The 64307-nt window shown below is 35.9% G+C and overlaps 3 protein-coding genes across 3 annotated transcripts; all 3 read right to left on the bottom strand.

Annotated features, from left to right (window-relative positions):
• Positions 1 to 17719: 17719 nt before the first annotated feature.
• On the bottom strand, positions 17720 to 18908 carry LOC142341193 (store-operated calcium entry-associated regulatory factor-like). Its single transcript, XM_075392107.1, has one exon. The coding sequence runs from the start codon at positions 18871 to 18873 to the stop codon at positions 17857 to 17859; it is 1017 nt and encodes a 338-aa protein (XP_075248222.1). The 5' UTR covers positions 18874 to 18908; the 3' UTR covers positions 17720 to 17856.
• A 2197-nt stretch (positions 18909 to 21105) lies between these two features.
• On the bottom strand, positions 21106 to 49710 carry LOC142341192 (general transcription factor IIE subunit 1-like). The gene is made up of 5 exons (XM_075392106.1): positions 49392 to 49710; positions 32525 to 32773; positions 26134 to 26435; positions 25490 to 25906; positions 21106 to 21419 (listed from the first exon to the last, which is right to left on the bottom strand). The coding sequence occupies exons 1-5, from the start codon at positions 49637 to 49639 to the stop codon at positions 21193 to 21195; spliced, it is 1443 nt and encodes a 480-aa protein (XP_075248221.1). The 5' UTR covers positions 49640 to 49710; the 3' UTR covers positions 21106 to 21192.
• Positions 49711 to 56062: 6352 nt separating this feature from the next.
• On the bottom strand, positions 56063 to 57352 carry LOC142341191 (regulation of nuclear pre-mRNA domain-containing protein 1B-like). Its single transcript, XM_075392104.1, has one exon. The coding sequence runs from the start codon at positions 57264 to 57266 to the stop codon at positions 56307 to 56309; it is 960 nt and encodes a 319-aa protein (XP_075248219.1). The 5' UTR covers positions 57267 to 57352; the 3' UTR covers positions 56063 to 56306.
• Positions 57353 to 64307: the final 6955 nt, after the last annotated feature.

The following is a 64307-nucleotide window of genomic DNA, read 5'->3' as shown; positions in this document are numbered from 1 at the left end:
GACTTGTTTGATTGATTTCATGGGATCATTTTTTTTGAAATAATATATATTTTTTTTTCAGTTTCAAAGATGCTGCAAAGCAGAATTGTCATAAAAGGGAATAAAGTGTTATTTGAAAAGCCTCGTTTAAGCAGTATTGAGGAGAACCAAGAAAGGCAAACAGCGGATAACGTTTGGAGTGAAATTTGTGAACTTAAAAAGCAAATTGAGCAGTTAACTAAGCGAGTTACCGAGCTTGAAAAAGCTAACATTGAAGTGGTTGACTTAACTGCAGATGACAGCTTTCCCTCAACAGCGTCTGTGCACTCATCAGATTTGAGCGATTATATACCAAATGGTATTTGAGAAGCCCGTTGCAGATATTCCAGATTGTAGATTCTTTTAGAAAGATATACTTAATTGTCCTAAATTCTGTTTGCTATTGTTTCGTGATCTATCAGCCAATGTTTTGTTTACTATAAGGTGTAATCAAAAGTTTAGCGGTCCAATTTGTGTCACAGTTTATTTGAGCTTAGTTTCGACTCAATTGTGTACCGTCTTCACTTATGCATCATCGTTTCTTTTATTTCAGGTCTTGAAAATGGATCCCAAGTACTTTTGGCTAGTCATGAGTATTGAGAAAAATGATGCTCGTATCATTGATTCTGAATCAGATGCCTGGGGATATCTAAGTCAATCCGATAAATTCAAGCGAACGACAGGCGCTGAAACTAGATTGTTTATTAACAATGACTGGCATTTGTACAAAGTAATCAGACATGGCACTGATAATTATGAAACAGATCTTCTCGAACTGCGGAAACAGCTCAAGCTTGATGATCCAGAAGCTTTCATTGATGACAGTGAAGAAATAGGCGAGGAAAGAAGCGATGTGACTGTCAAGCTACCCTCAAAATTGCCCAAGGGTGAAGTTGTTTTGGTGCGTTTATTTTCTTCGAAAATTTTTTGATCCGTTTTAACCAATTTAACTTATATTTGTTTGCTAAATTATTTTGACTCCTTTTTCTTTTGTTAGTGCTGCCCCGATCACAAGAAGTTTTCGGAAGTTCTGTTGGAAAACGAAAAGAGGATGTCTGATATGGTAACACTTCTAGAGAGCACGACAAGTCAGTCGATGGAAGATGTGAACAACATTAAACGGAAATTAAATGCAATCGTGAGTTGTTTTTTTTGAAGTTTTTTATTTTAATCTTCGTTTCTGTAGAAAATACCCTCGGTGTTTTTAAAGGTGACTGATTCTCTCGCAGCAATTGACGGCTTTCAAGACAGCTCTCTTCTTCCAGTTGTGCCAAATAGACAAAATGAAGAAACTGAAAATTTTGTGGAGCAGGAGGAATTGGAGGAAGCTTTGCTATTTCGTTTAATTGAGACAAAACCTCCCGTTCAGTTTGGATTGAACGGCAAGAACCTTGACCACATCTACAGTGGCCATAAACCTTCAGAATACGGTTTAGCGCTGCGCAAATGGATATACGGAGTTGATGGTTTAGCGTACGCGATGATATTGCCATCCAAAAACATGTCAGGCGGAAGAGTTTGTGCATCAAAGGAATCAATGCTCACCTTTTTTCGTAAGAAATCTCCAAAATTTGTAACATTTCGTTGTTATTTGCAAAATGAGTGCGCAGCACCTTAATTTGTTCTTTTCAGGAGCAGTCCAGAGAAAATTCCCAAATGACAACTTCCCCGACGCAAGATCTCAGGCAAAAAAAGCGGCAAATAAGGCGGGGTTAAATGCAAAGCAGCGGCTCGAAAGCAAAGGTAAATACAGCGAAGATGCGAAAGGGAAGAAGAAAGAGCTCTATCAGAACAAAAAAGAGGACAAAAAATCGAAATGAGAAATTAGCAATTACTCAGAAATCAGTTGCGTTTTACTTTGTGTATCGTATGGTGTAGTTAAAAAGTCTTATAAATTTTTTGCTATTGTTTAGATTGTGATTTTATTAACTTAAAATTATAAAATTGTTTAGAAAGTGGTGCTTAACAAAATAGCTTCAAATTTCTACTCATGATGAATTTTATAGTATCTTTTTATTCAAATTCAATCAGTAAAGAGGTTGCGTTTTGTTTTCACTTAAAGTCAGTGGAGTATCTAATACCAACAGGAGCTAGTTTCTTTGTCTTTAAACTCATATGATAACCTTTTTAAACTTCTTTATGTCTCAGGTGAGCTAAGTTGTCTTGTGTCTTTCAGACATATGGAAACCTCAAGTTCGAAAGACCGTCCTAAAAGGCAAATTAAGAAGCCGGAATTTGAAACCGATCCGGAAGTACAGGTTGAGAGGAGTATCCGTTATCAGTATCGGAATACCTTGTTCTGCTTTTTTTATCAGAAAGCTTGTGTATCTACGCTGAACAGTAAAGCTTGGCCAAGAGGGTACTCAGATGAAGATAAAATTGCACTGAAACCACGACAGAGTGAATTTATCAGACACAACCGTGGGACTCATCGAATGCTTTATTTGGGTCATGGTCCCGCAGATGAAGTGAGATTGCACAAGAAATTGACTTCTGAAAGGGTCAAGAGAGGTTTGCCACCAACGTTTCTCAGTTGTGTCTCTCCAGAATTGAATTCCAAGCCAAAGAAAAGCAGTGTGACCCAATTGCCTGTTGACTTTGTGCCTGAATCTCCTTCGTTGTTCTCCCAAGATTCACCAATAGCTGCAACGGCCTCAAATCTTCAAGATGAAACGGCTGCAGTTGTGGAAGCGCCAATTTCAGCCAGAGAAGAAAATGCTGTGGTCCCGCGACTTCTGTTCCAAGAAAAAGCTGTTGTGTCTGCAGACAAAAAGGTTCAGGTAACTTGATTTGCTTTCAAAAGTTTGTGCAATGAAAAGTTTTGGCTGTCTTGCAAGTTTTGGGTACTCTTTTTCTCAAGTGGTTGTCAACATTTTTTTTCTAGGGTGCTTCTGCCATGTGCAAGGATTTCGAGGCGTTTATGAAAGGTCACGAAAAGAGAATGCAACGGGCTGAAGAAGTCGGGAAATCAATCAAGACTAGGCACGACAAGAAAAGAAGGAAGCTATTGGGAGAGCTCAATAAAATGGTATTTTTGTTCTTTCTCTTCTGTTGTTAATTTTTGAGCCCTTTTGAACTTTTAAAGTTTTAGGTTGAGGACGTAAATGAAGTTTCCCTACTTCAAAAGTCGGGTTTTCAAAGTATTGATGATGTTCCGGAATTGTTGGTTGCTTATCCTGTCCATCGCGTGGATTTTGAGGGTGACGACCTAATGAAGACGTTGAAAGCGAATGCTCATCCAACACAACTTGGTCGGTGCTTGCGGCGAACTATCTTCGGTGTTGATGGCTTGGTTAAGGATATGATTGGCAGTGAACGCTCTCTGGGCCGCATCGAAGCTCCAAGAGACAAAATTGCTATCTTTGAAGGTTCGTTCTCAACTTTTTCTAACAGATTTTCATTTGTTTTAGCACAATAATATAAAACTACATGCTTCAAAATAACTGCTCGAGTTTTAAGTACTTCTGACTTGTTCTTTATGTGGGATTGTTTATAACCAGCAAAGCGTTCTCTTGCTTAGATGTTGTAACCCAGAAGTATCCGCTAACGCCCCATATGGCATTGCGAAAAGCGAGGGACTCCGCAAATCAGGCTGGAAGAGAGCGACAAAGCTATCTGAATCGAGTCCAGATGAGTGAGCACGCCGCAGATGTAACCCTGGCTGCTATTGATGATAGCTTTGGAAATGATTCCAGTTAAAGCCCCAACTGTAGATGTCGCGAGTTAGAAGAGTTAACGATATTGCTAGAATTGAAGTTAAACGCAGAGCAGAATGATGAGAACCTATAATTGTTACCGTTTTCGGTTGAATGTGTATTGTGAATTGGGCAATAGTTTTCAAAGACATTCTCAATTTTAACAATTTGTGGAAAATGTGCGCCCTATTAAGTTTGATAATGATTAGCAGTTTGTGATTTACTTTACTTTTAATTCTGTTGTCATTTTACAATGACCTAATGTTTTGCCACTTGTTAGTTTCTAGAAGATGATTTTGATCAAATCAGTTTTCTGCTTTACCAATCTCTTTTTTTCTTCATTTTTAATTCTTGCAGAACAATCAGAGATTTTAATTTTTTGCTTTAATGCTTCAATCATGGTTCAATCGTTTAAGATGCTCTATGGACCAGTGTGAAAAACTTGCTCAAGTCGAAGGATATGTTGCGGGACATTTTCTTGAACCCTCTGAACACGAAGTTCACGCTCTAACAAATCTACTCTCTAAAGAAAGCTACATGAATCTATTAAACACCGATAGAAAGTTCAAAAAATTGCATACAGACATGGAAGACATTTACAAATCTGCAGTTGATTTTGGATTGAGAATTGAACCTGATAAATTTGGCGGGTATTGCTTAGTTAACCGAAGTGGAAATACCATCAAGTGCGGGGAAATCAATTGCGCTGTTGGATTGTTGGGTAGGAAATCAAAAGGCCACGAGATTGATGACTGGTCGTCGATGGAGGGCGAGAAATTAGTAGTCGGAGTTGCAAGATGGGCGAATCATTCATGCGTACCCAATTGCGACTATTACATGAAAAGTGGCTTCCGCGGAAGAGAATGCGTGCGTCTAAGAGCTCTAAGCGAAATCAAGGATGGAGAAGAGCTTTTAACTTATTATAACGACGACTTTTTTGGTACGAACAACATGTTTTGTCTTTGTGGGCATGAATCAAAACATGGCAAGCAAGTCGTGACAGAGTCCGTACAGCAAGATAGTTTAAATGACAGGCCACCAAAACGAAAGCGGATTGCAAAGCCTCGGATAAAAGTAATGAAAGATGATGAGCGTGGCTCCTTGCTAGTCGATCTAGCCACATTTTACAACGAAGACTCAAATGCTAGTATGGTTTCAGAGACTAGCTCCATTTCCGTCGTGAAAAGTCCAGATCCAGAATGGGAGTTAACTGAAAGTGAAGAGTTGGAACAGGAAGATGATGAAGTTGTTTCAGACGTTAGTTGTAGTGATATCAGCCTTTCTTTCGAGCAGAGCGAAGAGTTCAATCATGGAATTGATTTATTCAGAGATTACTCTCTTATTGAAGAAGGCGCTGAAAGTGGTACTCAGGAAGCGGATGAAAACCAATTATTTGAAATAGCAGGTGCTTCAGCCACAAATTTAGCGGCGTCCTTATTGGCTATTGTATCGTTGCATAACGGTTCTGACGCACTTCTGAGCGATCTTCTAAAACGAGATCAGTTGCTTTTTGCTGGTCAGACAATTTCCCCATGGGCTTTCAGAAAACAATTCGAAAACTTTTGCGCCAAATATCAGTCGAGCAAGCAATCTTTTCATAATGGTGAATTGATTCTCCTTAGTTTTCGTCCACTTCTTCTCAATATTCTGAGAGATTCACTTGCCGACATTTTTAAGTACGCCGAAGACAAAGAAGATGGAAAGGATATTCTGATGCCAAAGTTGCGCATAGAAAAGCAGCGATTGAAGATCAGGCTAATTGTCAACACAGATGGAGCTAATGTGTGTAAAACACCGTTGGCTTCAGCTTGGCCCATGTTCTTCGCGATTGCCGACTTACCTCCTAAACAGCGCCAACTTTTCAAAAATCTGGTACTTGGAGCTCTTTTTGTTGGAGCAGGCTATCCCGATTTTGATGTTGTGTTTGAGCATGTGCAGAAAGAATTGTCAGTCGATGAAGAAATTGAATTCAAGGGAGCATGTGTGTCGGTTACTTTTGAGCCCATTTTGTTTGTTGCAGACCTCATTGCCAAGTCAAAGGTGTTAAAAATGAAACAGTGCAACGGCTACTACGGATGCACACTGTGTACACAGAGAGGGAACCATGTTGGAGGTGCTCATCGATACCCTCATGATGAAGTTTTTGTCATGCGTTCCTTTAGTTCTCATTTGATGAATGTACAGGAATTAGAAAAAGGCAGCGTTCAAAAATTGAAAGAACGACTAGGTCGAAATGCAGATTACGAAGTCAAAACCCATGGAGTAAAGGGTCTTAGCAGAGCTTTTGACATTATCTCAAATTTGCCCCTTTCGTCGCCAGTTGATCCCATGCATCAATTGTTTCTTGGAGTGGGAAAAGATCTTCTGCTCTATCATTATGAAAGGATGAGGCAGCATCATAAAGAAGAAATCAATTCCTTTCTCGCTTCTCTAGATGTACCGAGAGAATTCAAAAATATGATTAGACCTCTTGATGCTCTCAGCAATTTTAAAGCGAAAGAAGTCAAAGTAATGTTGCTTTATCTGTCTCCAATAGTTTTCCCTCTTTACTTATTTGGCGATGAGAGAAAAAGCGACGAGACTGATTTAAATAAATTGGTTTTCTCGATCCGCGAACTTTACGAATCAAGCAAAAACGCTGATTTTTGCGAGAGGCTCCTTTCCGAGTTCTGTCTGAGCATGGCAGAAAAGACAAACAAGATGGAATCTATAAATTTTCACCTCTTGCGCCATCTAGGTTGGCAGGCTAAAAACATCGGGCCTTTATTTACTACCTCTGCTGCAATGTTCGAATCTGCCAATAGGCTGCTTATTGCTCCGCTCACGGGAACTGTTAATCAATGTCAGCTAATGGTATGGCGGTTCATAAGAGCAAAAATGATTGCGACAATGAAATTAAAAGAGGACTGTCTCACCTCAATGCTGACTGATTTTCTCCAGAAGAAGAAATTTGATGAAGCGTACGGCTTTGTAGACAACACAGATACGAGAAAATTTTGTCGGGAACATCCTCAAACAAAATTATTTTGTCGCTATTGGGGAGACTTTTTTTTATCATCTGCTGCCTATGGACGAGGATGTCTCGCGGATAAATATGTTGCGGTTTGGGTAGAAGATGAGTTTGTGACTGGAGAAATTCTTTTCTTTTTCGAAAGCACTTCTAGAAGTTGCATCCTTCGTAAACTGAAAATTGTCAAAAAATTGAAGCTTGTGAAAACTGAAGCTCAACGCGTCGTGCCATTCGGTTTTATTGTAGAGGATACTGAGGAAAAGATTGAAGTGCCTCTAATGGCCATTAAATATAAAATGTTCTATTTTCAGTATCAAGAAAGTTATCTTATCACAATGCTTCGTCATTTTGAACATAACTAGCCAGTCCTTGTGTGTTATGAACTCTTCTGTTTGTTTCATTTTGGTTACTTCATTTTGTGTTTAGAATAATGACGATCTTCCGTAATGCCTTTTAGTGTCATGAAATTTAACGTTTTAAAAATAGTTCTTCAATCAGCTCTATTCATTTTAAGCATGATGCAAGCCAAATTTGGCATTCGAGATTTCCAGGTTGGTGTATAATTCCTAAAATGAGCAAGAATTTTTGGTATAGTTTGTTCTAGGAAAGAGATTAGGTCTTCATACGGAAATTTGCGATTAATTCAAATACTTAATTTTGAAATATAGTATTTTTGAATTGGTCATTGAGTTGTTGAAATTGAAGGAAACTCGGTATGCTCTTTGTGTAATTAAAGACTAGGACAAAAGGAATTTCGGCTATAACTTGGCTAGGAAAAAAGTTAGGTTCGTATATGGAATTTTGCAAATAACGAATTTTAAAAATAGGTCTTTTTCATTGGGTCAAAAAGTTGTTCAAACCAATCCAAACTCGGTATGGAGAATCCCCTGTATATATATATATATATATATATATATATATATATATATATATATATATATATATATATATATATATATATAGTCTAAAACCAAAAGAGTTTTTGCTATAGCTTGCCTAGGAAAAAAGTTAGTTTTTCATACGGAAATTTTCGAATATTTCGAATATTTAATTTCAAAAATAGGTCTTTTTCATCGGGTCAAGGAGTTGACCAAATCGAACCAAACTGGGTATTGAGTATACCACGGGTAATTCAAGTGTAAAACAAAGAGAATTTTTGCTGTAGCTTGTCTAGGAAAAAAGTTATTTTTTCATACGTACTTGGAATAGAAATTGTCATTTGAAGCAATGTTTAGATTGATTGATGATGTTTGTGTTGTCAAACAAATGCGAGTTGTTTCTCTTCATTTATTATATTTTATGTTACCTTGTTATTTCAATAAATCAAAGTAAGTCCAGTAAAACAAAAAAAATAATTAGTGCTTCACTGTTGAGTCAAAAAATTAATTGAGTGACAATGGAAACTTAGAAGTTATGTAGGTTTCGGTTTCATGACAATTTACCCAATTCTATTTTACCCAACCTGCCATTTTACCAATGCCATTTTACCCAATGCCATTTTACCTAATGCTAACTTACCCAATACTCTTCGATCTTTTACTTCAATTGTTCCATGTTCGGTTGTGATAGTTTCATATAAAGTTCCACGGGCTATTTAAATATATAGCCATTTATAATCCAATATTCGGTTGTGATGGCAACTATATGCCCAACTGTTTTTTTTTGTTCAGTCAATTTTCGCCGATCAATATATTTATTGTACAGAGTTGTGAGTGATATAGCTAGCCTAGGAAAAAAGTTAGTTTTTCATACGGAAATTTTCATCGGGTCAAGGAGTTGACCAAATCGAACCAAATTGGTTATTGAGTATACCACGGGTACTTCAAGTGTAAAACAAAGAGAATTTTTGCTGTAGCTTGTCTAGGAAAAAAGTTAGTTTTTCATATGGAAAGTTACGTTTATTTCGTTTAAATTGCAATTATTGAATTTTAAAAATAGGTCTTTTTCATTGGGTCGAAAAGTTGTTCAAATCAATCCAAACTCGGTATGGAGAATCCCCTGTATATATAGAGTCTAAAACAAAAAGAGTTTTTGCTATAGCTTGCCTAGGAAAAAAGTTAGTTTTTCATACGGAAATTTTCGAATATTTCGAATATTTAATTTCAAAAATAGGTCTTTTTCATCGGGTCAAGGAGTTGACCAAATCGAACCAAACTGGGTATTGAGTATACCACGGGTAATTCAAGTGTAAAACAAAGAGAATTTTTGCTGTAGCTTGTCTAGGAAAAAAGTTATTTTTTCATAAGTAAAGTTGCGATTATTTCGTTTAAATTGCAATTATTGAATTTTAAAAATTGGTCTATTTCGTCGGGTCAAGGAGTTGTTGAAATCGGACCAAACTGTGTATGGAGTATCCCATGTATACCTAGAGGCTAAAACAAAAAGAGTTTTCGCCATAGCTTGCCTAGGAAAAAAGTTAGTTTTTCATACGGAAATTAGCGAATTTCTTAAATAACGAATTTTAAAAATAGGTCTGTTTCATTGGGTCAAAAAGTTGTTCGAATCAATCCAAACTCGGTATGGAGCATCTCCTGTGTATATAGAGTCTAAAACAAAAAGAATTTTTGCTATAGCTTGCCTAGGAAAAAAGTTAGTTTTTCATACGGAAAGTTGCGATTATTTCGTTTAAATTGCAATTATTGAATTTTAAAAATTGGTCTGTTTCGTCGGATCAAAGAGTTGTCCAAATGGAACCAAACTCGGTATGGAGTATCCCCAGTGTATGTAGAGCCTAAAACAAAAGGATTTTTTGCTATAGCTTGCCTAGGAAAAAAGTTAGTTTTTCATACGGAAATTTTCGAATATTTCGAATATTTAATTTTAAAAATAGGTCTTTTTCGTCGGATCAAGGAGTTGTCCAAATGGAACCAAACTTGGTATGGAGTATCCCCAGTGTATGTAGAGTCTAAAACAAAAAGAATTTTTGCTATAGCTTGCCTAGGAAAAAAGTTAGTTTTTCATACGGAAATTTTCGAATATTTCGAATATTTAATTTTAAAAATAGGTCTTTTTCGTCGGATCAAGGAGTTGTCCAAATGGAACCAAACTTGGTATGGAGTATCCCCAGTGTATGTAGAGTCTAAAACAAAAAGAATTTTTGCTATAGCTTGGCTAGGAAAAAAGTTAGTTTTTCATACGGAAAGTTGCAATTATTTCGAGTACATTGCAATTATTCAATTTTAAAAATAAGTCTATTTGGTCAGGTCGAGGAGTTGTCCAAATCGAACGAAACTCGGTATGGAGTATCCCAAGTGTATATAGAGTCTAAAACAGAAGGAATTTTTGCAATAGCTAGCCTAGGAAAAAAGTTAGTTTTCCATACGGAAAGTTGCGAATTTCGCGAATAGCGAATTTTAAAATTAGGTCTTTTTTATCGGTTCAAGGAGTTGTTCAATTTAGACGAAACTTGGTATGGGGTATCCCCAGTGTATGTAGAGTCTAAAACAGAAAGAATTTTTGCTATAGCTTGGCTAGGAAAAAAGTTAGCTTTTCATACGGAAATTTTCGAATATTTCGTTTAAATTTCAATTATTGAATTTTAAAAATTGGTCTATTTCGTCGGATCAAGGAGTTGTTCAAATCGAACCAAACTCGGCATGGAGTATCCCATGTGTGTCTAGAGTCTTAAACAAAAAGACTTTTTATCATAACTTGTCTAGAATAAAAGTTCGTAATTCAATCGGAAATATCGACGTATTCGCTTATTCTATTTTCAAAAATATAGAAATTTTATCGGATCAAGGAGTTGTTTAAAGTGAACCAAACTGACATCCCAGGCTACCAGTACTATTTAGGTTGTAATGCAAAAAGAATGGTCCGCCTAACTTTCCTAGAAAAAAAGTTCGTATCTCAATCGGAAGTATCGACTTATTCGCTTATTCTATTTTCAAAAATATAGAAATTTTATCGGATCAAGGAGTTGTTTAAAGTGAACCAAATTGATATCCCAGGCTACCAGTACTATTTAGGTTGTAATGCAAAAAGAATGGTCCGCCTAACTTTCCTAGAAAAAAAGTTCGTATCTCAATCGGAAGTATCGACTTATTCGCTTATTCTATTTTCAAAAATATAGAAATTTTATCGGATCAAGGAGTTGTTTAAAGTGAACCAAATTGATATCCCAGGCTACCAGTACTATTTAGGTTGTAATGCAAAAAGAATGGTCCGCCTAACTTTCCTAGAAAAAAAGTTCGTATCTCAATCGGAAGTATCGACTTATTCGCTTATTCTATTTTCAAAAATATAGAAATTTTATCGGATCAAGGAGTTGTTTAAAGTGAACCAAATTGATATCCCAGGCTACCAGTACTATTTAGGTTGTAATGCAAAAAGAATGGTCCGCCTAACTTTCCTAGAAAAAAAGTTCGTATCTCAATCGGAAGTATCGACTTATTCGCTTATTCTATTTTCAAAAATATAGAAATTTCATCGGTTCAAGGAGTTGTTCAATTTAGACGAAACTTGGTATGGGGTATCCCCAGTGTATGTAGAGTCTAGCACAAAAAGAATTTTTGATATAGCTTGGCTAGGAAAAAAGTTAGTTTTTCATACGGAAAGTTGCGATTATTTCGTTTAAATTGCAATTATTGAATTTTAAAAATAGGTCTATTTCGTCAGGTCGAGGAGTTGTCCAAATCGAACGAAACTCGGTATGGAGTATCACAATTGTATATAGAATCTACAACGAAAAGAATTTTTGCTTTAGCTTGCCTAGGAAAATAGTTAGTTTTTCATACGGAAATTTGCGATTATTTCAAATATTTAATTTTAAAAATAGGTCTTTGTGATCGGGTCAAAGAGTTGTCCAAATCTAACCAAACTTTGTATGGGGTATCCCATGTGTAGTTAGAGTCTAGCACAAAAAGAATTTTTGATGTAGCTTGGCTAGGAAAAAAGTTAGTTTTTCATACGGAAAGTTGCGATTATTTCGTTTAAATTGCAATTATTGAATTTAAAAAATTGGTCTATTTCGTCGGATCAAGGAGTTGTTCAATTCGAACCAAACTCGGCATGGAGTATCCCCAGTGTATGCAGAGTCTAAAACAAAAGGAATTTTTGCCATTGCTTGCCTAGGAAAAAAGTTCGTATTTCAATCGGAAATATCGACTTATTGCCTTATTCTATTTTCAAAAATATAGAATTTTTATCGGATCAAGGAGTTGTTCAAATCAATCCAAACTCGGTATAGAGCATCCCCTGTATATATAGAGTCTAAAACAAAAAGAATTTTTGCTATAGCTTGCCTAGGAAAAAAGTTAGTTTGTCATACGGAAAGTTGCGATTATTTCGTTTCAATTGCAATTATTGAATTTTAAAAATTGGTCTATTTCGTCGGATCAAGGAGTTGTTCAATTCGAAGCAAACTCGGCATAGAGTATCCCCAGTGTATGCAGAGTCTAACACAAAAGGAATTTTTGCTATTGCTTGCCTAGGAAAAAAGTTAGTTTTTCATACGGAAAGTTGCGAATTTCGCGAATAGCGAATTTTAAAAATAGTTCTTTTTTATCGGGTCAAGGAGTTGTTCAATTCGAAGCAAACTCGGCATAGAGTATCCCCAGTGTATGCAGAGTCTAACACAAAAGGAATTTTTGCTATTGCTTGCCTAGGAAAAAAGTTAGTTTTTCATACGGAAAGTTGCGAATTTCGCGAATAGCGAATTTTAAAAATAGTTCTTTTTTATCGGGTCAAGGAGTTGTTCAAATCGGACCAAACTGGGTATGGAGTATTCCATGTATACCTAGAGTGTAAAACAGAAAGAATTTTTGCTATAGCTTGCCTAGGAAAAAAGTTGGTTTTTCGTTCGGAAATTTGCGATTATTGCAAGTAAATAATTTTATAAATAGGTCTTTTTGATCGGGTCAAGGAAGTGTCCAAATCAAACCAAAGTCGGTATGGAGTATCCCCAGTGTTTGTAGAGTCTAAAACAAAAAGAATTTTTGCTATAGCTTGCCTAGGAAAAAAGTTAGTTTTTCATACGGAAATTTGCTATTCTTTCGAATAATTTTGCGATTATTTTTTTTAAAAATAGGTCTTTTTCGTCGGGTCAAGGAGTTGTTCAAATGGGACCAAACTCGGTATGGAGTATCCCAAGTGTATATAGAATCTACAGCGAAAAGAATTTTTTCCATAGCTTGCCTAGGAAAAAAGTTAGTTTTTCATACGGAAATTTGCGATTATTTCAAATATTTAATTTTTAAATATAGTATTTTTCATCGGGTCAAGGAGTTGTCCAAATCGAACCAAACTCGGTATCGAGTATCCCATGGGTAACTAGATTGTAAATCAAAAAGAATTTTTGCTATAGCTTGCCTAGGAAAAAAGTTAGTTTTTCATACGGAAATTTGCGATTATTTCAAATATTTAATTTTTAAATATAGTATTTTTCATCGGGTCAAGGAGTTGTCCAAATCTAACCAAACTTTGTATGGGGTATCCCCATGTGTAGTTAGAGTCTAGCACAAAAAGAATTTTTGATATAGCTTGGCTAGGAAAAAAGTTGGTTTTTCATACGGAAAGTTGCGATTATTTCGTTTAAATTGCAATTATTGAATTTTAAAAATAGGTCTATTTCGTCAGGTCGAGGAGTCTATGATGTGTGTTTATGATGTATGATATATGTTTATGTTGCTTTCAGCTTTCTTGAATGAGTGTCAAAAAAGTCTTATCAAAAAAAAGTCTTATCAAAAAAAGTCTTATTAGAGGTTCATTTTATTCTTAATACTGATAGATAGACACATAGAATTTTGCTCACGCCAGCAAAAAAGGATGTCTACTATTAGTATAAAGATGTTCATGTTCCTCACGTAAAAAAAAGACTTTATATGTGGATTTGTGGATTCTTGGAACCCTGGCGTCTTCATCTTCAATGGGCATCTACAAGCATAAGGTTAGTTTTTTTAGTCTGGACATGAACGCACTAATTTTTGTGCGTTCATGATCAGACTCTCGTACTACGAGAGTCTGATCATGAACGCACAAAAATTCGTGCGTTCATGTCCAGACTCTCGTACGAGAGTCTGATCATGAACGCACAAAAATTCGTGCGTTCATGTCCAGACTCTCGTACGACAGTCTGATCATGAACGCACAAAAATTCGTGCGTTCATGTCCAGACTTTCGTGCGTTCATGTTCAGACTTTCGTGCGTTCATGTCCAGACTTTCGTGCGTTCGACAGACTTTCGTGCGTTCATGTTCAGACTTTCGTGCGTTCATGTCCAGACTTTCGTGCGTTCACCAGACTTTCGTGCGTTCATGTCCAGACTTTCGTGCGTTTTTTGATGTTTCCAGACTATGTAATTTTGAACGCACGACGCCCCCCTCGTGCGTTCATCTTCGGTCTGGACATACTTGCTTCCGTCTGGGACCTCAGCCTGGTTAACCTCTCAGCTAGCATTGCCTTGTCATCGAATCTCTAACAACCGCTTAACCGCTTTCCTTTGAACAACGGACGTTATTTCGGAGTGAAAGCAATTTAAACCACTCAAAAATTAAGAAGTGCGTGAAAAGTCACTTGAGAAGTCAGAGATTATTCTAGAAGAAAAGCGCAAAACAGTCTAGAGGAAAATTTGCATAAAGACCCGTTTACAAAAATTGCTTCTCATTCGAGGTCAATTAATTAATTAGAATTTTTTCACATGCACTGTTCTTATAATCTTGTTTTTAAAATTCAATTGCCACTGTTGAGCAACCAAGAGCAAACCAGTCTAACTAGTTAGTCATTTTGCTGTTTACTCGTTCCACAAGAAGAAATGTCAGATTTTATTGATAAACAATTAGAAAATTTCAACATGAGTTCTTTTTTACATGTATCCGAGTGAATGTTTGATGAAAAGTTTTTATAAAAACTTCATTTCAAGTTAATTTTTATCTTTAGACGATAAAAAATTTCAAATTAACGCTCAGCCAAATTGAAAACATGTTATATGTTCAAAAAATGAAAATATGTCATAATGTAATTTAAAAATAATGTATATAGTTAATATATATAAAAAAAATAATTATGAAGTTACTATAATTCAGTTTTTCAAATATTCTGACTTGAATTTCGAATAAAAAACAATCAAATCTGAAAGAAACTGCTTAGTGTTCTCCCTGCTTTTGATTCCAACAGTAGGAAAAAACAAATTTTTATTGTCTATGTCTTTTTTAGAAGACCTCATAATTAAATTTGCTAGTTTTCTTGGAAAAAATTGTTGCAATGTTCTTTGCATCAGTGTCAGCAATGTTACATCTTTATTCCGATAATAAAGCGGAGCCAATTGAAGTGGCTGCTATGATTTTCAAAACAGAGTGCATTCAAATGTAAACAAAAGCACACTCTAAGAAGTTCACCAATTTTGCCAAAGCATCATTTGTCCAAATTTTGATTAACAGCTTATAAAGTAGGACTATTCAAATTCAAAGCAAGCCGAATTTGTTTATTTTCTTTGGACCTAAAGAAAGATTCTAAACAATGTCTTGAAGAGATGACGAAGTCTCAGAATCAATAGTATTCAAAACAAAACTATTGTTTTTGTTTCTGTTCTAATCATCATCGAGTTTTAAGCTTTGCCACTATATGTAGAAAACAAATTTTTATATGTCCTTAGTTTTTAGACAGGTGTTTGGATGAACTGTAGACATTTCACTTCTCTGAAGTGGATAATTGCGCATATTGAATTTATAAACAATCATCCTTCTTCTATTGAGATTTTCAAAGCTGCAAGCGTCATCTAATGATTTAAGAACCAACTTTCAAGAAAACACAGTTGGTTGTCGATAACCAAAAACGTTAAAGCGTGAGATCTTCAATAAACAAAAACATAGCTGGCAGATTGCATGAAAACATCCGCAATAGCGTTGTAGATCTGCAGTCTCAAACCAAAAAACAGCAAAAAACGACAGACCAAGAAAATTACTCTTTTCATTAAAGGATAAGATATATTTTGATCAAGAATCTGAATAAGTTATTGCTTCCTATATTAGGTGCTCTCAAAAAAACTTCATTCAGTGACACGCATTCACTTGACCTTATCTCTTTGAAATAAAGTAAAGAAAAGTCAATTTCAAAGTGAGTTAGTCATTTTTGAGACAGAGGTCACGTGTGTCCAAAAACTTAATCAAGCGAAAGAACAAAAAAATTCGCTCCACTAAGAGTGAGAAATGACGCATTTCAATTGAAATTGCATGAACGAATAAACAAAAAGCAGATTATAAGTGGTTGTGACGTCATATGGTCGTAACAAAAATCTTGACGAAATGAAAAAAAACAGGTCCTGGAAAACAGACCTAGAATGCACTATGAACGGCTTGGGAAAACCATTCAGAAAAAAAATCCGATCAAAAAATCGAAAAAACTGAAAGTCAAAGTTAAAATTCCGCATGTGAACAAAACCCACTAGCGAATTTCTGTTAAAACACAGTTTTCTCACTCTACTTTAAAATTGGAGCGAAAAAACAAATCACATCCCAAAACCACTAGCTTTTCCGCTCCACTTCGTGTTTCGTCATGACCAAAATCATAACTCCACTTTGACTTCAAAAACTAAAAAAATGTGTGAACAGATCTTTAAAAAGACTGCGCCCCTAAACAATTCAAATTCTTTGAATTGTAAAAAATCAAGAGAAGGCAAATAATAGCCCCAATTTTATTTTTTCAATTTTAAGTATAATTTTAAATTCAACTTTAAACAGTTCAGCAACGCAGAGAATATCTAATCAATTAACTAATAGTTAACCTCTTTCTCAAAAACAACAATTACTTGGACCAATTTATCTGAGGTGTCATAGAAAATTGCATGCCTTACCCAAAACCTCTCCTTCTCAAAGTAGATTCCATTTTCTCCATTTAATATGGTCAATTACGAATACTAGTTTTTGAGAGAACACAATAGTCTGACAAAAATTCCACAGCATACAGAATCCAAATTTTTTAGTATAAATTATAATTTAATTTTTACCATATTTTTGGCTTAGACCATTGGAGAATTATTTTCATTTTTATTTCGAAACCGCCATTGCAGAATTATTTTTCTTAAATTTTCCTTTGATTGAACTTGGAGAATTTTTGCGCTTGTAGTTTTGTTTCTTCAAATTTGTGTCCAGTTAACGACAGGACACAAGCCAAACCAAGTATTCAGTTTTTCAAAGCGTCTTTTAAATTTACTATCATTGAGATTCTGTTTTTCATCTTCAATTTATGATCCGTTTAGTAAACAGTACGGCTTTTGAAAACAAAACCTGGAAAACTGTCCCATGATTTTGCTTTTCATTGTCAATTTCTTAACAAAATTTATCGTTCAGAAATTTTCAATTGTAATTTCAAATACAATTGTAAATATCCAGAAGTGAGCGCTGAACATCTGATTTTCATAACAAGGTTATTATTGCGGTTTCTGTGCAGCTCTTTTTTCTCATAGAAAATCCAATGCTTCGAAGGAGGCGAAGAGAGTCTTCCTTCATATAATTTTAAAGAACAGGTGTTTTGAAGGAAGCGTGATTTCCAAAGTATAAATTTTCCTGTTATTTAAATATTCAATCACATGGCAAAAGTTTAGCTTCTCATTACAACTGTTGTTCAGAGAAATCTTTCAATTTTCAAGACGTTTTAATATTCAGACTTATAAAACTTTTCAGAATTTTATGGATGCTCGAAGTTGAAACATTACATACATGCAAACGCGCGTTATTGAGGCTCGCTTTTAAAAAGTACAGGCAAAAACTGCCAATAAGCTCAAATAAAAACAGTTAGAGAGCGTAGAGCTCACTAGCCAAATGATTATTTTGAGCTTTTGAACCACGAACATACGGTCACACGGCCGACGTTAAAAACAGAAATTTTAAAAGTCGAGCTATTAAAAATGGAAAAGTATAAAAGTCAATGATACCTTAACTCACAGACATTAAAGGGCCCTTTACGGATTCAGCTATCTGTAGTTTTGTTACTAGTATTCTGCAGCATGCTGAATAGTACTTAATACTACGTAGATTTGACACTAAACAAAGCTTGTAAAAGTATTACTATTAAACACTAAATTGATAAAATGCTTTGGGAAATTTGTACAACATATCCATATTTATAATTTTTCACATACAATTAACTACTATTAAAATAAGAGGGAAAGAGTCGGAGAAAAATACAGAAAAACTTGAGTTTATCTTCGTCTAGTCCCACCAAATCCAGTCGCATTTCTGGAGCCTCCAGAGAAACTACCACCACCACTGCCACTTCCAGGACTATGTCCCCATGAAGGTCCTGCATGAGATGGTCCTGCTTGTCCATAGCCATAAGAATTTCTACCATAACTGTTATTTCTGTTTCCAAACATATAACCCATCAGACCCCCTGCAGCCATTCCAGACCAAAATCCTGGACCGTTACCACGTCTTCGATAGGCACCTCCTCCCATTGGATTGAATGATCCGAATCCGGGAGTCTGAAAACCAGGAGCTCCGTGTCGGCTTCCGCATGAGGCACCACTGTCATCATAGGAAGAATATGGACCGCCGTACGGGGGAGGCTGCGGCCCGCTGTCTGGTCTTCGCCATCCAGGACCCGATCCTCCACCCCCACCCCCACCCCCGCCAGGATATCCAGAACCAGAAGTCCCACTGGGAGTATTTGAATTACTGCCATTGCTCGGAGAGCATATCCAAAGAAGAAAGAGGATTCCAACGACGCATAAAGCCAAAGATCCTAAACTGGACAATGTAGTTGGAACCTGGTTGCCATTTTTGTTGTAGTTATTGTAAGAGTGGCTGCTCTGATATCCTTTATTGGATCCTGCGTTGACAAACTCCAATGTGTACTCCAAACCACACGAGCCCTTCAGAACGTAAGGATCATCAGGATAATCATAACCTTCGCATGAAACCATTGTCTGTCCAAAACGAACCGAATTGTCCAAGTCCGCATTACATTTCCACTGGACGTCAAAGCCGTCAGAGCCTTGATTGTAACATTGAGCTGATGTGGGTTGAAGGTGATTTTGTCCACATGCAGATCCGGAAGTGCATGTAAGATGTGGCACAGGGCTGGATCTGCGACCCGCTGTATAGGATCCTTGGTGGAAAGACAGGGTCTTAATATCAGTTAATCTGACTTTGTCCGAAGCTGACGCCAAATAGAATGGCAGTAAGTGATAAAGGATTAATCCAATCAGATATGGCATTTTATGCCTACAGACGTCGAAATTTAGCCCAAAACTATTCTGAAAATAGACAAAGAAGACTAAGGCACGACAAACTGACGTTCAAAAAAATCTCTCAAATGGACATGGTGTTAGAATCTATTTCATTAAGTTTGCAAATGCTCGGCATTAGAGTTTAATAGACAACCATTCCAATTACCTTTCTAACTCAAATTTGATTTACAATTGAACATGTCTTTGATATCGGGTAATTTTGCTATCTACCGTTATTCGATAGCTGAGTTTTTGGAAAATTTTCCTCATGTACGTCTGTAAATTTGAAGTTCATCAGCCTTCTGCTTTTTTACACGTTTCAAATGGTTTCACTGTGGCCTCCCGGCCTGGTTTCATTCCATTAGCAATCCGATACGTCAAAGAGCAGAAGTCTAATATACACATTGTGTCTAACAGACGCAATGAGAAAGTGACATCACAAAATCGAAAATCAAATTTAGCCTCAAGAACTTACGCGCTCAATCTAAACAAGTCAAATTCGCCTGCTGGAAATCTAGTAAAGAAATTTAGTCAACTTTGCCGAAAAATCGAGTAAAAAAATCTAGTACTTACACCCAAACAATTGCTTTATTGTTGGACAGAAATTATTCACTTGTAAACCATTTGTCGTAATGCCACAAAATACATCAAATCTTTTCAAGACTGACACAGAATCTAAATATTCGCATGCCTAACTTGCTAACACGCTACAACTCAAAAACATACCCGGCAGATTGCCGGAAAATAGCCGCCGTTGATTCCAATAAGCATGACTGGGATTGAAATAACAGAAGATATTGAAAAAAAAAGATTTTCGTACAAAAACATTTTTTAAGTCCGATTTATTTTGATGGCATTTCGTAGTTGAACATACTTCTGTTTCTTAGAGAGAGGCTACAGGGGCTACTATCAATAACAATCAGCATTAGAGAGAGGTAACTAATACTTATAGGACCGACGTTCAAATAGCGGGCATCTAAAATTGGGCTTTATGGGTTTATCCCGTTTCTATTTCTGACTTCAATTTTTTATACTGACTGTTCATTTTGAATTGCTTTGCTGAGCAACTGATGTTCAAAATCACTTTTAGCAGAATGAGAGAAGAGAGAAACTAGCCTAGAGAAGTCAAAAAGATTTCACGCAAAATGTTGAAAAGGCGGCAAAATGAGGTAAAGCGAAACATTTTTTTATTCGACGAAGTAAAAAAACATAGCAGGACAAGTCCTGACGTACAATTCAAAGAATTTTCATTGACTAAACAGAAAACTAGACCTAGTACGGACTATGAATCGATTGGGAAAACCATTTAGAAAAATGTCCGATCCAAAAAATCGAAACATACCCGGCAGATTGCCGGAAAATAGCCGCCGTTGATTCCAATGAGCATGATTGGGATTGAAATAACAGAAGATATTGAAAAAAAAAAGATTTTTGTACAAAAACATTTTTTTAAGTCCGATTTATTTTGATGGCATTTCGTAGTTGAACATACTTATGTTTCTTAGAGAGAGGCTACAGGGGCTACTATCAATAACAATAAGCATTAGAGAGAGGTAACTAATACTTATAGGACCGACGTTCAAATAGCGGGCATCTAAAATTGGGCTTTATGGGTTTATCCCGTTTCTATTTCTGACTTCAATTTTTTATATTGACTCTGTTCATTTTGAATTGCTTTGCTGAGCAGCTGCTGTTTAAAAGGACTTTGAGCAGAATGAGAGAAGAGAGAAACTAGCCTAGAGAAGTCAAAAAGATTTCACGCAAAATGTTGAAAAGGCGGCAAAATGAGGTAAAGCGAAACATTTTTTTATTCGACGAAGTAAAAAAAAAATAGGAGCGCTATAATAGCCGGCTGAGAAGATGAGGGCGGCTATTAAAAAACAGAAATAATCAAAGTGAAATTGCCGCATGTGAACAAAAAACCACTATCGATAAAGCGAATTTTTGTTCAAACACCGTATTCTCACTCTACTTTAAAATTAGAGCGAAAAAATTTCACGCCGCAAAACCACTCGCTTTTTCGCTCCATTTCCTGTTTCGGCGTGACCAAAATCACTACTCCAATTTGACTTCAAAAATCATGAAAATGTGTGAACAGATCTTAAAAAAAAAGACAGCGCCCCAATACAATTCAAATTCTTTGAATTGTAAAAAAAAAATAGGAGCGCTATAATAGCCGGCTGAGAAGATGAGGGCGGCTATTAACAATTCAGTCAAAAATTTGACATCAAAAAGAATTATTTTACGAAAGCAAACAAATCAGCATAAATAATAGCACAACAGAACATTGTAGAGAAATTGAAGGTATCAATAATCGGCAAATGCTGAAAAACGTTTTTGTCCAACTTTAGCGAAAACCTCCTTTTCCTGGGCTGTCATCTGAGCAATCTGCTCTTCTGTTACATCATTGAAGGCAACGTCAACTCCGTTCACTGTTACTATATCAATTTCATCCTCCTCGTCATTATCGTCATCTGCTTTATCGTTTTCATCCTCTGACGTCATAATCTCATCATCGTCGTCGTAATTATTGCCTAGAACAGTTAGGATCATAACAAGATCTGCAAAATAATACCGATTTCATAGGACTATTGATTACACTTTCAGCACTAATCTGCCGCGAATTAACTCAGCGGCTTAAATTCTCATAGCGACCAATTTAAATCAATCAAAAATCGAAGCAAGAGTTAAAAATTCCACTCAAAAATGTCATATCATATAAACTCCAACTGAAAATAAATAGCTGCTGTCCAAACGAGAAAATTACAAGGCTAAATTGGTTGAAAGACATTCGTTTTTAAAATTCCATATCAAAATGAGCTTCGATTTTTCATCTCTAAATATTCTGGAACAAAATTAGTCAACCAAAAATTTTGCACGAAAAAGACACAAGACTACAAAAAATAATTCGAACTTCGATCGAGTGCAATTTATAATATACTGAAACTAATTGCCTCACAGAAATAACTTAAGTTGATTTATCACAAAAGAAACGGTAACCATGTTTAACAGCAACTAGGATTGTCCTCTGATTGAAGCTTAAATTTTTCTATAGGACAAATATTGATTTGCATATCATCCAAAAAAGAACTCCCAGTAAAAATGCAAAAGTGGAACCCAAAAAGTGACAACCATTTTTGGTGAATTTTATTTCCTCCCCGCTATCAGCTTTAAATACAATTGACTACATATAATAAAATATATTAATATTAATAAAATATATATTTAAGTCCTAAACTTAGATTTAGTGAGTGAGTGCAAAGTTAAGTCAGTGCAATTTTTTTTTAGTCTTTTTAAAGTCAAGTATGACCAAAAAGTTTATCAAATGACCCATAAACTACCACCAAAAGAGTTATGAATGACGTTACATACACAAATCAGTTGTCTGAGTTGGACACCTCAACGAAAAACCCAACTAACGTCTTGGCAAGTGATTAAACGGCAGTAACAAAAATAGGGAAGACCAAGTAGTCTAAAAGACAGCAGGACCAGTACCAAAAAACAATCCAAAGTATTAAAATAATTAATGACCTGAACATCATTATTGTTCCAGCAATACCAGACTTTGACAGTAAACAAAGAAAAGGAGCCTAAAAGCGCAAAATTAAACGAACACAAATAAAAAAAAAACGATTCTTTCTCTAAAAACTAGCGCTCTGATTTCCCTCAAAGATTAATTACAACAGATGATATAACTATCGCTACAACGTATCCTTATATTTAAAAAACCAAACAAGCTTGCCGAAATCAATTACAGACAAAGCAAAAAATGGGCAAAACCAAACTAAAATATGGCAAAATCAAATCCTTTCAAAAATTAGTTTCCTCAAGGCAAAAACACCGACAAACTGAAATTCTTAACCTCTTAAGATACCCCTTAGGTCAAAAAGGGGCCCAGGACACCAAACGAGTAAAATTCGAAAATCCAGAAACGGGCAGAACTCAAAAATCCACTAAATAAATTTTAAGTAATCTATAGTCACAAAAAACCAAAACTACTAACTCAGGCTAACAACTGGACGCACTCATTCCTCATTATCAACTAATCGGACCTATTACTAATAAACAAATTGATAAGACAAAAAATATGTAACAGGCAGATCAAAAACTCGTAAATACTATTTGAAAACGAATAGTCAGAAAAGAATAGAAAACACCAGCTAAGAACTAGAACATTAATTATTGCCTCAATAACAACTAATTACACCAATCATTGATGAAAAAATTGATAGGACAACAAAATGCACAAGATTGATTGAATACAGGCAAAATTTGCCATTTTTTGGAAAAAAATGTATCAAGTCATAGAAGCCATAAGCTATGACATGAAGCGATTTATATAACAGTAGCAGCCGATGAGCCTAAATGTGGAAACAGGAAAGTAAGAATATCAAAATTAATCAACACTTTATGTCAACGTATAGCGTCTACGTCATAAAAAGACTTAGAACACGTGCGGAAATATAAAAAGCACTTCAGAGAAAAAAAACATTCAGAGAAGTCAAGATTGCCGCATGGAAAAAAACAATTCCATCTCAGAACTGAAGCCATCAACCAACTCGCTTTTTCCCTACCCTTGTGCGACCTACCCTTTAAATACTTCAGTGTCACTAGTATCAGCACACAAAAAAGTGAACAGATCATAAGAAAAAGATAGCGCACCAAAACAATCTAATTCTTTTGGATAGTAAGAAACCATTTATAACCTGACCATTGCTTGGCGACTATTAACCTACTGTTCCACGAAAAAGTTTCCATTAATTTTTTCACAATCAGTTTTCATTATCAATGGGTAGTGCCGCTCCAGCTAAAACCCAAAATAACTGCAACGAAGAATTGTACTTATGTCTATGATAAAAAATAACGTCTTCCAATTCATTTCTATTGCTGCTGTGAACAGTTATTGAATAGATTAGAAAAACCTTAACAATTCGGGCAGCAATTCGTAAATATGAATCCTTCTTGGCAACAAAAAAAATGAAGGGAAATAGAGACTTTCCTATTTCGAAAGCTACCAGATTACCGAAAAAATCTAAACACTTAAGCAACGTTGTGATTGAAACAAAAGAACATAGCCAACTAACGTCCGGCTAATTCCTCTCAAACGACCGGCGAGCAGTGAGCTTCGGTTGTACCCCTTGGGGCTCAGAGATGAAAGCATTGGGAGGGGGGTTAACTGATTGGGAGGTCTGGTTGAGAAGGGGGTCCAAACCACAAGGTGGAGGCGGGTGGACATGGTGGCGGACGCGTGAGTGTGAGTAGGGGGGTGAGTGGGGGGTCTAACTCTCAAGATTAAAAACTGCCCTTCACAACAAGAATGCCTCAAACAAATTTGCTGAATCGCATTCTTAGACTGGTTAGGCGCAAGGGTCTTAGAGATTTTAATGTCCTACGAGCGTTACCTGTATCCCGCTGCTGAGCAGAAAAATCAAATGGGTCAGACGAAAAATCGGTCACGCGAAAAATTGTATGAAGTCCATAGGACTAATGTAACTGCTACAAAGCAATTAATAATCTTTTCTCTAAGCGTCAAAAAGTGTTAAAAGTTGGTCTGCAGTCTTAGTTTGACGCCAGAGTTATACTGAGGTTCAGGTTCCAAACAGAAGACTATTGAGTTAAGCACTAATACACAGTAGCATTCGCTCTAATGAACTCCGATAACCTAACACACTGACTTAAACACAGGATTTTTATATCATTTTTAATTTGCACCATATACACTATTCTGCTTAACTCTTTAACGAATTCGAAACATTCTGTTGAAACAGTGTGTGATGCAAGTCCGGAACCAACGGTGAATATTGTAAGTTGTGTAAAAGAAAACGTACAAAAAGCAACAATTGAAGTGAATTAAAAGCAGAGCGTAAACAATAGCAGTTGTATGACGGCAATTATTGCACAACTTTCAGAATTGCGGACGAATTTTGAGGAAAAATTACTTTACGAGTAAAACTCGATCAAAGCCAGCTATTTGTTGCAATTACTTCCAGACGGTAGGATTTTTACGATCAAAGAGAAAATTCTTTTTTCACTACTGAGAAGTATGCAACGTCATATATTCTTCAATAGGATCAGCTACAAGACAATGTAAATTTTGTAGCAGAATCTTTTCCCAGAAAATTTTGCTTTTTGGGAGCGATGAAGCTTTCAATCAACATTTTATCCATTTATTTTTTTCTCCGGCAGTCTGCCGTTATATGAGTAGACTGGATAAAATTAGCATCCTTGCGTTATCTGAATTTATGTTTCACTGACATCCACTAAAGTTTCATTGCAAACTGCACCAGAAGTTATTTCATTTAGAGGAGGCATTAGCCAGCAGAGCTTAGCCACCCCCAGTTTATTCCGCGTGAAAATAATAGTTATCATCCATTTGCAGAAAGTTGCATTTAAAATTTCAAGAAAAATAATTTGAGAGGAAAAACTCTAGTAACCCTCCAAATGACAAAATTCCACTCTCACGATATTTCAAACGATAATTTTCTCGATCTCTTTTGCGAAACATCTTTTGGGCTCTATCGCTTATTGATAAAAAACCGATGCAGTATAGTTTTGAGGATCAGGTCGCAACAATTACGAGAACGAGGTCGAAACCGTACCATACCTGCAGTATCAACATTGGAGCTACTTTTTCCATCATTTCCCTGATTAGAGTCCGATTCACTATCGGATGAGTCACTATTGTCACGTGACCGACTGTCGCCTTTGTTCACATCTACGTTATTAATCAACGCCTGATTGCTTTTCTGTTTGTGAGTGACAACAGCTGACAAATTCACATGCGACATTGTTTTGTTCTCATGGTGCATAAGGGTCTTCTTGATATGATCTTCATCGAAAACTGACGACTGTGGATTGCTAGCACTGTTAGCTGACGCCCTAGGCTGTCTCTGTATGTAGAGTTCATTTGATGAGGCTGGTTTGTTCTGGTTAGCTGGAGTGTCCTTGACAGGAGGTCTGTCTATGTATGAGTTGGAGCCAATACTCGTACTGGACATCCAGCTTGGCATCTCTTTAGGAGCTAAATAATTCAATCATTATAAACATCAGAACTGTCAATAGTTCTTTTATTGATAAGTTCAAACTTTCTTTTGATCAGATAAGAAATGAGATTTCTCATGAGCCTTTCCGCAGCATGCCTATCCAAGGATCCTTTTCTTTCAATCATCTCATTAAAGATAACGAAACATATTGACCACAGAATTATTATTTCAGATATTAAGGGAAACCAGTTACTTTGATTCATACTTTTATCAGCCGGATCAAAGTTGACATCGGCGCCCAGGTCGACTGTGATGACTCGATTCCCACCTTCAGTGGCACCTTGTGCCCCGCTGGCGCTTGCTCCGTTGGGTGCCAGGGAATCATTACTATCCTCTCCCTCCAACTTCGGCTCCAGTATCTCCTGAGACAGTGTGTATTGTTCCACGTCTCGTAATATTGCGTAAATCGGTTCCATTTGTTTGTTGAACTTTATGAGTACCTGCCGAGCGTCGTTGGCTTTTGCTTCCATCTCCACAACATCGCGTCCACAGAAGGTGCATACCAGCCTGCGATTCAAATCCCAATAAGTACAACAGCTTCTGATGGAGGGTTTCCATTAACTACCATTCGTTCTATAGTCTAAACTGTTGATTATCTTTTGATAGGATCCAAAATATACCATCTCAGAATTTGACTTGTTTATTGAAAAACATATTAAGAACGAAGCGTATCAACAACCGCCAGTCTTCATTTAAGAGCCATCATAAGAACTCAAAGTTGTCTAACGGCTCATCTTTCGGTTCAATAAAAAACTACGGGTAAAATCTTAAACCTTTATCCTATCTTTTGCATCAGCACACTCAAATTATGTTGCTTCGCTAAGGCTAATCAGAGACAACTTACAAGCTCTTACTCAACAAACATAGCCGGCAGATTGCCGGAATAGCTGCGAAAGAATAGACCTGCATGCCATATAATAGAGATAGAAACAGATACAGATCTAAATGGAAAAAAAATCGACGCCGCTCAAAAAACTAGGCTAAAAACATTCAGCGATAAATCAATAAAGCTTGTTAAAATTCATTCCACAGAAGCCTCTTATTAGGGAACTTTACTGCACATATGAATTCCCTTGACCTTAAACAAATTCAAATTAAACCTAAGTTTCAAAGTGCAAAAGTCATTTTATTGAGTTAGGTAAGTCACGTATGATAAAAATCTAATCACGCAAATAACCTAAAAACTTTTGCTAAAGCGAGTGAGAAATGACGTCACGCGCGTAAATGCCGTTAGTGAGAGGAAGAAGTAATTCAGAAAATTTGACTTTTTCAGCTTTGCTGTGTGAACAAATGTAAAACGAAAAAAGAGCGTCAGACGACGAAAGAAAACCAAGAGCACCGCAATATAGCTACGCTCAGCTTACAGCTTTGCAGCTATAATAAAATATCATTTGTGGATTTTTTTCTGTGATAGCTCATTTAAAACATAGCTGGCAGATTGACAGAAAATAGCCGCAAGAGCTTCGCCGATCTGCAGTCTAGAAAAAACAGTAAAAAAGACAGACCAAAAAACTCGTATTTTGACTGAAGGCTGATATGTTATATTTTGATTAATTGATGAAAAAAATTAATTTTTTATCAAAATATTACAAAAACTCATGTTATTAAAAAATTGATAACCAATCCATTTTTTCTAGAAAAATGTGCAGCTACTTATTCATTTTCACTAGAAACTATGCAGTAACTTAGTATTAAACCGTAGAGGAAATTCTGTGGCCTTTGATGATTGAAAAACCTAAAAAATGACAACTTTCAAAAAAAACTTGCAAGTTTTATCAAAAAATTGCAAAAACTCGTGATGTTAAAATGTTCAAAAACCATTCCATTAACACTAGAAACTATGCAGTAACCTATTATCAAAACCTGAATCAGGTTTCTTGAAACCTAGGCTGAAAAAGCTCAAAATATGACAAAAAAATTTAAAATACTTATTAAAACTTTTTAAATTGTAAAAATTAGTATAAAATTGCGTGTTTATATTTGGAGTACCAAAACATATAGCTCTTAAAACGGTCATAGAAAATAATTATGCCTTGGAAAAGACCTTTATCAACGTTTACAAAACTCAATTTTAGACTGGTCTTGCAAAAAATTCGAAAAATGGCGAAAAAACGCAAAAAATTTGAACAATTTGGGCTCGAAAACTCTTAAAAATGACCTTTTAACCTTGAATTACGGCCTTCCCAGTAGCTTCGCCACTCTAAGCAATTGAAAGACTATTAAACGCGTCTAAGGGCCTCTAATGAAAGTTGATGCCCGCTGAGCTTTACCTGTTTATCCCGTTCTGAAAGCCCAAAGTCATGAAAAGTGTGAAAACATCTTAAAATGAAAAAACGACAGAGCATCAATACAATCCAATTCTTGGGTTGTAAAAATAGGAGCACTATAATAGCCGGCTGAGAAGATGAGGGCGGCTATTAAAAACAATAAAAACAAAAGTGAAATTGCCGCATGTGCACAAAAAACCAATAGTTAGAATGTGAATTTTTGTTCAAACGCTTTTTTCTCACTCTACTTTAAAATTAGAGCAAAAAAAATTCAGGCCGCAAAACGACTCCCTTTTTCGCTCCATTTTCTGTTTCGTTGTGCTCAAAACAATTTTTTTGAATTGTAAAAAAAACATAGCCGGAAGAATTCCGGAAGCGACTCGAAGCGTCAAAACTTCACTAACAAAACCGTAATTGCAGCAGAAGCCACTACCTTTTGTTTTAAACCATTAACTCACTACCTCTCCAGGTCTGCTCTAAAATATGGTGAAACTTAAACCACTGTCACCAAGAGAAACAAAAAGCAGCAAAATTTTATATCATTGAAAACGTTTGGTAACGTTAAAAAACCGAAATAATTAAAGAGGTCAAAACAATATCGACTGAAAAAGCTGACAAGGTTATCAATTGCTCTCAAATAATTCATGATTCTAATCTGGAAAAGATCGCGAAAGCAAACGGCAGATAATAATCTTAGAAACTAAGTTAAATCTTTTCAAAACAAAGCTCAATTTTAAGAATCCGAAAACACCTATAATTACACTTCTAATCACTGCAATTAAGACAAAAACAACACACACTTGTTCCTTGATGTACATATGCTAGACAATATGATTGCATAGTGATTCAAAAATTAAATTGATCATAGAAAAGACATAAGCAGCAGAAGAATATTCAAAGGCAAAAAATCGTTTAAATACCAAGGCCGGAAGAAAGTTGCAGTAAATAGTCTTAAGTGGAAATTGTGGAAAAGCTTGCTATCAAACTCTCAGTACTGCCTTATGTTGAATGAAATCAAATGCAAACCAAAGAAATGACGAAAACCTTGACGAAAAAGCTGACGAAAAATGACGAAAAAGCTGAAATCATTCATTTTTAACAACTAAAAAAATCAATATACCGAAAATAAATGTAGGTGCCAGGACAAAGATAGCAAGATACTAACTAGAATGTGAAGAATATGGGCACAATGTAAGGAACACCGTAACAAAAAACACATTCTTGATATTTGAAAGTTAAAAATCAATAAAAATTTCAAGAAAAACGAATACATTTCATTGTTCAGCATTCAAGACATATAACAGATTACTAATCATCCGATACGAAGATCTATTCTACTGAAGAGAACAAAAAGTAGGAAAAAGCAGAATTCATAAATACGAAAAATTGAAACATTTTGCAAAAAAATGGTCAAAAAACTTTTAAGACTGCATTTATGAAAAAGTTTTAACTGTTTTTCAAAAACTTAACGCCAAAAAATGATTGAATTTTTATTGAAACGAAATTAAAGTCCCTGATGTTGCACAAAAAGACTATTTCTACCAATTACAACCAAAATACAAACAAAAAAACTGAAGAAAATCGGAAAAAAGCTACCAAAATCGGATTAGCACATGTAAATTTTATAAAACAAAATTAGATCGAGGTAGAAAGAGGCCTTGAGTATATGAATTATCAAAAAGAAGTTGCCCCATTAACTGATTTTTGACAAACAGAGGGTTAAAAGATCCAAAAATGAAGAAATTAATAGAAAAAAAGCCAAGAATTAACTAAAAAATCAAGAAATATGTGCCAATTTTCAACTTGAAACGCATTTTCAGGTTCTGCAAAACACTGGAATCAATTTCCGAGGTTGACATTTGAATATAGTATCGAATAAACTTTATTTCTATAAGAAACCAAATTAAAAGCAAAAAAAAATTGGGCCACTTAGTCCAAAAAAACGGCTAAAACGGTTATCTATATGTGTCATTCAGTCAAAAACTACTTTTCAAAGTCAAAAAGTCATTCACTAAACGGAGCGCATGATCAAAAAACTTCTCTCGCTTAGCAAAAATCTGTTCACCGAGACAGCTTTTCTCACTTTTGCTTTTAGGTCAAAATGCCGCGTGAACAAATCTACTTCCTGTAAAAAAAAACATAGCCGGAAGAATTCCGGAAACGACTCGAAGAGTCGTCTTCATGAGAGAATTAACTTTCAAATCAACTGTTGTCTAATAATGTGACTACTAACAACAGAAAAAATTCCGTCAAAAAAATGAAGATAGCACATAAAACCAACTAAACTGAAAATTTTATTCCTGTATATAAAACAATCCAATTGTTTCTACGCAATTGAAAACGTCATTGTACCTGAGCAGCAAAAATCAAGACATGTTAGGCTCCCAAAAACAGTTTGTAAAAAAAAGTTGAATAGTGCAAGAAATGGCCGAAAGTTGTTACAAAGTTTATAAATTTCCGTAAACTCTCAACCGAAACAATTTTAAAATTTAAAACAGAAATCAATTGGTAACTGAATAAACTTTGACGCTTTAACTGTAAACAATAGTTGTCGCTTTAAATCACAATGAACGCAATAAAACTAAATAATGAACAAAAAATTAATCAAATCGAAATAAATAATGAAAAAGAATAAAGAGACAGAACAATATTCAGACGCAAAAATTCGTATTTTTACCAAAACTAAGCCCTAAGAAAATTCGCAAAAACGAGTTGCTCAAAAATTGTAAAAGTGAAGGTAGCAAAAAACTCAGTACCTTATGTTGGAAAAAAACTTCAAAAGAGAATGACAAAAAATATTAATTCAAACCAAACAAAAAATTCGAAGGAAAATTACAAAAAAAATTAGTTCAAATCAATTATTTTCAAAATAATACAAGCAGGCAGGGCAAATAAAACTATAATTCATAGGAAAATGGTAAAAATAAACATGCTAGAATAGGGAGAATACAGATATTATGAAACAGATGGAAAAAAATAATTCTCAATTTCTGAAAAATCAAAAGAAAATCGGAAGATCTAATTAAAATTCAAAATGAAAACATGGTTTTGTTTGTTAATAAGCAATCGAGGTTTAACAACATTACATAACCATCCTCTTGTCTCAGTAAGACGTGAAAAGAGCGCAATTGCGAAACAGTAGAACAATTTGCAAAAAAAAATGTTCAAATTATGGGATAAAAATTTTCACTGAATTTTAAAGAGTTGTTGCCAAAAACAAATAAATTAGCAACAAAACGAAACCAAAACCAACGTTGGTGCACCAAAAGACTTTTAATGGTAAATAAATTCAAAATACAAACAAAAACTTGAAAACTTTGACAAAAACCGCCAAAATTGGATTAGTATGTGTACAATTGTATAAAACAAAAACACCTCACGTCACAAAGCGGCATCCAATTCAGGAATTATCAAAAAGATATTGACATATGTACTAATTTGGTAAAATAAAAACCGCATAAAAAGCCAAAAATGAAGCAATTAACGAAAACAAAACAAAAATGGTAAAAAAAATTGAGAAAAATGGGCCAATTTTCCATTTGAAACGCATTATCAAGCTCTCAAAAACATTGTGGCATCGATTTAAGATGGTTGGATTTTTATGCAGTATCGAACAAAATTTACTTCTACAAAAAATCAAGTTACAATTTCAAAAAGTAGGCCAAATGGACGAAAAATACGGCTAAAAACTGTCATCTATATGCGTCAATCTCTCAAAAACTCTTTTCAAAGTCAAAAAGTCATTCACTGAACGCAGCGCATGAAGAAAAAACTTCTCTCACTCAGAAAAAACTAGTTCACACCGCAATTTTACTCGCTTTCACTATTAGGTCAAAACGCCGCCTGAACAAATAGTACTTCCTGTAAAAAAAAAAGACCGAGAGAAAACCAATACCCAATACTCCTCTTCGAGTCGTAAAAAGACCGAGAGAAAACCAATACTCCTCTTCGAGTCGTAAAAACCAAGAGAAGGCCAATAATAGCCCCAGCTATCGCTGAGCGGCTATTAAAAAACCATTCAGACAACTTAGGTCTCGCGCATTTGAATCATGGCTCTTGACCAGAAGAGCAAAACCCCACAATCGTGTCTTCCATTTCATCAGACACGACCCACAAATTCGGGCTTCTAATTCGATCTTGCAATTGAGTCAAATTTCTTAGTTATTCAATTAAATTCAAATCAAATCAAGTTATTCAATCAAAAATTTTTTGAAAACTTGTATCCAAATGTTATACAATGAAAACTGCCAAATAACTAGGATTATGAACAGAAAACAAACAACCAAGTTGTGACGTAATCAATTTGCTAATTGGGAAACCAATACATACCTGGCTTCGCCAGTAGCGAAATCAATAGAAGACAAATCAGCCAGCTTGTCAATGTCAAACTCAGTGTACGTTCTGCTGCAGGCATCATTGCTACATTTGTATACTGCCTTGCACGAGTCGTCTCTCTCCTGAGACTCGATCCTCTTCTGTATCTGGTGGAGTTTGTACTTGACAACATTGACAAATGCTTTGTAGTTAATGTAGTAGTACAACTGGCGCACACTTTTCCCGTCTAGTGTAGTCTCTATTCTAAACTGAAAACCATAAATATCCTAACACATCATGCATCTTTTATGGCTAGAAACAGCACATACGCTCTAATTAAATAACTACACCACAGCAAATATAGTACTGAGATAGTTTAGTATAATTTAGTTTTTTCGGAATAACGCCTCTTGTTTTAGGCACTATTATCTACACATTCTACCGCGTGAGAAATGACAATTAACTTAAACAAGGATGCTCGAAAATGTGTGTTCGTACATAATGTTCCGATTTTTCACTAAAAGTTGCTTTTTAAAATCCTGACTTTTAATCGGCTTTTTTCACTTAGTCTTTACGCTTTAAAAGTTGTTTCAAATTCTTATCTTCGTCGCTCTGCTAAGCAATAGCCCTCAATCTTAAAGCGCCTAAATCCTCATTCTTAAAGTTTTACTTGCCTAGCACTACCAAACTTGGCACTTTACTTTTAATCAACTCTTTAAACGGAAAAAAACTTGGCCAAATTAAGTCTTATCAGAGAATTTTTCGAGAAGTCAGAGCCTCTTTGAGGCTGAGTTTTAAAATGAGCCAAATTGAAAGGCTTCTATCTGAAGCCAGAATGACAGCCGACGAAACAGCACAAGATGAAAGCGATTTTAATGAAGTGCGAAGTAAAAGAAAAAGGCTGAAAAAGGCTCTTTGAGGCTAAGTTTTAAAATGAGCCAAATTGAAAGGCTTCTATCTGAAGCCAGAATGACAGCCGACGAAACAACACAAGATGAAAGCGATTTTAATGAAGTGCGAAGTAAAAGAAAAAGGTTCAGAAAACAAGCACAAATTCCAATCACCAACGTTAGACCTATTGTTGTTTCTATTGATCCAAGGCCACCACAAATACAGTTTGCAAGAGCAATCAGATCGAACTTTCCAGTGGTCAAAATAAAGCACATAAGAGAGTTGAAGAACAATACCGATTTTTTTAATTCAACCTGAGGACCTCGCTTCTAGAGAATGCCTAATGCTAACCGTAAACCTAACTCAAGCTTTTCCAAATACCACTGTGAATGCCAGAAACACGCTTCCGAAGCCAAAACCAAACCCAGTTTCGTAATTGTAAATGTCCATCACAGCATTAGTGTTGATGAGATAAAAGTTGAACTCCTAAACAACAATGCAATGAATGTCAACAAAGTTACACGATTAACAAGTCGAGCAACTGGCCAACCAACAAAATTGATTCGAGTCATAACTGATTCCAATAACCATGTTAGTGCAGCTCAGAAACATGGTGTCAAAATAGGTTGGCAGCTATACCGATGTGAAGCAAGCCGTGAACCACCCCATGTAATGCAATGCTTCAAATGCTACTCGATGTCTTCGCTGCTCGAAGGAGCACAGTGTTAAAGAATGCACTGTTCAAAAAGACAACGCTAAGTGTTCTAACTGTGGCGGTGCTCATGCGACAGTTTATCGCGGTTGTCTGGCCTATCAGCAGAAGCTAACAGAGGCTTCAAGAAAGATAAATGAGAGTAAATACTCTACTGCAGCGAAAAACTTAAAACCGCAAACCAACATTGAACTGCCGCCACAAACTGAAAAAATAGCTGTTCTTGTAGCCGAAGTCTTGAGCAAAATACGAACAGTTCTAAATACCATGTCCTATAGTGATATAATAAACATTGTCTCTAACAGCGCCTCACGCATCTTCAATGAAAAAATTGATGGTCAAAAAATACATGAGAGCATTAAGAGTGCAAAGGTATTCCCTGTTAATTCAATGGCGCCTAACAACATAGCAAACAGCCAAAACTTTAACCAAAATGGATAAGCTCAAACTTTTGCAATGGAACTGTCGAGGTCTAAACAACAAAATAAACGATCTCATTTTATTCTTAGCCGAAAATGACGTAGACATAATTTGCGTGAATGAAGTGAAAAAATGGCAGAAAACAAGCCCTCTTCGTAATTTTATTGTTGCAACTGAAACTTACACCAACAGTCATCATGGCTCTCTTATTTTAATAAAAAACAACATCGTCATTAACCAAACAGAACCAGCTGAAAAAGAACGATTGCAGCGGGAAAACACTGGAAACATTTAAAATTATGCATCACGCTACCGTATTTTGGAGACTTTTGGATAATATCTGTTTACAATTCACCTGGAAGACCACTCTCACCGGAAAAAGTATTCTCAGAAAGTATGACAAATGTTTTTGTTTGTGGTGACTTCAACTCTCCCCACCAAGAATTAAACTGCTCCTATGATTCTAAAAACGGTGAGAAACTCCTGAATCTAATAGACAACGGTCAATTTAAACTTCTAAACAACGGTCACCACACATATCAGTCGTTCGACGGGAAAAGTAAAAACATGCTCGATTTACACTTTTGGGTAGTGTAAATCGAGCACGAAGTCTCAGAGGATCTGGGTAGTGACAATAGAACCACAATCATAACGTTTAACCTCAAAAAATTTGAATTGAAATCGGAAATTGACTTCAGACAATTCAGAGAAAACGCTAGAAAATCGTTTAGATCATCGGACCTTTGGCCTGCGCAGTATCCGGGAAAGGATGATCTAAATGAGTTTTGCAGCAATCTGGTTGAAATAATACACAAATCATTGGAAGACTCCTATGTCAACAAAAACAAGCTTCCTTACAGTATTGAGACACAAAAATTGATAAAGCTGAAAAGGAAAAAGCGAAGAGAACTCAAAGGTGCAGTTGACGATGAATTTAAGTATCTAAAAACCGAGATAAATTATCTGCAGAAATAAATCAAACGATCAATCAGGCAATCAGAAGAACAAAAAAGAGCTAAAATTTTGGAACGTGCAAGAGACAAGGGCAGCAAAGGTTTTTGGAGAGCAATAAAAGAACTAACAAATGACCGAGTCAAAACAAAAAACTGGCGACTATCCCAATTTAACATATAAAGAGTCGAAGGCAGTCACATACCATGAAAAACGCGAGCTTTTCAAACAACTCCTAAAAGACACAATGAAAGACCACACAACAGTACCAACAGAAATTGCCGAACACTGCGAGAAAATCGAAAAGGAAACCAAAGCATTTCTAAGTACAAACGTCGACACCGAGGAACTTTGTATTGTGATTACAACAAAAGAATTCGATGAAATATTGAGTATCGAGGAAGTCATGCCCTGGACCAGATAAAATCAGCTACAAAGTGCTCAGTGAGTTACCACGGAGTATAAAAGCCCTAGCCTGCCTCCTCATTTCTAGTTCAATTAACAACTCGTATGTTCCAGCAAATTGGAAACAATCACAGATAACAATGATACCAAAGCCAGATAAAGACAGATCAAACGCTGAAAACTATCGACCTATTGGTCTTACAAATTGCCTGGCCAAAGTTTGCGAAACTGTTGTGAAAAACATTGTCTTAGAACATTGCGAAAGTCTAAATATATTTGGCGAAACTCAGAGCGCTTACAGGAAACATCGCTGTACCACAGACACTCTTATCAAACTCACTCATTACGTTAGTGAAGCTTTCCAATGGTCTGAAATGCTTGGTTTAGTTTGCTTGGATGTTGAAAAAGCATTTGATGCCGTATGGCGTCTAGGGTTGATCCACAAATTAAATTCAATTGAGCTAAGATCCCAATCATTAAGTGGATAAATTCATTCTTGTCACAAAGGAACGTTTACGTTAGGATAAATACTACTGTTAGCGCCAGTTTCTGCCCGACAGCCGGTGTGCCCCAAGGCAGCGTAATTGCTCCCATTCTCTTCCTTATATACGTTAGCCAATTGCCAAAAATGAAAGCACAGATTTCACAGTTCGCTGACGATTTTGCCCTGTACAACAGATCTCGCTCAACACAACTAATTCAAAACAATCTGCAATCATCACTAAATAGCCATATAGACTGGTGTGACCACTTGAAAATTAAAATAAATCTTAACAAAACTCAGTACATGATTTTTAAAAACCCATCTAAGAAAAAGTGAGCTCAATTTCAAAAAAAAGGCGTACCCGTCGGAAAAACACAGTCGCTAAAGTTTCTGGGTATTACTCTCACTCCTCATCTCAGATGGAACGATCACTGCAATAGCCTAATAAAGAGAGCAAACAGCAGGTTAATTAAACTGTGGAGACTTAGCAATCTAAACATCAACGAAGAGAGTCTTTTATTGGTATACAAAAATTGGATCCGGCCTTTTTTTTGTACTCAAATGCCTGTTGGATTGACCAACCCCAAGCACTCAATAATAAAAAATAATGTGTCCAGAATAGAGCCTTGAGGATCTGCCTACGAAAACCTAGATTTTATAAGGTCCAAAAACTTCATGAAGAAGCAAACATGCAAACAATTAGAGCAGTTCAGATTAAACTAGCAAACGGGTATATTAGTCGGGCAATCAAACACAACACAGTCTGTAGTGGAACTAATTCACAAAAAAGGCAGTGCCCGCTTAACAATTGCAAAAGTACTCTCGATCACCTTCAATACTAAAAAAATGACAAACTGGTGCAGTATAGCCATCCGGCGTAGAAAGCAGCCCAAACACTGATGAATGACAGAATGAGGATCGAGCCCCAGTGCATCCCCAATTTCAACGCCATAAATTGTTTTCCAAGAAAGATCGGCAGCCGGACTGACATCAGTGGAAAACTTGGGAATTGAATAAATAGGAATACGAAGACAAAAACGGGAAAACAAGGAAGTGCAACTTTATATTGAAATCTGAGCGAAAAGCATCACACGAATTTGATGACTAGCAAACGAAATAAGACAAATTATTAGCCAGCAGCGCAGTTGTGAGGAGCAACGAACACGAAGATCTCTATACCTACAACTACGGTTCGACTCCAACTTTGTTTATTTATCACTATGCAATTTTGTTTTTTTTTCACATATCAGTCAAAGCGTTTATTACCTACAGCCAACTCAAAACGATTTAGTATAATTGTTGAAGCCAAGCCAATTGGCTCAGCGGAGAAATACCTATACATGTAACTAACAGATCGAACCGATAAGAGTTCGAAGCCGAGAAGTGTCACCTTCCTATTATTTCCTTCTCTTACTTTTTATTTTGCACATAGCTGTCTTTTTATCCTATCAGAAATATTACGAGTGTAAGGCCAGACGCTCGCTTAGTCAATTCGGGGCCAGATACAACTTCATTCTTTTCATTCTATTCAGCCAGCCGCTCGCTTAGTTAAATTCGGGGCTGAACAGATCAGCAAAAACATCAAAACAAAAGCTAATTACGGCAATTATCAATTTAATTAAGCTTCCTTTCCTTTTGAAATCTTTATTTCAGTCTTTTAACCATCTGTTTCATACTCCACTGAATTAAATTAAACAAGAGAAAAAACTTCATCGTCTAGCTTTGTGCTGCGCGCGGTTTGGTTTCAGTGGTTTGATGGTTAGGTCAGCGTAGCACTTTTAATCAAGCACTTCTTATTTTTGGTCAGTTCTGATTTTTTATTCACTTTCCTTTATGAAATTAAAACAAAGTTCAATTTAACTTTTTCAGTACTCCCTTTTCGAACAGAAAAATTTAGCATTTGTTCTCCTTAGACTGACGACTTATACTATACGAATTAAGATCATTTGTTTTATACTACCTATCTGCTTTAATTGGTTGGAAGTTATTTCGTATTGCGATCGAAAAAGTATATGTTGAAAATATGCGCCATCAAACAGGGAACTTAGCGCGGACAGCTAACTCGATATTAACAATGCGCGCGTGGGTTTGAGACTCAGGATGAGCCAATTTCATCCGTCTTAAATTTTTCAATTCCAAACAGAGAACAATGAAACTATGATGCGAAACACCTCCAAATACAGAGCGAAACTTAGTGCAGTGCACTAATATCGATTAAAATTCTGACATCCACACAATGAGGTTCGAGTCCCACCAACGTCATCAAACTTTTAATATCCTGAAAATTTATTTTTTTTGTTTTAATTAATTACAGTACTTGTTACTTACCTTGTGATAATAAAAATTGCCGATCACACAAGCAATAGCCCTCAATCTTAAAGCGCCTAAATCCTCATTCTTAAAGTTTTACTTGCCTAGCACTACCAAACTTGGCACTTTACTTTTAATCAACTCTTTAAACGGAAAAAAACTTGGCCAAATTAAGTCTTATCAGAGAATTTTTCGAGAAGTCAGAACCTCTTTGAGGCTGAGTTTTAAAATGAGCCAAATTGAAAGGCTTCTATCTGAAGCCAGAATGACAGCCGACGAAACAGCACAAGATGAAAGCGATTTTAATGAAGTGCGAAGTAAAAGAAAAAGGCTGAAAAAGGCTCTTTGAGGCTGAGTTTTAAAATGAGCCAAATTGAAAGGCTTCTATCTGAAGCCAGAATGACAGCCGACGAAACAACACAAGATGAAAGCGATTTTAATGAAGTGCGAAGTAAAAGAAAAAGGTTCAGAAAACAAGCACAAATTCCAATCACCAACGTTAGACCTATTGTTGTTTCTATTGATCCAAGGCCACCACAAATACAGTTTGCAAGAGCAATCAGATCGAACTTTCCAGTGGTCAAAATAAAGCACATAAGAGAGTTGAAGAACAATACCGATTTTTTTAATTCAACCTGAGGACCTCGCTTCTAGAGAATGCCTAATGCTAACCGTAAACCTAACTCAAGCTTTTCCAAATACCACTGTGAATGCCAGAAACACGCTTCCGAAGCCAAAACCAAACCCAGTTTCGTAATTGTAAATGTCCATCACAGCATTAGTGTTGATGAGATAAAAGTTGAACTCCTAAACAACAATGCAATGAATGTCAACAAAGTTACACGATTAACAAGTCGAGCAACTGGCCAACCAACAAAATTGATTCGAGTCATAACTGATTCCAATAACCATGTTAGTGCAGCTCAGAAACATGGTGTCAAAATAGGTTGGCAGCTATACCGATGTGAAGCAAGCCGTGAACCACCCCATGTAATGCAATGCTTCAAATGCTACTCGATGTCTTCGCTGCTCGAAGGAGCACAGTGTTAAAGAATGCACTGTTCAAAAAGACAACGCTAAGTGTTCTAACTGTGGCGGTGCTCATGCGACAGTTTATCGCGGTTGTCTGGCCTATCAGCAGAAGCTAACAGAGGCTTCAAGAAAGATAAATGAGAGTAAATACTCTACTGCAGCGAAAAACTTAAAACCGCAAACCAACATTGAACTGCCGCCACAAACTGAAAAAATAGCTGTTCTTGTAGCCGAAGTCTTGAGCAAAATACGAACAGTTCTAAATACCATGTCCTATAGTGATATAATAAACATTGTCTCTAACAGCGCCTCACGCATCTTCAATGAAAAAATTGATGGTCAAAAAATACATGAGAGCATTAGGAGTGCAAAGGTATTCCCTGTTAATTCAATGGCGCCTAACAACATAGCAAACAGCCAAAACTTTAACCAAAATGGATAAGCTCAAACTTTTGCAATGGAACTGTCGAGGTCTAAACAACAAAATAAACGATCTCATTTTATTCTTAGCCGAAAATGACGTAGACATAATTTGCGTGAATGAAGTGAAAAAATGGCAGAAAACAAGCCCTCTTCGTAATTTTATTGTTGCAACTGAAACTTACACCAACAGTCATCATGGCTCTCTTATTTTAATAAAAAACAACATCGTCATTAACCAAACAGAACCAGCTGAAAAAGAACGATTGCAGCGGGAAAACACTGGAAACATTTAAAATTATGCATCACGCTACCGTATTTTGGAGACTTTTGGATAATATCTGTTTACAATTCACCTGGAAGACCACTCTCACCGGAAAAAGTATTCTCAGAAAGTATGACAAATGTTTTTGTTTGTGGTGACTTCAACTCTCCCCACCAAGAATTAAACTGCTCCTATGATTCTAAAAACGGTGAGAAACTCCTGAATCTAATAGACAACGGTCAATTTAAACTTCTAAACAACGGTCACCACACATATCAGTCGTTCGACGGGAAAAGTAAAAACATGCTCGATTTACACTTTTGGGTAGTGTAAATCGAGCACGAAGTCTCAGAGGATCTGAGTAGTGACAATAGAACCACAATCATAACGTTTAACCTCAAAAAATTTGAATTGAAATCGGAAATTGACTTCAGACAATTCAGAGAAAACGCTAGAAAATCGTTTAGATCATCGGACCTTTGGCCTGCGCAGTATCCGAGAAAGGATGATCTAAATGAGTTTTGCAGCAATCTGGTTGAAATAATACACAAATCGTTGGAAGACTCTTATGTCAACAAAAACAAGCTTCCTTACAGTATTGAGACACAAAAATTGATAAAGCTGAAAAGGAAAAAGCGAAGAGAACTCAAAGGTGCAGTTGACGATGAATTTAAGTATCTAAAAACCGAGATAAATTATCTGCAGAAATAAATCAAACGATCAATCAGGCAATCAGAAGAACAAAAAAGAGCTAAAATTTTGGAACGTGCAAGAGACAAGGGCAGCAAAGGTTTTTGGAGAGCAATGAAAGAACTAACAAATGACCGAGTCAAAACAAAAAACTGGCGACTATCCCAATTTAACATATAAAGAGTCGAAGGCAGTCACATACCATGAAAAACGCGAGCTTTTCAAACAACTCCTAAAAGACACAATGAAAGACCACACAACAGTACCAACAGAAATTGCCGAACACTGCGAGAAAATCGAAAAGGAAACCAAAGCATTTCTAAGTACAAACGTCGACACCGAGGAACTTTGTATTGTGATTACAACAAAAGAATTCGATGAAATATTGAGTATCGAGGAAGTCATGCCCTGGACCAGATAAAATCAGCTACAAAGTGCTCAGTGAGTAACCACGGAGTATAAAAGCCCTAGCCTGCCTCCTCATTTCTAGTTCAATTAACAACTCGTATGTTCCAGCAAATTGGAAACAATCACAGATAACAATGATACCAAAGCCAGATAAAGACAGATCAAACGCTGAAAACTATCGACCTATTGGTCTTACAAATTGCCTGGCCAAAGTTTGCGAAACTGTTGTGAAAAACATTGTCTTAGAACATTGCGAAAGTCTAAATGTATTTGGCGAAACTCAGAGCGCTTACAGGAAACATCGCTGTACCACAGACACTCTTATCAAACTCACTCATTACGTTAGTGAAGCTTTCCAATGGTCTGAAATGCTTGGTTTAGTTTGCTTGGATGTTGAAAAAGCATTTGATGCCGTATGGCGTCTAGGGTTGATCCACAAATTAAATTCAATTGAGCTAAAGATCCCAATCATTAAGTGGATAAATTCATTCTTGTCACAAAGGAACGTTTACGTTAAGATAAATACTACTGTTAGCGCCAGTTTCTGCCCGACAGCCGGCGTGCCCCAAGGCAGCGTAATTGCTCCCATTCTCTTCCTTATATACGTTAGCCAATTGCCAAAAATGAAAGCACAGATTTCACAGTTCGCTGACGATTTTGCCCTGTACAACAGATCTCGCTCAACACAACTAATTCAAAACAATCTGCAATCATCACTAAATAGCCATATAGACTGGTGTGACCACTTGAAAATTAAAATAAATCTTAACAAAACTCAGTACATGATTTTTAAAAACCCATCTAAGAAAAAGTGAGCTCAATTTCAAAAAAAAAGGCGTACCCGTCGGAAAAACACAGTCGCTAAAGTTTCTGGGTATTACTCTCACTCCTCATCTCAGATGGAACGATCACTGCAATAGCCTAATAAAGAGAGCAAACAGCAGGTTAATTAAACTGTGGAGACTTAGCAATCTAAACATCAACGAAGAGAGTCTTTTATTGGTATACAAAAATTGGATCCGGCCTTTTTTTTGTACTCAAATGCCTGTTGGATTGACCAACCCCAAGCACTCAATAATAAAAAATAATGTGTCCAGAATAGAGCCTTGAGGATCTGCCTACGAAAACCTAGATTTTATAAGGTCCAAAAACTTCATGAAGAAGCAAACATGCAAACAATTAGAGCAGTTCAGATTAAACTAGCAAACGGGTATATTAGTCGGGCAATCAAACACAACACAGTCTGTAGTGGAACTAATTCACAAAAAAGGCAGTGCCCGCTTAACAATTGCAAAAGTACTCTCGATCACCTTCAATACTAAAAAAATGACAAACTGGTGCAGTATAGCCATCCGGCGTAGAAAGCAGCCCAAACACTGATGAATGACAGAATGAGGATCGAGCCCCAGTGCATCCCCAATTTCAACGCCATAAATTGTTTTCCAAGAAAAATCGGCAGCCGGACTGACATCAGTGGAAAACTTGGGAATTGAATAAATAGGAATACGAAGACAAAAACGGGAAAACAAGGAAGTGCAACTTTATATTGAAATCTGAGCGAAAAGCATCACACGAATTTGATGACTAGCAAACGAAATAAGACAAATTATTAGCCAGCAGCGCAGTTGTGAGGAGCAACGAACACGAAGATCTCTATACCTACAACTACGGTTCGACTCCAACTTTGTTTATTTATCACTATGCAATTTTATTTTTTTTTTCACATATCAGTCAAAGCGTTTATTACCTACAGCCAACTCAAAACGATTTAGTATAATTGTTGAAGCCAAGCCAATTGGCTCAGCGGAGAAATACCTATACATGTAACTAACAGATCGAACCGATAAGAGTTCGAAGCCGAGAAGTGTCACCTTCCTATTATTTCCTTCTCTTACTTTTTATTTTGCACATAGCTGTCTTTTTATCCTATCAGAAATATTACGAGTGTAAGGCCAGACGCTCGCTTAGTCAATTCGGGGCCAGATACAACTTCATTCTTTTCATTCTATTCAGCCAGCCGCTCGCTTAGTTAAATTCGGGGCTGAACAGATCAGCAAAAACATCAAAACAAAAGCTAATTACGGCAATTATCAATTTAATTAAGCTTCCTTTCCTTTTGAAATCTTTATTTCAGTCTTTTAACCATCTGTTTCATACTCCACTGAATTAAATTAAACAAGAGAAAAAACTTCATCGTCTAGCTTTGTGCTGCGCGCGGTTTGGTTTCAGTGGTTTGATGGTTAGGTCAGCGTAGCACTTTTAATCAAGCACTTCTTATTTTTGGTCAGTTCTGATTTTTTATTCACTTTCCTTTATGAAATTAAAACAAAGTTCAATTTAACTTTTTCAGTACTCCCTTTTCGAACAGAAAAATTTAGCATTTGTTCTCCTTAGACTGACGACTTATACTATACGAATTAAGATCATTTGTTTTATACTACCTATCTGCTTTAATTGGTTGGAAGTTAATTCGTATTGCGATCGAAAAAGTATATGTTGAAAATATGCGCCATCAAACATGGAACTTAGCGCGGACAGCTAACTCGATATTAACAATGCGCGCGTGGGTTTGAGACTCAGGATGAGCCAATTTCATCCGTCTTAAATTTTTCAATTCCAAACAGAGAACAATGAAACTATGATGCGAAACACCTCCAAATACAGAGCGAAACTTAGTGCAGTGCACTAATATCGATTAAAATTCTGACATCCACACAATGAGGTTCGAGTCCCACCAACGTCACCAAACTTTTAATATCCTGAAAATTTATTTTTTTTGTTTTAATTAATTACAGTACTTGTTACTTACCTTGTGATAATAAAAATTGCCGATCACACAAGCAATAGCCCTCAATCTTAAAGCGCCTAAATCCTCATTCTTAAAGTTTTACTTGCCTAGCACTACCAAACTTGGCACTTTACTTTTAATCAACTCTTTAAACGGAAAAAAACTTGGCCAAATTAAGTCTTATCAGAGAATTTTTCGAGAAGTCAGAGCCTCTTTGAGGCTGAGTTTTAAAATGAGCCAAATTGAAAGGCTTCTATCTGAAGCCAGAATGACAGCCGATTTGGCCAAGTACTGTAATTAAATTGCTAATTACGGCAATTATCAATTTAATTAAGCTTCCTTTCCTTTTGAAATCTTTATTTCAGTCTTTTAACCATCTGTTTCATACTCCACTGAATTAAATTAAACAAGAGAAAAAACTTCATCGTCTAGCTTTGTGCTGCGCGCGGTTTGGTTTCAGTGGTTTGATAGTTAGGTCAGCGTAGCACTTTTAATCAAGCACTTCTTATTTTTGGTCAGTTCTGATTTTTTATTCACTTTCCTTTATGAAATTAAAACAAAGTTCAATTTAACTTTTTCAGTACTCCCTTTTCGAACAGAAAAATTTAGCATTTGTTCTCCTTAGACTGACGACTTATATTATACGAATTAAGATCATTTGTTTTATACTACCTATCTGCTTTAATTGGTTGGAAGTTAATTCGTATTGCGATCGAAAAAGTATATGTTGAAAATATGCGCCATCAAACATGGAACTTAGCGCGGACAGCTAACTCGATATTAACAATGCGCGCGTGGGTTTGAGACTCAGGATGAGCCAATTTCATCCGTCTTAAATTTTTCAATTCCAAACAGAGAACAATGAAACTATGATGCGAAACACCTCCAAATACAGAGCGAAACTTAGTGCAGTGCACTAATATCGATTAAAATTCTGACATCCACACAATGAGGTTCGAGTCCCACCAACGTCATCAAACTTTTAATATCCTGAAAATTTATTTTTTTTGTTTTAATTAATTACAGTACTTGTTACTTACCTTGTGATAATAAAAATTGCCGATCACACCATCTCCTACGAGGCTAGCCATGTATCCGATGCATTATCTTTTTGAAATGCCAAGTTCAGCCAGTAGAAGCCCTCCATGGTGCTTGAAATGGCTATGCGCCGGAGGCAGAAGTCTTTAATACAACAAGAACAGAAACTCAGTTTTTACGAGAACCTTCTTCTTCAATACTTCTTTTAAACTGAAACTCTTTCTTAATATGTATTAAACTTCTTTTAACGAATGGTTGTACATAAATTGTGTAAATTGCACACATGGGACAAAAATAATTGGCCTATGAATAAATTGCTTCCCACTCCAATCACTTAAAAATGTTTATAATGCCACGTAATGGGCCGATGATAGCGGCCATTAATTAGACTACTAGACAAAGCAAACAAAAAAAGCAAAAAAAAAATTTACATCAAAAAACCAATGTCTATTCTTCTAAAAAATTCTGAAAAAAAATTAAATTGCATAACAACAGAGTCAAAATAGCGTCAATAAAACCTAAACTGAACAAACAATTTTAGTTTTCACTAGAAAAAAAAATAAGTGACCAGTGCTTACTGACACTCGGTAACAAGTATACAAAAAAAGAACAAAAACGACACAGTTAAGAAAACGTTGATGTTTTCCTGAAAACAAATAATTTCAAATGAAAAACATTAGATATCAACTTGAACCTTCAATTAGTTTTCTATTCAATCATACTTTCATATGAACACTTTTAGGTCCGTCTGTATTATCCAGAATATGTCGTACGTCTACAAAAAAAAACAACAAATTAAAGACCGAAAAAAATTCATTAAAAAATTGTAAAATGGCACCGAAGCCCTTAAAACCGTATTATATTCCGTATATATAAGATTAAATTAGCCTTGTTTGAACAACAATAATGAAAATTGTAACCTTTGATTAATGAGACTACGTAACAAGTATTAAAAGCAGAAAAAGGAAAAAAGTAAAAAAAAAATCAATTGTATTTTTCGAAAATAATCACTTTCGAAGACATAAAAACATTAGCTAGCAGCTGAACTTCGTAAACAGGCTCTTCTGTTTCTCGAAAAAATCATTGAGATCTATCTATTCAGATTACGTCATATGACTACAAAAAGAACGAGAACTGGCAAAAATCAAACAATAAATAAACATTTTGTGACAAACCGGTATGGAAGCCGTTAAAACAGTAAGCAATGCACTAAAAAACTAAGATATGTTCAAGTGCGCCTCTTTCAACACCAATAATTTGAAATGTGACCTGCAGTTAAGAAGACTACGTAACAGGTAAACAGAAAAAAACAGCACTATGGAAAAAAAACAGCTGAATTGTTTAAAAAACCTTTGATTCCAAAGTCATTTAAAACCTTAGCTACCAACTGAAATCAGAAAAAGTGCTTCTTTGTTCCTCCAAGTGAGCTGCTAAGACCTGTTCAATTATCCGCAATTTATCATTGGACTACAAAAGATAAAGAAACGAAGACAAGTCGAAAATTAAATAAACTTCTGGCGAAAAACCGTTACGAGGCGGTTATAAAAATAAACCATGCACTAAAAACATTCAATATGTTCAATGATGCCTTTAACCGACAACAAAAATTTGATATGCAACCTCTAATAATTGAGACTAGGTAACAAGTAGACAAAAGAGAACAGTGAAGTGTAAATTAAAAAAGCGTCTATACAATTTTTTAAGATATTTGATTTCAAAATCATAAAAAACTTTAGCTATCTACTGAAAACAGTAAATATGTACCTTTGTTCGCCCATTGAAAGCCGCTAAGACCAAGAGATATCCAGAATAATTCAAATGACTACAGAAGAACGACAAACAACAAAATAAAAACATAGCTGGCAAATTGCCAGAAAATAGCCGCAATAGCTTCATAGATCTGTAGTCTCAAAAAGAAGGTAAAAAAGACAGACCAAAAAAGGAACTTAATCTTTTTTATTACGGGCGTAGATGTTAAGAATCTGTATAACTTATTGCTGTTTCTATTAGCTGCTCCTAATTAACCTTCAATTAGAATGACAAGCACTAATTTGACCTTATCTCTTTGAATTAAAGCAAAGAAAATCAATTTCCTAGTGAGGAAGTCATTTTTAAGAGTGAGGTAAGTCACGTGTGACCAAAGTGTGAAAAATGACGTCACGCACGCAATTCAGTTGAAATTGCATGAACGAATAAACAAAAAGCAGATTTGAAGTGGTTGTGACCGCATATGGTCGTAACTAAAATCGCGGCGACGAAATGAATAAAAAAACCAAGAGAAGGCCAATAATAGCCTCAGCTATTGCTTCGCGGCTATTAAAAATTGCATTACATTATGCTAGAAGACGGTTTCCAATTACAATACCATAAACTGTGCATGAATTTTCAACTAACTTTTCTTCGATTTTCGTAACCACTGCCTGGAAATTGCCTCGAAATTTTCTATTGGTTTTATATCCGCACTATAAGCTGGCCACTACAGTACATTTTTGAACAAATGGCTAAGTTCTTCAATATATCTTGTTGCAAAATGTGATCTTGAAAATGCATTTTTTCTCCGTAATTTCTCAACATTTTCGACTGACCTGAGGGTTTTAGCCTCTTTGTGCATCACGCAATCAAGTCAAAACTCAAACTCAAAAAATAAGTAATCGCTTGTCTAAAATTTTTCCTCAAATGTTCCATTTCCTTAAAAAAATTGAACAATTCCGTCTCTCGATATGTTAGCTCTGACCTGGTTATCAAACAAGAAGATCGAAGGTCTCTGAGCGCATTGCAAATCAAACACAAGTAATCGCTTGTGCAAACTCACTTTTTCAAATTATTTGTAACATTTCTTTGAAAAATTGAAACAGTTCCGCCTTTCGAGATAATAACTTGAATTGGTCAGCAAAAACAACATTCTGTCGAAAACAAAAGGGCTTCCTGAGTATATTAGCACACCATTTTAATCAAAAACGCTGCCTTTTGTTTTCAAACTAACTTTTTTGGTGCGTTCTACAGCTCCATAGTTTTTTTAGAATTTCTCTGCCTGTAATTCAGGCATTTGTATCGTACTAGGAGAGAAAATTGTGTCACTCTGAAGCGCCAGTGAATTTTTTTGGCTTTCTCATCTACATCGTTAATTAACTTTTTTGGCTTCTGTTTTTGACAAATTGTGGGTTTTGCGCTCGGTTTTTTGGCTTCGAATCCTGATTTACAGGTAACGTTAAAAAGCTGCTAAGCAATGGATCTTGTTTTTTATACAGATGTTGTTGTCTTACTTTTGTCCCTGAAAATTCGACACTTCGTCTTTGGCAAACATTAAAAAAACCCATTAAAAAACCAACGGTGTAACCTTTGTTTGTGTAAGCGGAGAAAACAGGAATGGAATTCCAAAACTTCAAAATTTCACAACCTCAGCTCAAGTCATATTTTGTGCGCCTTTTTGGTATCACAGTTTACCACTCTCATAATCCCGTTATCTTATGACAAATTGCAGGGTCAAAATTGACAGACAATGTAAACCGTGCGCTTTTTCTTTTCCCAAGAGCTGAGATTCTCAAAAATTTCTATTCATTAAGTTCCTCTATATGAATAAGCATTAGATACGCCGGTTCAAAACAAACGGCATCAAAGCTAGGCATATTTTTGCTCACTGTACCTTTGGTTGAATCGTTTGGTGCAAATTCACGAAATTGATGTTCTATTAAGCGCTTTAAATGTACATTTTTTTAGAAATCCCGGTTTTGCTCATTTGGATAGGTGGTCTAAAATAATTAGAGTACTTATTATTTTGTTGAATACGGTCGTTTGTGTCAAAGTGGTTATCCAAATAGCACTCAATTTATAAGCATTCGTTTTTTTTGGTATCTGCAAATAGTACAAATTTAATCGATAGAAAATAGAAACCACGTACAGTAAAAAATTAGGCATATTATGTGAGGGCTTTTTGGTTTATATCATTACTGGCTTGCCACAACGCCACTTTTCAAACTATTCATACCTCGATGCTCCTGAAACCAATGCATATGCAGCGATCTGTTCAATAACCATAGAGACCATTAAAAATTCTGATTTGAGAAATACCTGAGTCTGTCTTTGAGGAAGTGCTCTGCTTTCAATCGTGCTAAAGATATTCTCAACATTTTCCTGTCCAATTTGAGCCGCTCGTGAAGTTGCGTCTCGTTCATAATTGTATTGCGGAGTAGGTAGTCCAAAACTATAGAGTCCTCCTTGTGCTGGTAGAAGGCACGCGATACTTTTTGCACAAGCAGTTTCAATTCATCGGGCACATCACGTACAATCTGTTTCCCACTGTCAGTAATAGATGCCATCGGGAGGTCAGCAGTAATCTAACACTTCAATTCAAAACCTGAAACAAGAGCAATATAATTGAAATGCTCACCTTTTGCCGCAAAACAGTTAGCAAAAAAAATCGTATTTGACACAGCTCTCGTTAAAAGTTGACAATTGACTATGAGAACAAAGTCTCACGACATATTCTTGTTCTTCCAGCCGCTCGTTTATGACACCAGAAACCGTAAAATATCTAACGCCCATAAAGCTGGAAAGCTGGGGCGATATAATAAGCCGAGAAAACCCACGTTCCACATTACCAACTTTTCACGTCATATTCCGACTATATATTCTTTAACTTATATTTCAATTAGGATAATTTTCATTACATCTTGAATCGTATTAGAACTTAGCATTCAAATTCGTACATTAATTGAACTTCGCATTCATACATTTTTGACTTAATTGCCAACCAAATGAAGAGATAATCAAAAATAGATGCTGAAGTTTAAAGAAATCGTCACACACTCAAACTACTCATTCAATTACATAAAGCCATGCCTCATTAGAGCGCTCACGAGATCTACCGTTAAAAAGACTACGGCAGAAACTCAATATCTAAATTTAAAAACACCTAGTAACTACACAAATTTACTTTTTCTTAATTACAAAGCAGATGGGAATTTTCGTTAATGAGACTAGCTAACAAGTCGACAAAAAGAAACAATGATGCAAAACTCAAAACTAAATCAACATGTTTTTAAACCAAATAACTTCAAATGTCTTAAAAACCAGTAATTTTTTTTTTAAATTCAGATAAATTTACGAAAACGTCATTATGAAACTAACAGGACTGTCCCTGGTTAGACGTAGAAACGGACTAAAGGTGCAGAATAACTCAAAAAATACAAACAAATTGCAAAAACACAAATTATTTTGGTAATTAAAATCATTAGCTAATATCTGACCATTATGTTCTTGATTTCAAATGTAATATATACTAATTCAGTTTAAAAATACTGATAGGTTAAATATGTTCACCTGGGCCTCATTTGAAAATCATTGGGATATGTTAATAGGCGAATTTGCTAAAAGAAGACAAAAAGAAACACAAAAATTGACCACTCCCAAAATATTTATGAAAACTCATATTGTCCAACTAACAAAAACAACAGTTCAGACAAATTATCAAACGTGTTAAAGTTAGCATCACAAGGAAGCGGATAGGACCTCTATATGAGAATAAATTACAAGTTGACAAAAAAACAACTAAAAATTTTTAATAAAACTGAGAACATCTATCAAAAAATTTAAGACCTTTAGCTCTACATTGAGTGCATAACAAGCTAATCAGCACTTAGAAAAAATTATACGAGAGTAAAAAAAGGCAAAAACAGCTAATTAAGAAAATAGAGAGAGAGAGAGAGGTGTCGATGCCATTCAAAAATAAACTATTCAATAATAAATTTTATTTTCAATTATTTCTTTTAGCAGCAAGAGGATTGTTTTTATTGCAACAAAAAGACTCGAAAAAAAAACAAAAAAAAACCCGAAAACCACGAAACAGAAAACCCCCTTGTATCAAAGCCATTAAATTCAAAAGCTTTCAGCGAATTCAAAAAAAACGCTACATTCTACCGCAATGGGAAAGCAACGATATATGTCATTCAAAAGTTATCAATAAGTCACCACTAAGTCTAACCATTAAAACGACAAAAAAATACAGGCAAAAACAAAAAATTCATTAGAAAAGTGCGAGACGAAAGTGTCGAGCCCATTAAAACCATAAGATTCTCTCTGAAATTTATATCTATGATTAATTGATCTCCTTCTCTCAGCCAATTGGAACCGTCAATATTAGGATAATATGATGAGATTTCAAAAGGAACCAAAAAATGAAAAGATATCCAAAATTTTTTTTAAAAAAAAATATGAAAACTCGTGGCATCGAACTCATAAAACCAATAGTTAGAGGAGAAAACCGCTAACCAGTTAATTTTAGTTGTAAAAAGTAGTAGAAAAGAAAGTGGTCCTGTCATTATGGAGACTGACTTACAAGTACACAAATAATTTTAAGATCGGTTATGTTTAAAAATTCGACAAATTGTTTTTGAAGTCTTAACAGCCATTAACAGCCCACACAAAGCACTAGATAGGTTTAGTTGATTCTCATAAAGGAGCCTATTGTAATTTTAGTCAACTAGACTTCCATAGGACTAGAAAAAAAAATTTAAAATCTCAAAGAAAATCAAAATTTCAAAAAAATTTAAGAAAACTCAGAGTCGAAGCTTAAAAAACTTGAGCGACTCCTTCAAAACGAATTATTTCTTCATTATTTATCATTTGAGTGCAAATGAGGTTTGTACTGAACGGAACCTTGATATGAAAAGCGACTAGTCTATTAGTGACTTTAAAAAAAAACAAAAAATATGAACAGGTTTTTAAAAAACAGCTCAAAGAATTCGATTTTTTAATAGTAAAATTCCTTATTGCCTTTCGTCTATCAGAAGCACAAAATTGTTTGATTTTGTAGCGTAAAATATAATTTTGAGCTAATATTTTAGTAGAAAAAAATCTTAATTTGAACCAAAATTCCCTAAAAGTGAACAAAATCCTGCCAAATATCACGTGCTCACACAAAAGAATTTCGAATTCTAAGCTGGAAGAGCTTTTTAATGATACCACTCACATTTCTCTACGATAAAAATATCGATCGACCAAAATTGACTGAACAAAAAAACCCATTTGAGTACATAGTTCCTCCCCTCCCCACAAGTGGTGTCGGAGCAAAGACTTCCGAATGGCCCTTGTAATATGAAAAAGTTCCTCTAAATTTAAAACGTGATGGAACGGAACCTTGACTGCGTTACATTTTTACGCAAATTTTGCTTTTTAAACCTCCAAGAATGTTTCTGAAGGTGAAATGGACAATGAGAAACCAGAGGTATTTGCTATTGCCATACAGCGATTATCATTTTGATTATCAGAGAGCTCATGTTTCGAACTGAAATTGAGCGGCGCACCTAAATATTGTTCACATTGAACGCCCATCAATAAATGGGCGGATCTTTTTGACTAACTTTAACTTTTATCTACCAAAAAGTTGTTTTTCCACTGAAAAAAATACTTTTCTCAATTTTAAAATTCCCTGAATTTGCATGAAAAGATCTCTAATGAAATTTTTCAAAAGTTATTTTTGTATATTTCTCAAAATTGTATCACGGGAAGACCAATCGACATTTTTTGATACTACCATAACTCAATATCGCAGAACCCCCGAAAAAAATTTCTACCAAAATACAGGTTTATTAACGTTAGACATTTATGACCGACTCAACAGTGCCTTCATAAACATAGCCGACAGATTGCCGGAAAAAAAGGCGTCGACCAATTTTTTCTGTTTTTTTTCAGTGACAAAAAGTGTTCTAATTTGGAGTGCAGTTTCAGTTGGATTTAAAAATTATACTTAATTCAGCTTCTAAACTGAAAGCTAATAAGCGCAATACCAATGTCAGCTAGCAAACACTCTATTGAACTTTGAACTGATAACCTAATTCTCAATGACTTAATGCGGCGGCTATTAACAAATACGCTTTCAGTTTTCTTAAAAGCTCATTCTTGATTGGTTTGACTCAAAAGTCAACTTGTTAAACTAATTCGATACTGCAAAACAGAAACTTTTTCTACCAGACATCGATCTGAACTTCAGCTCAAAACATAAACCCACCAGAGTCGGACGAATTGCTCTCGCACGACTGTCGAGACAATGTATTTTAGAGGTGGTATAGGCTACAGAAATTTCAAGGCACTGCTGATCCGCCCATTCTATGTATGCAAAAACCTCCGACAAGGCCGGAAAAGATAAATCAAACCCAGCTCAGTTGAACTATCCTCTCAAAGCTAAATATTACAAGGAAAAATTTGTCGACAAAACAGTGTCTTATGACGTCACATTTGTTTAATTTAAATGTGTTGGATAATTTTTGTGTGAATCGAGAGCAGCCGACTTTAGTTCCAGTCGATTGCACAAATAAAGACTGCAAAACGTTGATCAACAAAACCCAAAAAAGCCTTCTGTCAAATCGTCAACGAGGAATCCAGCACAAAACGTCCTATTACTAATTATGAGAAAAAAGTAAAATTTGCAATATTTAAATGGAAAACGATCACTTACGAACTCCTGATCAACTGATGAGAAATCAAGTCAACCCCATTTATCTTCATCTGAAACCTCGCCGAAAGAAACTGTCGTTGCAGCTTGTAAACAATTCAAACCGAGAGTTCTGATGTAACAAATGATTCATTCTCCAGCAGAGAAACTAATGACTGACGAACTTCGAGGCTTTTGGTGAAGCTATTTCAGAATTCCTACTAATCTTATTTGCAATACTGTTCCTAAAGTGTGGACTACAGCATCCCAGAAAATACTCAATCAGATCAGCTCTTTCCAATCATGTCAAAATAATCTGAATTTGAACGAAAAAAAAATTATTTGTATACTTTTCCTCGTTTTCTCATTAACATTCAAGCAGCCTCGTCTCATAAAAAAACTCCCAGCCCTGATTGATTACATTTGACTGCAGTTGATCATTTTTATCCACATGGATTATTTTTCATGGATCATAGATTCCACATCTATTTACCGGTGTCCCGCTTTTTCACCCCTATTTATTTACCCCCCCCCCTTTGATTTCACCCCTATCCATTCACTCTCTATCATTTAACCCACAATCATTTCACTCCGATTTTCATCTTTTTATAAAATTAGGACTATTAACGCGGGCCAATGCCATTCCTCAGCGGCCCGTGGATGGAACTATTATAACCGAGCATGGGATTAAGTTATCCGCCTAATCAGGGCATAACATTTCTTGAATGTCAACTTCTTTAATGCTAATTGGTGGCGTGAAATGATAGAGGGGTGAAATAATATAGGGTTTAAGATATGCATGGTTAAAAGAATCGGGGTAAAAAGAAGTAGAACCACTTTTACCATATTCGGTCTTTAATTTGTCTAGCTTTTAGTCCGTTAAGCAAAGCAAGTCAACTACTAATGGTAACAGCATCCAGTAAGATTCAAGCGATATCACAGCACAGCAACATTGGTAGTAATAGCAACCGAATATCCCAGCCGATTTATGCGTCGAAACAAGCATGGTGAATCAAAACTGAATGGATACAAAAAGATACCCAATTGCGTCTGAGACTATTATAGCACCACGTTCAGATATTGATTGTTTTATCAAGAGGTAAAATTTGCCAAACTAAAGGCACATTTTGTTTTCACATGTTTTCATAACGTCGATTAATTATGTAAATTTATTATTTGGTGACCCGTAACATGATATTAAAATACTTAATTTTATCCACTACAACAGCTGGAATAACTAGCTGCTTTATTTGATATTTTTGTAGCTTTCAACTAACAGCAAAAAATCAAATCAAGGCTAAATATCTTGTAGCTGTCATTCTGTTTCCTGAGACAATTTAGAGAGAGTAATCACTAGCGCAACAGTTCTCAAGGAAGAAAAATATTTTTTTTAGTCCACCTTTCCGTCAGACTCATCCAATAACATACTGGTTTTCGTGGTGCTCCGTTCTCAATTGGTGTATCTTCTCCAGTTTTTCGTTTCTTGGCGTTGTGAGCACCAGCAGTATTCGATTCAAGCTGCTATTCGATCAAGAATCGCAAAATCCGAATCAAACAAGGGCAAGCACTTAAGACAAGGCCAGACCATTCCCAATTGCTTTTGACGACCAAAAATTCAAGCAAGCAGCTCAACTGCTAGAGAAGTTACCAGTGGTGTCCCGCAGTGAAATATCCTTGGCCCTTTTGAGTTTCTAATGTTCATAAACCTCCCAGAAGCGCTCCCTGGAGTACACCTACAGTTACGCAAACGACTTCAAAGCCATCATCACTAACACGCATTCCCTTGACAATACAACACATGCTCTAGAGAACAGGCTTGCTGCCAACGACATGATACAGAAAATTCAAAAGTCTACCACCGTTAACCTGAGGGGAAATCTTGAAGCCACATTAACGGGAGAAGCCTTGAAGGAAGTCAGATTTCGACTAGATTTGGGTCTAATTGTAGCCTGAATAGGAACGAAAATCGATCAAGGCGAGTCACAAAAGCAATGAAGGCCTTAAGACCAGACTAAGCGGAACCTCACGATGAGCTGTAGCATCAAGCGTAAGCTCAACGCTTACATCGGCTATGTTCTAGAAAATTGCGTTTAACGCCAATTTCTACGTTTATGAATGACGGCTTTCGTTTAAAAAGAATATGTTCTCTCAACCCATATGCAAATTCTGAGACATGCTTATAACGTATGTGGGGAAAATACCGTATAAGGTACTCTCCCACATGTCCTTCATGTAAACGAGTTTTCAAATTATTGCAATTAGATCAGAGAATACATTTCCTGCCCTTTCTCATAAGCTAGGAGGAAGAGAGTATGTTTCCAATTTTTATTTCAGTGCTTAAAGGAATAAAAACTTCACTACTCAACCATATTTTCATTGCAATCAAAACAGTTGATGGTTCAGTGGAGTTATCATATGAAACAGTAACTAAGAAATCGGGAAATTATAAGCCCTGGAAGATACTAACACGTCCATAAAAATAGCATCCAAAAATTTATTAGAGAACACTCACATCTAAGAAAATCTAGGAGTTTATGCTAAAAAAGACTGAAACTCTACGCCGCTTTGAATAATTGATTAAGAGATGGCAAAGGAGCTGCCTTCAGATTTTCTAAATCAGGCAGATTATTGATGTGGTTGTCTAGTTGAACTCGAACATTACAAACTTGTTCCAGTTTTTCTTTGTACTCTTTTAACATTGCTTCCGTGTTCACTAATTCTTTTTGCTGAGCTGCAATAAAGTTACGGATCCATGATGCCGCTTTTTTCCGTTCTTCCATTTCACTAGCAAGTCTGTCATTGTAGTCGTTTAGTAGATCACACGCCTCGTCGACAGTTTTAGAAAGTTTTTCGGCTGCGTGCATGTCTTCGATTGTGTCTAAAACAGATGTGTCTTGAACTTCAGGCGGAAGTTTTGATATCTTTTCTCTGATTGGCCTGTCACCAGACGCAGCTTTGGTATCGAGTGTGGTCAACAAATCTATTAGTTCCTCGTGATTCGGAACATAATCTGTCTTCGAATAAAATTCGTCTTCTTCGTTTCCACCAACAGAGCTTGAGTGGTTCGAGTTCTCGTCTGTCCCAGTCTCAAGTTTCTTCTTCTTAGAGGGCGGTCCGTTTCCACCACCACTCATTTCAATTTTTATCGAATCAATGAAGTCACCAGGGAACACGGCCCGTGTTCGCCAAATGTCAAGAACTCGAAGCAAGCTCTTCTTTTCGCTGTCCTTGCATCTAACAAACGTAAAATGAAAAGCCCCAGGAAGGACGTCTCTAAAATCATCAGCAAATGCTGACGTCTTCTTCCGGCTATTTTGTATCACATCATTTGCCAGGAAGATCAACGCCAGTCTGTCTTTGAGAGAATCTTTCAGAACTTGTTTCTTCCATAGCTTCACAATCTTCTTGGAGTACTTTCTATGATGAATGATATACGCTGAGAGAGTTTCGATGCTTTGCTGAGTATTATTCACTTCATTAAGCTTAGCGCTGAATTCCTCCTCTTTGAAGCCCATTCCAACCCTGTGAATTTAATCGAAACACCATTAAAAGGGATTATCATCACAGCAATAAATAGAATAGAGGAACATGTGCCCCAGAAGGCCACAAGAAAACCCTTCAAATAGGTCCCCTAAATGAATCAAAATCAGAATGCTTCCATGCTCCGGGCGATAAAAATGATCAAATACAAATAATTTTGAGCTATTATTATGCAATATATTAATGCTTTTTCAATCTCAGATATTTCAAAATTGGAATACCATTATTAGCCATGAGTCATTAACCACACCTCCTTCCCCCACAAAAAAAATTATTGCTTCATTATGGTATATTTACGGTTATTAGGCGGGCATGCCATGTGTCCGGAAAACTAGCCGACGTGAATATTAGCCGAAAAAGTCAAAATTTGGCATAGTAGTAGTAGTAGTAGTAGTAGGAGAGTCTTTAGGGTCGGAGCCCTCGGGTGTGGAACCCTTCAGTTTTCGTTTGGCACGAGTTTTTTCATTGGTTTGCAGATTCCACAGTTGCATAGAAGTCTCCAGGTGCAGCTGTCGAGTTCGTTGTAGCTTCTGTGGAAATAGTTTTGGTACATCTCTGTCAGAAGTTTCTTCGTCATTGGCTTCTCCGTTGTCCTACTGATGATGTTGAATAGCTTTGTGGCTCTGAAGAAAAAATTTTCGTCTGATTTATGTAGTCGGTGTTTGGGGAGTTCAAATTCCTGCTTTTGTCTTGTTTCGTTTTCTAGTAGCAGAATTGCATGAGAGAATTACTGTAAGCAAACATAAGTGGGACGCGCAATTATCTAACTCGCTTAAACATGAAAATAACGCATTTGGCCATGCCTCGCGGGCCATGGCCATGCCTCAGCGGCCTGTGGGACTTGATATGAATCTATCACAACCAACAAAACATCACGACCGCTCTCAAATTTGATTGATTAAAGTCTCCTTTTCGGCTAATATTCCATTCGGCTCAATTTCCTAGCATCGGCATGCCCTATGCCCACAAAACTGGTGGGCTAGAATTAATGTGAAAGACTTCAAAGAGTAATGTGAAAGACACGTGTTAAAAAGCCGACATTCAAAAAAAAATTGAAATGGAACGAAAAAAAACTTATTGAAAATATTGGACAACAAATTAGGCAGCGTTTTCAGAGCCAACGAAAATTTACCGATAAAATAAAGTGCCACATATCAAACCAGTTTCAATCAAATATGAGACAGAGATCTGTTTCTTTATTTTTTAAAAAAAAATACTCAATGTAATATTGATAGCTTTGCCTTATGCGTTCGGTTGCGAGTCTTTCTCTGGCCGCTCTCTCAATTATTATTTGCCTAGCAAAGCAAAACAACATATTTTGTTCAACAAATCCAAAAAAAACGATTGGTTTGAATGAATTAATGAAACCATAGCCTTCCAGAACGATTAACTATTGAACCAAATATGTAAAACCACAATCACCTTAACAGAAAAAAAACAGTATTTGATAATTTTGTTAAGGCAACTTTTAAGTTGGTGGATCATTTCTGTTTTTCCCTACCCGTCCTATATAAAGTACTTTTGCAGCCCCCGAATATGTAATTTTTGGTCTTTAGAGATCGCTGAGTTTAGTCATTAAAAACTGCCGTCATCGATTGACGAATGGACAGATTTTTGTTTGCAGTTGTCGAAAATATTAGTGCCATAAAGCTATTACTATCAAAGATAAGAACAAAAATAGTAAAAATCGTATAATTATTTGTCTGCTTACATTATAACCAAAGCTTTATAACCGTGTCTTAATTTCAAAACTTCGCTGAATTATTAAATTGAAATAATCGTTTGTGCTTAATTGTATATGTAAGTGTATGTAATGTAAACATTATTCTATATCATGAATAAGTGGGGGTGCAAATCGACGTGCGGATCAATAACAGAAAAGATCCAAGTTGGTTTGGCACAAGCAACGTTCTGTACATGAGCAGCAACATCGCAGGTGGCCGCCGTTTTCAACATCAAGGCGTTTCGCCGACCAACAAAAAAACTGAGAAACTTAGCCAACAATTATTGAAAATGCGATTAATTCTGAAGCTGATTTGGCCAATTTTACGGTATTTTGTAAGCGGTTAAATGTACGGCAGTTTTAATCAACCAGCATAACGAAAGGTTTATCAGTGGTCCTCAACGAAAATTGAGGACCAGAGAAGAGGGATTAGTCAGACAGATCGTAAAACAATAATGAGCTTCCTGAACATTAACACCTAAATCAACGACTGCCAACAACAACCAAGCAACACTATTCAAAATCATTCAATTGAATGATTAAAAATCTAAAAGAACGACATGAGATCAACTGGATTATGAAACTGAAGTGTTCAGCTCCAAAAGGTTCAGCAAAATACAAGGTTTTCTAGATCAGTTAAAAAAACACCACCATGTTCGAGAGGAATTTTTTACGGTCAAAAAAGAGCAACAGACGACTTGAACAGAGACAAAGTTTTCAACCAGTTTTCCCCTAACGCGTTTAGCTCGAAAACCAAAACTACCAACCGAAAAATCCCTGAAAATATTTATTTCATAAAACCATTCACAAGAAATCAAGTTCGCTTTATTTTACAGAAATTAGACATCAGTAAAAGCAAGGCTTGATCGGAATAGGAAATCTAATCCTAAAACAACTTTGAATTAGTCTGAGTGTCTCATTACAATCTATTTTTATAACCCTCCTCGATAACGGAAAATATCATTCCCAATGGAAGAAAAGTTTTATTACAACAATTTATAAGGACAGGAAGAAGACTGCCATCCATAACTACAAACCAATAAACTGTCTCTCATGCCCACAAAAGTTTTCGAGAAAGTAATTTTTGACGAATTTTTCAATTGCATTAACGATCAGATTCACGATTCACAATACGGTTTGCGACCGAGACGCTCAACTATCAAATAGTTTAAGATATAATTGAACGTCAGGGTAGCCGTGATTGCCCTATGTAATTTTGATTGTTAGAGCAATTTCATTACATCATTCTCGGGAGAAGTGGGATAACATTCGAAGACGACTCAAAGGGAAGGTAATCTTGATTTTAGGATACAATGTACATCCCAAAACTAAAGATAAGTTCAAGATAGTCCAAAATCGATTGCGATACGTTGAGAATAATACCAAAAACATATTGTTGCACGATATTATCAATAACTCGGTTACCAGCCCGTAAAGCGATAAAAGAACACCCCTCAACGGTGAGCAATTAAAAGTTGGAATCGAACGTCTAAAACGAAAGGCGGATATAGTTGAAATTGTCGTGTCAGATAAGGCGCTCCTGACGTCCATAACATATTGAAAGAAGACAAAAGATGAGAAAGTGTTGAAAAAGTACAGAACGCTTCAATTGAATCATTTTCTCGAATTGAAAACGCTCTTCACAATCGTACGAAACAACTGTGATTTCCAGCCAATTTGCAAAAGGAAGAATAGCAAACCCCACAAACATCGAAAAACAACTCAGCCAACAAATAATTATTTTTGAGGTTAGTTTAAGTTCTGCGAAATTCCTAGCGATTAAATTCCTTGTTTTTGCTCAGAAAATAATAATACACGAAAAGCGGAAAAATGTAAAACTTGCAAGAAGGCGGTTAACGCAAACGAAAAGAGTTGTACTTGTGTGGCATGTAGTTGTAACATGCATATGACTCCTGAATGTACAGTTTTTTTGTCAGCTGCTGTTACTGGTATTAAAGAGCTTGACATGAATGTCATGCTACTCTGCATTATTCGCGTTGAAAAAAATGAAAGGGATAACTTTATTCGATATCAAACCGTGTCATAAGTCGATAAAAAATCGATAGGTTGGATCTTGGGGAAAAACTGAAGAATATGGAAAGGCGACTGACGAACTTAGTGGATGAGAAAGTTGGTAATGCTACGAAAACGACGTGTAATAAATTTGAAAAAACTTAAGATGCTGTCGTTGCTGTTAAAACTACTCCAGGAGAACCTAGAGGAGTTTAAAACGATTAAAAGTAGAAAAGTCAAAATATCACTAATTGTATAAGAATACAAGGGATACCTGAGGATCCTAATAAAATGAAAGGGGAAAATATTGTCCAAATAAACGAAAAAGTTAACGATCTGCTCAAATCGATAGGTGCAAATGCACATGTCACGGAAATACAAAGACTTGGAAAACTTCAAAATGATAGTAAAAAGCCAAGAGCGGTATTAGTAACCTTGGCAAACGAACACGAAGCAAGAATCACTCTTGCAAAAAGTCGAGAATTCAGAAATAGTTTGGTCGAAAGAAAAATTTACATCCTGACAGCTTTGACGAAGTGATGACACACTGAAAAAAAATCAAATACTAAAAAAGCTAAGAGAGCTGCTTGTCGGAGGTGTACCTAAGGAGAAAATGAAAATTCGAAATCTAGAACTTTACAATGATGGAGTCAAAGTGCAGTTGGATATTCAAATTGCCCCTGCCCACTGACAGGTTCTCTCCATATCGTCCAACTAAATACAAGAAGCTTAGTAAGTATAGAAAGAAAGTCAAAATTCATATATGGAGTAATTAACTCAGATTATAATCTTTTATGTCGTTGCGAAACCTGGTTGAACGATAACATCAATGACTCCGAACTCTTTTTTAACGATTACAGTATTTATGGAAGTGATCGGGCCACTGTTGGAGATAAAAATGCGCATGGAGATATCTTCATTGCTGTGAAAAATACTCTGATATCAGAAGAAATGAATTGTACTCTACCGAGCGTATGTGTAGCGTGTAAAATTACTCTTAATAACACTGATGTACTTCTGTATACGTTCTACATTCGATCAATATCAAGCTCGTATCGATGCACGATAGAGGATTTTCAATTGCCCTGAGAAACATTCCTAAAAACAAGCCAATTGTCATCTGTGGAGACCTTAATTTCCCAAAAGCAAACTGGAAGACACTGTATAGTCACAACGAAACTGAAGACAAAGTCATCAAAATGCTTGAAGAAAAATTATTTTAGCAAATTATTGACTACCCGACATGTGGAAACAACATCTTGGATACTGCCTTCTATCTAAACTGACATCTCTCCGCTGGTTTAGACAATTGTTTTACATCTATCTTTAAACTAACTGACAATGAAGCCATTCGTCTATCCTTAGAAAGCTCCGTTAGTGAAACAAAACCATTAACACAGAACTGTAAGTTTTGGAAATTTTGACTATGACGCTATAAACGAGCATCTTGTTGAAAAACCGTTCCAGCCAATTTGTTGCACCAACTTCAACAAAATGAGCAAAAATTTCGCAAGATATCTCGATGGAATTTTTGATTTATATGTCCTGAAAAAAAACATAGACAATCACTGCCACCTTGCGTTTCTTTCGGTACTTCAATTATGATTAATAAACTGAAAACACAGAAAAGTTTTTTGGAGTATAAACCAAAATCCTTCCGAAAACAATTGGTTTCAAAACTGAAAAACTAAGTCACTGATTCAGCTAAAGAAGACAGAGTTGTGTACCAAGAAAAATTACGAAACAGAAAAGTTACAATACAAGATCGAGAAATATAAACAGAATTTTGTAAAATAATGCCTACCTAAAGTCTTGATGAATGAAATCAAGCAAAGTTCACTTCGATGCGAACAAGTGAATATATTGAATGAATTTTTTCACTCCGTGTTCTCCCAAAAACCAATTTCAGTTTAAAAGATTTCAAAAAACAGAAACCCTCTCTTACAAGTTATGACATCACGAAAAATCCAATCAGAAATATAATAGATGATATTGATGCCACAAAATCCAGATGACCGAACCGCAAACCTCCGGGTTTTCACGTTTAGACTAGCAAGAATCTCTGCAACATCATGCATTGAGTCTTTTGGAATAGAAAAGGGCTGCGAAAAATACCCGACAGCTGGAATGTTGCCAACATGTCGCCAATTTTCAAAAAAGGAAACCGAAGAAAAGTTGATAACTACCGGCCTGTCTCATTATTGAACATTGATGGCAAGATTCTGGAAAAATTTTATATACATTACAATGTACAATCTTTTTCTAAAAATCCTAACTAAGAGTCAACATGGTTTTGTCAGGAGAAGATCTGTACAAACAGATATGCTGCTGTTTCTCAAAAGAAAATATGAAGCTTTAGATCACGACTCTTACTCAGTGATAATTGTTTTCTACACCGGCTTTGCAAAAATTTTTGACAAAGTACCACATTAAAATATAGTTCAAAAGTCTTTTAACATTAGAGTTGGTGGATGATTGCTTGAAATACTAATCGACTATTTCAAAGATCGACGACAATATGTGCGTGTGGACAATACAAGTTCAAAGATATAACAAGCGGGGTACCACAGAGGTCGCTCCTAGGCCCACTACCGTTCTGTATATTTATTAACAATCTTCCAAGTGTCCTGATGTTTTCTGAGCCCTTTATCTTCGCTGATGATCTTAAAGTTTTGGCTGTGCAAAGAAGCGACTGGGATACTAAAGATGATCTAGATGGGGCTGAGAACTGGATAATCCAAAGTAAAATGGAGTTAGCAATAGACAGATTACATATCTGAAATTCAGAGGTAGGGATCAACAGTACAGATTGATAGGAATGGATTTGGCAAAAACCGCCACTGTCAAAGATCTTGGTATTCACGTAGCCGCTGATGTATTGTGGAAACAGCATATTGAAAAAATGAAGAAAGCAAATAAAGTTTTGTACATGCTTAAGCGAAATGTTACAATTAAGGTAAACACGTTTGTGAAATTGGGATTATAAACGTCCTTAAATTTGCCGGTACTGTTGTATGATTTCACGTGCTTGACTTCAGGAAGAACTGAAATTCAAATTTTGCAAAAGTTTCAAAAAAGGTAGTCAAATGGATAACGGCAAATAAAGATACAGAATACAAAAGCCAGCTTCGACTAATTCAAAAGCTCTGAATGAAGAGAATAGTGGCATAGAACTACCAGAAGTACATACGAAAGAAACAAAGAAAAACGAAATTTTCAAATTGACAAAAACTTGAACAGAGAAAGCGGGCAGCGGCTTCAATTTAAAACCTGTCGAAAT

This window comes from Convolutriloba macropyga, chromosome 6 (genome assembly GCF_964194025.1).
Source record: "Convolutriloba macropyga chromosome 6, txConMacr16.3, whole genome shotgun sequence".
Classification (NCBI taxonomy): Eukaryota; Metazoa; Xenacoelomorpha; order Acoela; family Convolutidae; genus Convolutriloba; species Convolutriloba macropyga.
The sequence above is the reverse complement of the archived record's forward strand: the minus strand, read 5'-3'. Positions and strand labels throughout refer to the sequence as shown.

Bases quoted from the DNA above. Each gene is read 5' to 3' on its own strand.
- LOC142341192 (XM_075392106.1), bottom strand. From the start codon at position 49,639: ATGGCATCTATTACTGACAGTGGGAAACAGATTGTACGTGATGTGCCC. The intron at 26,436-32,524 runs GTATGTATTGGT...TTTGAATCGCAG, and splicing joins TTCGCTACTGGCGAAGCCAG to GCTGGTATGCACCTTCTGTG. The intron at 25,907-26,133 runs GTATGAATCAAA...TGAATTATTTAG, and splicing joins CTTTGATCCGGCTGATAAAA to CTCCTAAAGAGATGCCAAGC.
- LOC142341191 (XM_075392104.1), bottom strand. From the start codon at position 57,266: ATGGGCTTCAAAGAGGAGGAATTCAGCGCTAAGCTTAATGAAGTGAAT.
- LOC142341193 (XM_075392107.1), bottom strand. From the start codon at position 18,873: ATGCCATATCTGATTGGATTAATCCTTTATCACTTACTGCCATTCTAT.